This window comes from Dendropsophus ebraccatus, chromosome 5 (genome assembly GCF_027789765.1).
Source record: "Dendropsophus ebraccatus isolate aDenEbr1 chromosome 5, aDenEbr1.pat, whole genome shotgun sequence".
NCBI lineage: Eukaryota > Metazoa > Chordata > Amphibia > Anura > Hylidae > Dendropsophus > Dendropsophus ebraccatus.
The window spans coordinates 30,202,324-30,274,412 of record NC_091458.1 but is presented as its reverse complement, the minus strand read 5'-3'; the positions used below and the strand labels follow the sequence as shown (position 1 = coordinate 30,274,412).

At 42.8% G+C, this 72,089-nt stretch overlaps 2 pseudogenes; one reads left to right on the top strand and one right to left on the bottom strand.

Moving 5' to 3' along the window:
* Nucleotides 1-24,357: 24,357 nt before the first annotated feature.
* Nucleotides 24,358-37,400, bottom strand: LOC138794136 (uncharacterized; annotated as a pseudogene).
* Nucleotides 37,401-61,282: 23,882 nt separating this feature from the next.
* Nucleotides 61,283-61,402, top strand: LOC138794226 (5S ribosomal RNA; annotated as a pseudogene).
* The last annotated feature ends 10,687 nt before the right edge of the window (nucleotides 61,403-72,089 follow it).

Here is a 72,089-nt window from a genome sequence, read left to right as displayed (position 1 = left end):
TGAGAACTATTAAAGTGCAGTCTGTTTGCTTCACATATAAACCTGCAATCAATTTATCCCCCTCCTTTGAAACCATTACATCCAAGTAGTTAATGCGATATATATCACAATTTACTGTTAATTTTATAGTTTCATTTTGTAGTTCTATGCTATTTAGATAAGATACAGACTGTTGGAGCTCATCCAGGTCACCTATTCAGAGTACAAACTCTTCTTCATTATAGTGACACCATGATAGCACCTTGCTGAAGTGGTGGGTTACATAGACGATACGTTTCTCAGAATATGTCATTACCACCCATCGCCACCCCCTTCAATTGTAAGTACATTTTTCCATCATACATAAAGTAAACCATTTCTAATAGCTGCAAGACAAAGTCACTCTAGTTAGGTAAGAGATTCAGCTCGGTCATGACTTTAGATCGAATGCTTACCTCTATCGTGATCGATAGAGGTATAAAGTCTCATCACATCCATTGTGACCAAAATTGTCTCAGGTGGTATTGTCATCTCTTTGATTTTAAGTTAAAAACTTGTAGAGTCCTATAGATAAGACGTTACATTTATTGCCAAAGGTCTCAATAATTTGTCAAGAAATACCAATATATTGCTAAAGATGGAGCCCCTCCCTTAGACAATCGGTCTCCCAGGGGGGTTTGGCTACATCCTTATGTATTTTAGGTAACAAATAACAGGTTGTTTTGCTTGGGTCACTGTCAAAAAGTCTCTCAATTTCTCGATTAGACACAAGGTTTTTGATGGCTGACCATTGTCTGTATGTTATTAAATCCTGTTCTTTTATGTCTAGAATGTTTAGATAACTTTACTAGATCTCTTTCAACTGTGCTTTGAAATGTCAGTAATTTTGTTTCTGAAGTGAGACTCCATCTGTGAGACTTTGCAAAATCTGATCAACAATTGGCCTGTACATTCTATACAAAAACACTGCATTTCATCACTTGGGCATTCATTCAACCGAGATCTCACCTGCCATTCTCCTGACACTGATTGTGCCAGAGCGCTTAGCTGGCATTCCAAGTTTCACTTGCCGCAGTCGGGGCTGCACCTCCCCCCCCCCTCCCCCGGCTGGGCGGATCAGCTGTCCTGTATTGTTAGGCTAGGTTCACACTGCGTTTTCAGCATCCGTTTAACGCATCCGTTTTTTGCAAAAAACGCATGAAAAACGGATTGCAAAAAACGGATTCATTTGTGTGCATCCGTTTTTCCATTGACTTCCATTATAAAAAAAAACGGATCCGTTTTTTTTGGCGGACCAAAACGGACCAAAAAACGTTGCTGACCCTATTTTTCTGGACGTTAAAAAAAAACGGGTCCGTTAAACGGATGCTGAAAACGCAGTGTGAACCTAGCCTTATTTAGGCTGACTGGCAGTTAGCTCTGCAGTCAGCTCTCAGTGTACTACAGGGGGCTGGAGTCTCTGCCCTAATCAGAGCCTGAAAATCACAGATGCACCACCTAGTATGGGCGTGCAGTAACCACGGTCCAAATACGTGTAAATTATATTTAATTTCCCAGAATCACGTATAAAATCTAACTTTTATTAGATATGCATTAAAAGTAAAAAATGTATTAAAACAAGTGTTCTACACATATGAAATCGGCACTTCACAACAGATCTAAGGTGTTGACCCTCTGATAGGCTGGTATACTTAGGGATAGATTCGCCCAGATATATAAGGATAAAACCAGACTTCAGAAAAAAATTTAGATAAACAAGTATCTCTGTCTCAATCCAAGTCTCTACGCGTTTCACCCAGATATATCCCTGGGATCATCAGGAGACCTTCACAAAACACAATGGTTACTGTTTAGAGATTATATAGAATTGTTGTGTTTAAATAAATAGAAAAATCAGATAAATATAGAAAAGGGTAGGAGACAAGTGGGGATATATATATTGTGTATACTCTGTGCGTCGGGTGTTCACCCTGGCCCGGCCTCCGATAAGCACTTGGAGCGACAGGTCAGGATAACCCCAAGACACAGACAAACCACACACAATACAATCAGGAGTACACTTTTATGGCTGCAGTATTACACGGCAGAAACTGTATGTATGACCAATAGGGATAGCAATGACCCTCAGAGACAGTCCTTTGGGGTTCAGGTTAGATACCAGTATCCTATGATGTCACAAGCCACATGCAAATATGATAACATGCATAACCTCTACAATAATCTATGGCAACCATGCATATACTAGCTATGTCTGCCGAGTACTAGAGGAACATCCAATCCTGGAAGATGAAAAAGGTCTCATACAGCAGGTACAGTCACAGAAACTGGCAAGTGCATGAAGCATATATACTGACAGTGTTTGCCAAGACAGCCATCATGATAAGTCACAGTGCAGATATGGTGCACTCATCCCCACAGGGATTACTCACTACCCCCAACGTGCCCAGGATGTGTAGAACACTTGTTTTAATACATTTTTTACTTTTAATGCATATCTAATAAAAGTTAGATTTTATATGTGATTCTGGGAAACTAATCAGAGCCTGGGCCTGAGACTCGAGTCCCTATAAACTACAACCGCCATTATCCATGGTTGCCTGCTATAGAGCCTCACTTGTGTGTGCCTTAGCTAGTTATTCCTGATCTGGTTACTCTCCCTGGTTAGGCTAGGTTCACACTGCGTTTTCAGCATCCGTTTAACGCATCCGTTTTTTGCAAAAAACGCATGAAAAACGGATTGCAAAAAACTGATTCATTTGTGTGCATCCGTTTTTCCATTGACTTCCATTATAAAAAAAACGGATCCGTTTTTTTTGGCGGACCAAAACGGACCAAAAAACGTTGCTGACCCTATTTTTCTGAACGTTAAAAAAAACGGATCCGTTAAACGGATGCTGAAAACGCAGTGTGAACCTAGCCTTATCTGATTTTTTTACTTGTTCTCCTGACTAGGGATGGTCCGAACCTGCCGAGGTTCGGGTTCCTTGGCTTATTTCAGATAACTCTCTGCTTGGACACTGCAAATCCATTTTCTTCCCCTATTACTGTATCTGTGTTGATTTAGTCTTGTTTTTAAAATCTAACGTAGCCTCCTCTACATAGATCTTTCTGAATGGGCAGGGAAGTATACAGTGTATATAACCCAGTCGGATACGCAAATGAGGTAATAATGATGTATGACACATTCTTTGTTAATACGGTACCAGCAAAGATCCCTTTCCCCCTAGGCCAATCTGTGTTGGACTTCACTCCTTAGTCTACTAATGTCAGTGAGGACCAAACAGTCTTTCAAATTCTGCATTTTCCTGTAGGATAACAATGGTGATAGTTGGAATTCAGAAATATTATTTTGGTTTCTGTTACTATAGACCAATATTTGTTAATATTCCTATTGATTTGTTCAGACGTGAACAGTGTGTATGTGCTCACAAATGGCACTTCTTCAATTCCCTTTCTAGAGTCCTGAAGTTTAAATAATTCTTCCCTGTCTATCTTTTTTCTACAGGAATTTAAGATGGCTTTGGGAAAGCCTCAATCCACAAAGTTGTCAGTCATATTATGCAAAGCCACATCCAGTCGTTCCTTTTTGTCCACATTTCTTTTTCCCTGAGCATCTGGCTAAAACGAATTTTTTTTTTCCATGTTAGGATGAGAACTATTAAAGTGCAGTCTGTTTGCTTCACATAGAAATCTGCAATCAATTTATTCCCCTTCTTTGAAACCATTACATCCAAGTAGTTAATGCGATATGTATCACAATTTACTGTTAATTTTATAGTTTCATATGGTTTCATTTTGTAGTTCTATGCTATTTAGATATAATACAGACTGTTGGAGCTCATCCAGGTTACCTGTTTACAGTACAAACTCTTCTTCTTTACAGTGACACCATGATAGCACCTTGCTGAAGCAGTGGGTTACATAGACGAAACGTTCCTCAAGACATGTCATTACCACGTTAGCGCACATTGGCACCCTCTTTAATTGTATGTACATTTTTCCATCATACATAAACTAAATATATTTTAGAAGCATTTCTAATAGCTGCAAGACAAAGTCACTCTCCTTTGGTAGGAGATTCAGCTCGGTCATGACTTTAGATCGCATGCATACCTCTATTGTGATCGATAGAGGTATAAAGTCTCATCACATCCAGTGTGACCAAAATTGTCTCAGGTGGTATGGTCATCTCTTTGATTTTAAACTTGTAGAGTCCTATAGATAATGGTACTTTTACACGGAGCGATAATTCGTACGATTAACAATTTCGAAGTAACGATTTTTTTAAATAACGATCAGCGTTTAGACAGAATGATATATCGTACGGAAAAATCGTTTTGCGATCGCTTAAGCCTATCTCGCATATAGGTTAAATCGGTGAACGACTGTTTACACTGAATGATCTGCAAATTTTTTGCGAACGACCAACGAGGATTTGAGAATATGTTGAAAGATCAAAGTGAACAATTTCTCGCTCGTCGTTTGATCGTTTGCGGCGTTTACACGTACGATTATCGTTCGAATTCGATCGTTATCGTGCAAATTCGAACCATAATCGTTCCGTGAGATCTGAGATCTCACCTGCAATTCTTTATCTGACAGCCCTTCTCACTGGAATCTCTTGTTCAATCTTCAGGAAGGAAAGTACACTCACCGGCCACTTTATTAGGTACACCATGCTAGTATCGGGTTGGACCTCCTTTTGCCTTCAGAACTGCCTCAATTCTTGGTGGCATAGATACAACAAGGTGCTGGAAGCATTCCTCAGAGATTTTGGTCCATATTGACTGACATGATGGCATCACACAGTTGCCGCAAATTTGTCGGCTGCACATCCATGATGCGAATCTCCCGTTCCACCACATCCCAAAGATGCTCTATTGGATTGAGATCTGGTGACTGTGAAGGCCATTTGAGTACAGTGAACTCATTGTCATGTTCAAGAAACCAGTCTGAGATGATTCTAGGTTTATGACATGGCGCATTATCCTGCTGAAAGTAGCCATCAGATGTTGGGTACATTGTGGTCATAAAGGGATGGACATGGTCAGCAACAATACTCAGGTAGGCTGTGGCGTTGCAACAATGCTCAATTGGTACCAAGGGGCCCAGAGAGTGCCAAGAAAATATTCCCCACACCATGACACCACCACCACCAGCCTGAACCGTTGTTACAAGGCAGGATGGATCCATGCTTTCATGTTGTTGACGCCAAATTCTGACCCTACCATCCGAATGTCACAGCAGAAATCGAGACTCATCAGACCAGGCAACATTTTTCCAATCTTCTACTGTCCAATTTCGATGAGCTTGTGTAAATTGTAGCCTGTTTCCTGTTCTTAGCTGAAAGGAGTGGCACCCGGTGTGGTCTTCTGCTGCTGTAGCCCATCTGCCTCAAAGTTGGAGGTACTTTGCGTTCAGAGATGCTCTTCTGCCTACCTTGGTTGTAACGGTTGGCTATTTGAGTCACTGCTGCCTTTCTATCGGCTCGAACCAGTCTGCCCATTCTCCTCTGACCTCTGGCATCAACAAGGCATTTCGGCCCACAGAACTGCCGCTCACTGGATGTTTTTTCTTTTTCGGACCATTCTCTGTAAACCCTAGAGATGGTTGTTCGTGAAAATCCCAGTAGATCAGCAGTTTCTGAAATACTCAGACCAGCCCTTCTGGCACCAACAACCATGCCACGTTCAAAGGCACTCAAATCACCTTTCTTCCCCATACTGATGCTCGGTTTGAACTGCAGGAGATTGTCTTGACCATGTCTACATGCCTAAATGCACTGAGTTGCCGCCATGTGATTGGCTGATTAGAAATTAAGTGGTAACGTGCAGTTGGACAGGTGTACCTAATAAAGTGGCTGGTGAGTGTGTATATATATATATATATATATATATATACACATAGTCAGTAGAAAGTATTCATTTCTCCCACAGATGCAACGTTTCATTCCCACAATCGAACCATTATCGAGCAGTGCAAATACATGTGTATAAAGATCAATATCAACATAATATATAACATCTTAAAAGTATATATCAAAAATTTTCACATGAGTCTATAAAGTACACAGTAAAAGCAAGTGGGGTATCCACTCACCAGGATGATGTAGGCAGGCCAAATATACTTAAACAGCAAGATGTATGTTAGATATTGGCATGGTATCGGTGTTCTAGCTTTTGTAAACAGAACAACGTCCCTCGCAGAACTTAGTCCTCAGCTGATGTACAATCTCCTGGTAGGTGGTTGTGTTTCGGTTCAAAATCACAATTGTAACCAGAACATTTGCACAGTGAGCAAATCGCTCCGATCTTGTGGGATTACGGACTCATTGGGGAATTAACCCCTTCACTGCGAGACCCTTAGGTCCATAAGGGACCCTTGAACTTTGGATCATTAGTATGGGGCATATAGACGTTTGTTATTTAGTTGCCTATATGTTTCTAGTGTATACATTAGTTTATTCATAACCACAATGGCTCCTCCTTTGTCAGCAGGTTTGATCACCAGATTGTGGTCATGGATAAGCCTTGCTTAATTTCATCTCTTATTAACATCTCTTATTAACCGTTCAGAGGTATGTATATCGGAAGACACATTATTAGGCTTCAAATCACTGTCCCTTTTTATGTTAAGATCGACAATCAAAATCAAATTAAAATAGCTACTGCTTATTTTGTCAACTTTTTCATCTTTCCCTTCAAACCATATCTTCAAATTGAGCTTTGTAATGAGTTGAGATACATCTAAATCAAGAGCAAAACCAGTTCGATGAATGGCTAGGACAAAGATTTAACCCCTTACTTAGCACAGATAATTGTGACAGTAAGATGAATGGAGGAGATATTTGCCACATGGGTGTGTTCTCTTTTTTAATGTTGATCTCGGTGAGGTTTGACTTCCCTGTTGTTGTTTTTTTTTTTGGAATATCTGCGTTAATTTTACCCTCCTCTCCGGGTCTGCCTCCGCTATTATTGGATTGTTCTAAAAGAAACCCCTTTGTTATTTATCCGCAGGGGATGAGTGTTCTCATCCGGAGTATTCCAGGTAAAAATTTTATCACTCGAAAAATCTTGGGTGTCACGGAACCACTTAGGTTGCTTATTATCTATATCTGAACACACATTATTAGGCTTCAAATCACTGTCACTTTTTATGTTAAGATCAACAATCAAAATCTAATTAAAATAGCTACTGCCTATTTTGTCAACTTTTTCATCTTTCCCTTTAAACCATATCCTCAAATTGAGCTTTGTAATAAGTTAGGATACATCTTAATCAAGCGCAAAACCAGTTCACTGGATGGCTAGGACAAAGATTAAACCCCTTACTTAGCACAGATAATTGTGACATAGTAAGATGAATGGAGGAGATATTTGCCACATTGGTGTGTTCTCTTTTTTATTGTTGATCTCGGTGAGGTTTGACTTCCCCGTTGCGGTTTTCTTTTTGGAATATCTGCGTTAATTTTACCCTCCTCTCCGGTTCTGCCTCCGCTGTTATTGGATTGTTCGGGAAAAAAAAACCTGAAAAACTTAGTTATTTCTTCGCAGGGGATAAGTGTTCTAGGTATAAATGTTACCACTCGAATAATCTTGGGTGTCACAGAACCACTTATGTTGCTTTTGTTTTTGTAGGTCCTTCTTAAATGTATCCAGAAAGCGGTTCTGTGTAGTAATAAATTTCTCCAGATCCTCAGCCTTAATAGTAGCACCTAATAGTCATCGACTTTAGTCATAGATAGTTTCCGATCCACTTCCTACAGCTGTTTCTGCTTATTGACCATTTGTTGCAAAATAAGTTGTAGCACATACTTGTTAGATAATAGATTCCTCATCCTTTAAATGATATGCAAGACAATAAAATGCTCAGAGACCAAATATCCGCTATAAACTTATAGAGACAAGGATGGTATATCCTTAGACTTACTCCACTAAAAGGCTATTTTTGAAACCTATCCCCCTCCTGGACGCCTGTTCACTGATATTGACCGGATCGTGAGTCCATGAAAAGTTCATCCACAATAACGTTTATTTCTATAGCAACGCGTTTCGGCGGGATTACTCACACCTTTCACAAATTAAACAAGTAGTACATACAACGGTGTATTTAAATTAAAAACTTACATTAACAGAGGGGGTGGGTATGGATTGCACCCCAAACCAGGAATAATAGAGCGCCAGGGTCGCCAGGAAGCGTCGTGTGTTCCACCGAGGCAAATCAAGAAGTTGCCCTGCGGCTCATTTGTGTGTTTCACGCATGTATCAGAATCAGTGAATTATAATTAGATACATCAGTAAGAAATCAAATCGCTAAAATTATTTTGGAATAAATAGTAACCAGTATATAAGTGGCTTACTAATTGTTTAAATGGGAACGTCATAATGGAAGATTGCTATTAAGGCAATTCCTGGGAGTGGCAAACAGGGATCAAGAAAAAGAGTAAGGAAAGGCTATTGCTTAAATGGCAATAGCCTAATGGGAAATTGCTATTACGACAATTCTCAAATATCCATATGTAGAAGGGAAATTGTTCAGAAGCAATTCCCTTACACATAATTGCTAATACGGCAATTCCCAAATGTAATATTGCATATTCTTGTACAGATTTAACAGATTAAGCATAATGACATATCCAATTTACAATATAATTCTAAAGTATAAGACAAAATAACATCGGTGTATAATAAATAGGTATAATGTAATATGTAAAAAAACTATTTCAACAGGCTATTTTAAGAATTGTATGTATCTTATAATACTATGAATAAAAATAAGCAATTCTTATAAACCAGACCAGAGTTTCTAATCAGAATAATAATCAGGAGTTAAAAATCTGTAGCCATGCACACAGCGGTTTCCACACTCAGGATGAGAACAATATGAAGTAATGAGTAGCAATCACAAATCTCATATATTGCACAGAAGTCTGTAAACACCATACACTATTACTACTACTACCAGGGTGATAAATAATAGTACAACATATATTGCACAGTGCCCAATGAACACAAGGACCCACAGAGAGATGCAGTATTAGTAAACCATAATACCTAAAGTGTGGATGTGTGCCAGCTCCCCTCCGATGCACGTTTCGCGTTCGCTTTTTCCAGGACGGCTGTCCCTGTGTCTCTGTCCCTTTTTATATCACTGGCGGTAACTACGAAGGGACACGGTATCCGGCGCCTCCCCACTCCTCTGATCAGATGACCCGCAACACGGTGCGGCGTCATCACGTGACCTGCTGAGTGGCGGGTTACATGTGCAGCCAGGACGCGTTACCATGGAGGCGGCCAAACTATTCCAGTGTGGATACAGCGACCTCCCCACTGATGGAAACACAATGCCCATAGTAATACACTTATGTCCCGTGCATCTGTACTCTCAGCCCAGTATGCTAATGTACACGACTAATGTCTACCTTTGAGAACATGTTGAAAGATCAAAATGAACGATTTCTCGTTCTTCGTTTGATCGTTCGAATTCGATCGTTATCGTGCAAATTCGCACGATGATCGTTACGTGTAAACGCACCTTGAGTTGTATTCATTTGTATATTTTTCACTTTATCATCATATTCACACTTCATCGTAATCCATTCTAACAATTCACATATTTTGCACTTCAGTATTTTATTCATGTCATTTTATATACACATTGATGTGATCACTAAGCAAATTCAGTGCTTCCAATATAATTGTGTGACACTGTTCAGACCGTATACACATTACACTGACACATGCGGTAATTACCTAGGCACAAGTCTATAGATTGCTATGCACACAGGTAGAGATTAGTCGTGCAACATAAGTGTATTACTATGGGCATTGTGTTTCCATCAGTGGGGTGGTCGCTGTATCCACACTGGAATAGCTTGGCAGCCTCCATGGTAATGCGTCCTGACTGCACATGTGACCCGCCGCACGGTGGGTCACATGACGCCGCGCCGTGTTGCGGGTCATGTGACTAGGAGTGGGGAGGCGCCGGATACCGCATCCTTCCGCAGTTACCGCCAGTGATCTAAAAAGGGACAGAGACACAGGGACAGCCGTCGTCCTGGAAAAAGCGAACACAAAACGTGCGTTGGAGGGGAGCTGGAACACATCCACACTTCAAGTATTATGGTTTACTAAAACTGCATCTCTCTGTGGGTCCTTATTGTGTTCGTTGGGCATTGTGCAATATATGTTGTGTAATTTTTTATCACCCTGGGAGTAGTAGTAATAGTGTATGGTGTTTACAGACTTCTGTGCAATATATGAGATTTGTGATTGCTACTCATTACTTCATATTGTTATCATCCTGAGTGTGGAAACCGCTGTGTGCATGGCTACAGATTTTTAACTGCTGATTATGTATATTTTTATATATTGTGATTAATAAAGGTGATAATTCTGATTATAAACTCTGGTCTGGTTTATAGGAATTGCTTCTGTTCTACAGCCCTGGACTGGCTGTGATTGGTCTGTATAGGAATGTATGAATAAAAATAATAGATTCCCCCTATAAAATATAAGGAAACACTGTTAGAGAGGCATACCATGTAAAAGGCTAAAAAAGCAATTGCTCACATATACAAATAACGGACGATGGACCACATTAATACTACATCTATAATAGCGATTGTTAAAATACCTGTTCAAGTGTTTCATTAAGGCCCTTGGGGTTCAGTGTGTTCTTTCCAAAAATCCAGTACATTTTTTTATGATATAGGTTCTTCAAGTCCTCATCTGGAATTTTCTCTATTGGGGTGATACGTAGCAATTTGGGATTATTTTCATGAACTTTTGTGAAATGCCTAGAAACACTGCATTTAAAATTTATGGCAAATATTAAATCTATGATTATTTAAATGTATTGTATGTATAAAAATGTATTTTTGGTACACCCTATGTATCTCAAACCACATGGACATTCCAACATGTATATCACAAATGTGGTATTAAATGGAAGATGTTTGATAGTAAAAATAAGGTCTTCAGATATATGTATCTCTTTCCTATTGTGCATAGTATGGGCACAACATGGGTCACTCAGCAAAACTCCCTTGTTTAGACAACCATTGTCTAGTAGTCCTGGTTTTTCCATTTATTTTTGGGAAGGGGCAACTTATTTTTTTTTTAATTGTTTTGCCCTTACAGAAAACTCATTGTGGACAATCTAAAATGGGCTCCTTAAGGATATGATCACTCATCGAGATCCCCCAGTTATCACTTAGAACTTAGCACTATATTTAGTTATAAATAGAGTTTCTCTTTCTGCGGTAGTAGTTTTTTCGGATTTCTGTGAGGAAGAAGAGAGACAAGCTTCCTGACTACGTTCTTTTTTGTAAGCTCCTTCAATAAGAGTAGGAGGGTATTTTTTTCTCCTTAAACCTATCACATTGGATGGGTAGTTGTTCATCACGTTGTTTATTTGAACTACAGTTTTGTCTTATTCTCTTAATCTGACCAAATGGTATATTATTTTTCCAGCTGTTCAGATGACAACTATAGTCCAAAATAGCTGTTGGCATCTACCTCTTTGAAATGTGTAGCAGTTTGAATAGTGTAATTCTCTCTATATATATAGTGGGGTCTAAGAATACCATCTCCCTGCTACTTATATAGCTAGTAAATTCTAGTCTCCAATCGTTGTTATTAAGGTATTTAATGTACTCCGCTAAACTATCTATGTCCCCTTCACATACTAGGATAATGTTATCAATGAACAGCTTCTTTCAAAGGCTCCCATGTATAGATTAGCAAAACATGGTGCAAATTTAGTCCCCATAGCGGGCCCACATGATTGGATATTGAATTTTTTACCATATATAAAATAATTGTGGGTCAATACAAATAGACCAGCATCTAAAATAAACTCTTTTTGCTTACTGGGCATCTTAACTTAAAACAAAGTCTACTGCTTGGATGCCTCTCCCATGGGGGATATTACTATATAGGGAGGCAACATCTAGCGTTGCCCAAATATAGTTCTCTTTCCAAATAATTTTTTTTTTAAAGATTAAGGAGTTTACTAGTGTCTTTCAAGTACACTGGGAGTGATGTCACAAATCTCTGTAGCTGCCGATTGATGTATTGAGATAAAGTTCCTGTAATGGATCCCTTACTATCAATTATTGGTCTCCCTGGAGGTGTTTCTCTACATTTGTGGATTTTAAGCAGGAAATAAAAATCAGCTGTATAAATTACATTTTTTTCTTGTTTTAGAATACAGTTCTGCTGAATTCTTTGGGGGGTTGGAAAAAGAGGAAGGAGGAGGAGTTGCTGCCACTAAATCCCAGGATTCCAGAAGCCGAAGGCCATCTTTTAAGTTGAAGGCCACAGAAGTAACTCAAAAGGCAGTTTGGGTACCCCCACTTGTACGCTATGTTCTCTTCTCACAGAGTACAGGTAATGGGAACCAACAACTTACGCCACTAATGTGTATTATGTTATTTTGGTGTTGTGCAACCTCAGGGCTCACCTTCTGAAACCTTCCTGTCATGGTGGGGTCCGAGGGTGCTGGGGCCCTTGTCTTCTTCAGCATACACACAGGGACATATATTTTTTTTATAAAAGTCTAACATAATAGCAGTGAAAGTATATTAGGACTTTACTTGAGGGATAACTAAATACAATCCAGTACAGGGGCAGCTGCTGATGATAAACTGTTAGCTTGATCAGAGTCCTTTGCTTCAGGGGGAGGGTTACCGTGGTTACTATTGCTTAGACTTGGCAGATAGATGGGATTTCAAATAGACAGACCTGTTCCAGCGGCTTTGCAGTTTTCCAGCCTTTATAGGGTACGTGTGTGCAGATACTTGACGTTACTGAAGAGACTTGACGCTGTCAACGCTCACTATCATGTAGGAGGGAGACGCATGGACGCACTGACTTGGAAGCCAGGAAGATGTGGACGGTGAATGGGAGACTCTCTATCACTTCACCAATCCGACAGCAGGCGCGAATAAATACAGAGGATGTCCTGCTGAGACTTTGAAGACAGGTATAAGTCCTTAGGGCTGACTGGAAACAGGTTAGGGGGCTAAGGATGGAGTCTGACAGGATTACTGAGGTGACGTAGGGAGGTTAGATGTGACTCTGGCAATGTCAGACTGACAACTGACAAGACCGCACAGCACCTCTGGGTAAAAGGTGGGCGGAGCTAACTTTCCCATGGCCAATTACTTAGCGTGTGATAGTTTGCAGGGGAGGAGCACTGATCAAGCTTAACATTTGTACCATTTGAGATTAATACATAGCAACATATTAAATATATAGCAGAAAACAGTATCAATATAAGAGAGTTAGAAAAGAACAACAAATACATAGGCCCCGATACAGACAGTCTATGGCTGCCAATAGCAACAATACATATCCAGACGCCTGACAATATACCTTTCTGGGCCATTACATGTGGAAGAAGTGAATCAGGGCAAGAGTGTCCCTTGGGACATCAGGAGCTAGATGGCGAGGGCAAGGCTCCCTGTGCGCTCGGTCTACGATTAGATCCCTATGCATGTAATCAGGAAGGAGTTCTTTAAGAAATCTTTGCACATAATGCATCAGCTCAGAGGGGGTCACTGATTCTGGGATGCCATGAATCTTAATGTTATTTCGTCGTGAGCGATTCTCCATATCGATCAACTTATTTTTCTGCTGCTGCACCTCTTCCTCCAGAGAGTAGTGGGCATTAATATGTGAGTTGTTAGAGCCATTTCACCATTTCTTCCATTTTAGTTTTAACGTGTTCCACCCTGTGGCCAATCTCCTGTATAGCTGTGTGCAAGGGAGTAGTCAGCTCTTCTAGTTTGCTTTGCAGTGAGTCCCTCATGGCAGCTAACGTGCTTGAGGGATATATCAGTTGTAGAAGCTCCGAGGGAGTGCATCAAAACAATCCACTGCAGACAAGTCAGCTGCTGCCTCATCCATAGGATCAGTAGAATTTCTATCCTTTTGTTTTAGAGGGCTTTGCATGGTGGGGGAGGAAGGAGGAGAGATGTCCTGCCCGTTAGTGTTGGCACCTCTTTTCTCTCCCTCTAGCCACGTCTTTATGCTGGGAGTTCTCTTCTCCCCCTGCTCCATTCTCGAGGTCTGCTAAAGGTGCATAATGATTATGCAAAGGGACCATCTTACTCCCAGTGCGGGCATCTTTTCCCTCCTGGCGGCTCCTCCGCTTTGAGAGCAGGTGCCATCACTAGCTGTGTGTACAGGCGCCTTCTCCGTCATGGAAGCACAGTGCGGCTCCAAGTCAGTTTAATCTTGGAACACAGTATGCTGGTGAAAACTTGTCAGTTTTCGCAGCTTCCCGTCTTCTTTCTGGAGGAGGCTGGTGGTGGCCTCAAAGCATTCCATTGACTGGATAGCTGGGTGGGCAGAGGCAACCACGTCAATCCAAGTCATCACATTCTCTTACTATAATTCTCTCCTGCAAAGAAAATTTCCTGGTTCGTTGTGGGAAGGCTATGTGACTGTGTCTGAAAGCTTAGCTGAGAACTGCTTTCAAGGAAAACTTTTATTTCACTGACATTGGCTTCTGCCTTTTTCTTATGCATCATCTCAATCAAAGCTTCTATGTATTCATGTTTTGGGCTACATATTTACCCATAAGTTTTTTTAAATAAAAAAAGCCACAAGATCTAAGAGGCTTCCCTCAGCCTTCTTTTGAGCTAAACCAAATGCCACAAAAAAGTTTTTCTTTTTTTTCTCCCTAGCATTTCCTTATTTTATTGTAAATTACTATAGGTGTTTTTCCTCTGGCTTTGTATACCCTTGGAGGTTTTTTTTTTTGATTCTTTGATTCTTTTTTATGCGATTTCAAGTTTTCTACTGAAGAATAGGTGAAAATAGGTGAATAGGTGAAAAAACCACTGGGCTGCCGAGGGTTAAGGGGGACAGCGTTTACATACTCGCAACGGGATGAAAATTCTGCTTTGAGTATATAAATCTATTGAAACCGACAGTGTTGTGAATAGCGGCGGATTTTGCTGCAATTCCATTATGTGTGTAGCTGGCTTAAAACTGCACCGCCACCTGAAGTACTGTATCATAAACCTGCCCCGTAATGCTGCGTTTACACGGGGTGATAATTCGCCCAATCATTTGAAAAAATCATTATTGCGATCGTTTTAAGATCGCTTAAGCTTATCTCACACATAGGGTGAATTGGTGAAAGAATGTTTACACAAAGCGATCTGCGAATTTTTTGCGAACGAACAACAACGATTTGAGAACATGTTGAACGATTTCTCGCTTGATCGTTTGCTGTGTTATTGCGAATCGAAAGATAATTGTTCTGTGTAAACGCACCATTACATATCCCTGTAAATAGCAGTTTCATATGTTTTCAATCCTTTTTAGCTAACTCAAGCTCTTTGGTTGTTGTTTTTTCTAGCTTTTTGAGCACCTTCTTTCATTTTGATTTTCTGCTCTCTATATTCATTATAGAATAATAAACTAATATTTTGTGAAAAAATAAAGATAATAAAGGCCCTCACATAAATCCCTTCCCTTTTTACCTTTCACTTCACTGAATTATCCTCTCCTTCCTTCCCGGCTCCCATTCGTGAAATAAACAAATGCAGTCGCTTGTTGGATAAATTGGCCACAGCAACCATTTTATTACAAACATACGAAAAACGCATATGCATTTGTAATATCTTACTTCCACATAAACTGGTACATAAACATTAGAGATGAGTGAGTATTAAAATACTAGGGTGTTCGGTACTCGAGACGAACACCATTGAAGTAAATGGGAAACTCGAGCATTGGAGGCAATATGGAAATGGACAGGAAACAGCAGGGGCAGCATACATGGATGCCTCTCGGGCTGGCTAGTTGCAACATTACGCCAAATTATGGGCAACAGCTGGGTGGTGGCCCTCAATACAATTTTGCTGACCCAAACCAAGATGGGCAAGGCACATGTGCTGGCACATGTTAGGAAAGCACCCAACTAGGGGCAACGAAGCATTGCAGTGACAACAGAGTGACCGAGGTAGCAGCTGAACCACTTAAAAATTTAGCCTGACTCAGCATGGCAGTGGGAATACAGTAAACCTGTTAGACTGAGGTAGCATTTGAACCACCCAAAAATTTTGCGTAACACAGCATGGCGGTGATAACAGAGTGAACAAGTTAGATGAGGTAGCAGTTGAACCTCCTAAAAATTAAGCCTGTCGGCACTGTCAGTTGACAGGCGGGTGCACTTATCAGTGGTGATGCCACCAGCTGCACTAAAGACCCGCTCTGACAACACGCTAGCGGCAGGCCAGCACCTCCAAGGTGTAAAGTGCCAGTTCCGGCCACGTGTCCAGCTTTGCAACCCAGTAGTTGTATGGAGCAGAGTGATCACGAAGGACATTAATATGGTCAGCTAGGAACTCCCTCACCATCCCCCCTACTTTGTCTAGACTGGGGACATGAAGCTGTCAAAGGCTTTGGAGAGTGTTCCACCCCTTGTCACACACAATCGGTCTGCGCCGTAATGCCCTGCAACAGCTCCTGGGCGGGGTGCCTCTTGTCACCTAGGAAAAACAAAGAGAAGGGCACTCCTTGTGCAATATTGCAAAAGTCTAATGCATGGGTCTCCAAACTGCGGCCCTCCAGCTGTTGTAAAATTACATTTCCCATCATGCCTGGACAGTCAAATCCAAAGCTTTAGCTGTCCAGGCATGATGGGAGTTGTGGTTTCGCAACAGCTGGAGGGCCGCAGTTTGGAGACCCATGGTCTAATGGGTGAGATATTTTAGATCATCCCAAGAGACAAAAGCCCACACTCACCTACTAGGGTTGTGCAAGTAGGCACAATGCTAGTAAAAGCATCCTTTATGTCGGCACAGGTGATATCAGCTTAAGAAGGTGTCACAAACGCATAGTGTGATCCAGGATTAGTGATCACCAACTAGCCAGCTTCGTATTGCTAAATAACTAATTTATTGCTTACAACGCGTTTCAGCCCTCAAATACGAGAGGGCCTTTCTCAAGCTCTGACACAACCGTAAATAAGAGCACATATAAATAGATGCAGAATAAGGGCAAGAAAACCCAGTACGTTTCCGGTTTATCACCTCAATATAAGTCACGTGCCATAGTCCATCACTTGGCATAATTCATAAAAAATCGTCAGGCCATGATCAGACATACCATATTAACGCCCGAGCCAGCTTCCATGCCGCCTTGGAGTCCGTGAAGCTTCACTGGTAAGGAGTAAGTGATGTATCGGGGAGGGCACATACGCAAACTTCGGTTCACTACGTGCAAATTGCATAGTGAGTCATCCGTTCTCCAGGGCAAGCGGCAAGTATGCAGACTCTGCCATGTGAACAGGCATTACAGCAGATGTTCCAGCGAACCTATATAAAATTGGCTTACAAGGTAACAGTATAGAAAGAAATGAATTGCAATCTGCTTACAAGATAGCAGTATAGGAATAAATAAATTAAACATGCTCAATCATTTTATTTAACCCGTTAGGGGCTTGGCAGCGCAACTTATAAATCCAGTATGATTCAATAAAAAAAAACAACAAATGATGATGAACAGGTGAGATGTTGTTTGATCTGGAATTTTTCTCCAGTAATATTGGATTTGAATTCCTTCTCCCCAACATCTAAATTGCTGCAACATTTACACGTACTTTTCTCATATTTCCAGAAGCCTGGTTTGTTTTTAGGATTTTTTTTTCTTTACTCGGGGATATCAGGTTGCGGACGGTTCTCCCCCTACGGAAGGTGAGTTTAGGTTTTTTTGGGAGCAGTTTCTTTAAAATGGGATCATTTAAAAGAACATGCCAATGTTTTTCTAGAGTTGACCTGATTAACTGTTTACTGTTATTAAAAGATGTGATCAAATTTTAACGTACTTCTCTTTTCTTTTTATCTTGTACTTCTTGTGGAATTTTCTTTGGTTTTAAAAGATCTTTTTGTTCTACCCCTATCAACTTGTTTTAGGCCCCTTTAATCAATTTTTTTGGGTAACCTTTTTCTAAAAACCAGATTTTTTCTAAAAAAAAAAGTATTTGGAACTTGAACTTCATTAAAAGTACAATTTTTGCGAATTCTATAAAATTGTCTGAAAGGTATATTGTGCAGCCATTTCTTAAAATGTGTGCTTTTAAAATCTAAAAAACTTCGAATCTACCGTATTTTCTGTCCTTATGTTTGGGGTGAACTGTAAACCCCAATCATCATCTTGTCACCTAATCTCAGCAGTTTGAGTGCGGGGACTCAAAGAGGCAGCACGTGACACAGGGGAAGGAGCAGTGGTGTGACCTGCAGGAGGTGAACGGCCTTGGTTTCATCGAGTCGGGTGTTTAGCACTCATATGCCTGCGCATTCTGGTAGTGGTGGCTCCCCTGCTGATCCTGACGTGGCACAGGTTGCACACTACAGTCCGACGGTCATCCGCAGTTTTTTTCAAAAAGCTCCAGACTTGCGAACATCTAGGCCTGGGCTTTGGAGCTTGACTGTGTGAAACAGTCGATTATCTACTTGCTCTGGCCCTGCTTCTCCCTCCCCCTCCGAAGCACTGTCTTCACTAGATTTATCAACACAGCTCGGGTCAGTCACCAAGTCATCATCATCATCCACCAGCTCTTCCTCCCATTCCTCACTCTGCTCCCCCCTATGACTTAATGCCCTGACAACAACGTCACTGTCTGACAACTGGGTCTCATCGTCATCTTCAGACACCTCTTGAAAATCCACTTGCAAGTCGCCACTCTCATCACCCACTCTCATCACCCACTGTCATCATCAAAGTATGGAATGTAAGTTCCATATTTTGGGCATCAGGACAGAGCGACTGCTCCAGTTGCTCAGACTCGGGGAAGGGTCCAGAAAAGAGTTCCTGGGAGTATGGTGGATCTGAATCCCTACTTTCCCTGGAGGGGCCAGGCAGGGGGAAAGGAAGTTGAGCTGGTGGAGCATGAGTAGTGGATAAATTACTGGACACATTATCCGCTATTGACGTCATCACCTGTTCGCACTGCTGCGGTTTCAATAGCGTTGTACCCTGTGACCCCGTAAGTTTTGAGAAGAAGCTAGGAAATGAACGTCCACTGCTCCCTCATCAACAGGTGTTGTGTCACCCTGCCCAGGACCACGGCTTCTATCCTCACCCCTGGGGTTCACCATTTTGTCTAGTCAATAGACGAGAATAGAATTGGATAGTTATATCTGAACTAAAGATCCCAGCCAGCCAAGGTAATGTCAGCAACAGGACAAATTGACTGACAGCAGACTTGAGGGTAGTCGTATACAGTATGTGTGTAACTGGTGCTTTTTTTTAAAGGCACTACGTGCACAGGACACAGCACACTGAGGATAGGTATAGCTGAACTACAGATCCCAGCCAGAGAGTGTCAGCAACAGAACAAACTGACTACTGACAGCTGCATCACAAGTCCAACCCAGCAGCCAAGAGTAGAAAGTCCAAGCACGCATCAGAACACTGCGGCCGGATGATCCGGACAGAGACTGGCCGTTCCGGGACCCGGCCGGGTCATGGAACGGCTGTTCTAATACGTAGTGTGAACATAGCCTTTAAATGCATTCATATATTTTGTCTGTTAATGCTTTGGGCATACCACTCAGACACTGCTTTAAGCAGGACCTTACCGGCTTGTATAGTAAGGATACTGGAGGTCGCTCTCGGGCTTTCAGTTGCCAAGGCTTATAGCGCTGGGTTTTAATGGAGCCTTTTCATCCATAACCCTCCTACATTCTGCAGTTGCACTCACTGCAGCATCCAAAGAACTAGCTGTCAGGATCAGAGGGCGCCCTCCTCCTGACAACTGCAGCAAGAACTTTGTCATTTTACCATCCAGTTGCCCCAACAATTGAAATTGAAACAAATGAAAAATTAAAATAAAAAGGATTCAATAAAATATATACTCTTGTATGCTTAGTCCTTTCAGCGACATTGTACTTTCTTTGTGAATGCATTTAAATACTTGACTTCTCCAGCAGTGCATTTGTTAACATTGATATTTTGTGCTATTGTTTTAATTCTTGTTTGTGTAAAAACAGAGACGTGACCGTTCTTGTCTGATGAGGATCCCCGCCCAGGAATAAAACTTGCGCTTGATAAATAAAGAATGGTTTGTGGACTATTAGATAGATCTCCTGAAGGACTGCTAGGGGGAGAAAGTTAACAGGTTGTGTTCATAACCCAATGGAAGAACTTTTTTCAGGACCACCTCATAGGATTTCAGTTCTTCAGTGTCTGATTTCTCCCCCCAGGCCATATGATTATGGGCTGACTCCTGAGGTGCTGCCGGAGATGGAAATTCCCGATTCTGATAGAAATGCATAGTAGCGTTGTGCAAAGTGGTATGTACTGACTACCTATACTGAACTTTTATTTTAAGGCGGTATTGTGTGGACACTTGAATATCATTGTTTTTTTTTTCATATTTTATGGAGAACTAAAATTTGACACTAAAATTGCATGAAGTTACATGATTTTATAATGTGCTAAGTAGTATTTTGGCAATGTTCCAGATGTCTACCTTCTGAAAAATATTAGTCTAAAAAATTTGATCAGCTTGAGCTTAATTTTTAGGGTAGCTTCACACGTTTGCAGCTAAATCCGCTGCAAATTCTGCACTGTGATATTCAATGGGGTTGCATACTCACAGCGGAATTTTCATTCCGCTGTGAGTATGTAACGCCGGCCCCTTTATCCAAGCCCCTTCCCCCACGCCTGCAGCATACATTACCTGCTCGGTGTTGTGACTGCATCTGAGGTTCCGTGCTCCTGTTGGTCCCGCTCAGCCAATCAGTGACTGCGGCGGGATCAGGGCCATGCACTGATTAGCGGAGCGGGACCAACATTTTTACGTTTTTTTTATGGTATTCAAATGTAAAGGAGTTGAGACAGCACCAGCTCCAATCAATCTGGGGATCGCTATTTGGGTGCATATTTCAAATAAGAGAAATCCAATATTTTAGTTGAAAAGATAACTGCACTCACGATTTGCGAATCCCAATTCAGTTTATTTCATAAAAGAGATCGGTTAAAGAGAGGGGGAGGGGATACTGAGTGAAAGCACGTTTCTGGGACGGACGTTTTGTGTGTCACCACACTTCTTCTGGACAGAAATTACTTTGGTCAGAAGGCAATGCATGGATATAAGTAAGAAACAGCAGCTAATACATAATGTGCAACCATAGAAAACAGTCATAAGAATACGCTCAGGTCATTCTTTTCATTTAAAGCACCTCTGTACCCACAATCTGCCCCCCCCCACTTGTACCTTCAGATAGCTGCTTTTAATCCAGAATCTGTTCTGGGGTCCGTTTGGCAGGTGATGCAGTTATTGTCCTAAAAAACAACTATTAAACTTGCAGCGCTTTGTCAAAATGGCGTGGCCTAGAGCAGTGTTTCACAACCTTTTCAGGCTGAGTACCCGCTAATGACAAGATGCTGTCATCGAGTACCCCCAATGAAAGGAAAGATGTATGTTAACAAAATAACCTAATGCAAACACTTTAATAAAGTTCAGATAGTGTTTTCAGCCACAAGAGATGATATTAATGGCCTCTGGCTGTAAAAATGTTCTAGGTACAATCAAAAAAGTGTGTGCATTAAAATTCTGGTTTTTTTTTTGGATCATCCTGTGTGGTGGATGGAGTGTCATCCCAAAATTGATACAAAAACTGTGGTGCTGCCTGTAGAGTTGGCAACTTCTAAATTATAGCATTTTTGCAACCCAACCAATAGAATTTTAATAAAGAATGAATAGACAAAAAGAGTGAGATTTTCCTTTTGTTCTGAGGCAACAAGATGGAATTGAAGTGATGCTAAAATGAACACACAACTGTTGATATTAATTGCACTTTTTTTTTATTTTTATAAATTTCATAATTAAAACATCCATAGAAATCCAAATATCAAAATATAAAGGTGTTCACAATCAATTCAAACACTTTTTGTAACATTTTCCCACCATTTATCCCCACCCGGTTCAGGAACTGTGAGAAAAAAAAAAACTTATTAACTTTACTGAGATCATTCATAGTTACTATATTGTTTAACCATTCTTTCCCATGTAATCGTACACTGTTTCACCGCCGCATTCCCATTTTTTACAATTAGGAGTCTTGCCACAAAGAATCTTATTTATTATCTTTTTCTTTTTTCTGTCTAAATGCATTATCTGAGTATCGTCACCCAAAATCACCAATGACGGATCCACACAGGTGTCGCACAAAAAATATACAGCAATTTCGGTAGCACTATTGTCCAGGCCAACATTATTCTCTCGGCCTTAGAGTGTGTTAGATTAGTCCAAATATCTACCTTATTGCTGATATTTTTTAGTACAGGGTAGGAATTCTTTCCATAAAAATCATTGATATTTCGGGAGATCTCAATACCCAGATACTTAAAATTTTCCCCTCTCTGTAATACTCTAATTTTTCCAAGCTCCATATCACTGGGATTGCCTAAAGTCTCCGACAATGGTAGCAGGATTGACTTATCCCAGTTAATTTTTAAACCGGAATAGACTCCATATTCTTCTATTACATTGATAATGCATTTTACTGTATTCCTTGGATCAAAAACAAAAAGTAACATATCATCAGCGAATAAGCTTATTTTATCAGCTCTCCCTTTCACCCCAAATCCCTTTATCCTCTTATCCTTGCATCATTATTGCCAGGGGTTCTAATGTTAATATGAACAATAATGGGGAGAGGGGACACCCCTGACTAGTTCCCTTTTTTAGTTCGAACATCCCAGATTGTACCTCATTGTACAATAACTTCACCTTATCTATAAAGTCTTTCCTCAACCCAAACTTTTCCATCACCCTCCAGAGAAACTCCCACTCCACCCTGTCGAATGCCTTTTCAGCGTCTAACTACAAGATAGAGTGGGACCCCTCCCCCCCACTTTCTGAACATTATGGAAGACCCTACTCACATTTTGCCTGATTGTCCTGCCCGGCACAAATCCGCCTTGGTCACTATGCACTAAATCCGGTATCACCGGTTTGCTAATAGTTAAGCATATAATTTTATATTCATGTTTAGTAGCAATTTCGGTCTATATGACCCGGCTTCTTTTAGATCCTACTGCTCCCTCTTCTAGCAGTGACTCGCTCAATGCTTTATTAACTGTTTTGGATTTCTTTGCTGCCTGGGATGGGGAGAGATATTTATCCATTCTACTACCCTGTTTCGTTTCCCTCCCCTCCTTAGAGGGATTGGTTTTTTTTTTTTGTTTTCATCATTATTGCTCACTCCGTCCACTCCAAACTTTAACTTTCACACACCCTGTTACCCACCTCCTTTCCGTCCCCCTTTCAGATTGTCCAAACACAAAGTGTATAATAGCTCCACACAAAAGAGAAAGAAAGACAGGATAGACAGATGTTGTCAAACAAACCCCTTATTCCCACCCCTCCTGACAGTTTTAGAGGCAGAAAAAATACGGAAACACTCCAAAAGGATCCGTCCTCTGGGTTTAGTACAGTCTATTGATTCCTCAGTTCAGTTCAAAGAGTCTCTCCTTATGCTCATATTCACCGTAATAGACCAAGTTCAGACTGTTAAGTCACCTTTATAACCCTTAGCCCGATTAAGTCACAGTACTTAAGAGTCCACAGTACTTATCAACCTCCCCCTGCGCTGTATACCCATATATACAAGGGTGGATCTCACCAAGTTGTGACAGCTGGCTCAGTGCTCGCAGTCCTCAGTCCTCGCAGTCCTCAGTCCGTGACCATGCGAACCGCTTGGCCACCGATATCGCTCCACAGACCTCTACGAGTTCTTTCTCTGCACTCTGAGCCTCTCTCACAGGCTCACCGGAGCATGCAGTTACTTCCATGCCAAGTGACTCCACCGAGTCTCCTCACTGCTTTAGAGGGCTCCCGGTTTTCGCCAGAGCAGGAACCCGTCTCACACACGCTCCTGCGCTCGGCCCCCCCGGCAGCTCCCGTCTTCCTCCGCTGCTCGACTGGATCCGCTTCTCACACGAGACCACTGAACCGCACCTTCGGTTCTCAGCTTTCACGTCGCTCGGCTCCGCCAGACACCGCTGCTGCTCCGGAACTCAAAGTCTCTGCATTCAGGCCACCAGTTCTCAACGCCACGAATGCCGGGGGTCTCGCCTCTAACTCAAGATCCCCAGCAGTCCTGCCTTAGCTTCCAGGACTCTACAACACATCTCCGTCCACTCCTCCTCAGCACCTGGTTACTCAGGGCTCCACATCTGGCTTCCCGCACGGGATTCAGCAGAAACCATAGGCCTCAGGTATCGTGGCGCGTTCGGTGGACAGGAGAGCTCACCTTAGCTCCTCCTCTTCCTCTATCCCCCCGATATTGATTGCATTTATTGTAACATAAATTAAACCCACTCATAAAATTTAGCATATAACATGTCAGGCAAATCTGAAATTATGATTAGATAGCTTTACATAAGAAACATTAAAATTACTCTTTAAGATATCTTCAGCTGTAGTTGTGGTCTCACGTTCCTTACACATAAAGATTTCCTCTTGAATCCCTTGCTCACTGTCATCGTCCACAAAGCGGACCTATATCATAAAATTTGCTAGATTTGACACATCAGTAGACCCATCAAGCTGCAAAGCAAATACTTTTTAATTTTTTTTGGAAATCTGGACAATTATGTCATCACTCTTCTCATCTATTCTCCTCGATACTGTGTCATTTGACAAGGGAATACTTTAAATTTTGTCTACTTCTGCTTTACTAAACATAATTTCAGCAATTCTGACTGCAGCTGGTAGAATTAGTTTCTGCAATAGCATGAGGCTTCTTGGCTTTTGCTGTGAAATCAGAAATGTGGTAGGACGCTTGCAAAGCTTGTTTGGAACTAGTTGAATAGTGTCTCATAGTAGCAGCTGACATTTTTAATATAGCTAGTTTTCTTTCAAAAAAGGCCAATGATTTCGCTTTCATTTCTGGATGTTTTGTTAAAGGATGTCTCTTTAAGAGAAATGGCTTCATACTATGGTTTGATAAGGTTTCGGTACATATGACACACAATGGCACAGGTGGTGCGCTGTCATTTGATGTAAAACCAAATGCCAAGTACATGTCATATTTATGAGCTTTGGGTGAAAGAGCTAACTGTCTGCTCTCACTCTCCTTTCTTTGGCAAGCACATTAATCCTCTGTCCCTACTTATGTTGTTTTGATGCCACTGATTTCCAGATGAGAATAGCCCAATCCTCAAGTGCCTACAACCAATCATGATTTGCGGGTATGCTATATAATGAACACCTGTTGCACTGACAATAGTTATCACCTGTAGAATACTAGAATACATGTTTTGTGATTACAGTCTGCTGTGTCATTACAGTAACGTCAAGATTTAAACACTTGATTTGAAGCTCCTGGCATCATAAACAATCATGATGCCGGGAGTACCGCATTCTGGTCCATAGCACATCTTCCAAGCATGGACTGTAATCATGGAAGATGAATGCCTCAAATAACCGGTTGGGGGTACTGGTTTAACATATTAAGCCCAAAGATCTGTGGCAGTTAGTATTGTGACAAAAAAAGAGGGGGCCCCTTTAACTGTACATTCTCCTAATCAGGAGCACATGCAGTGCAGTGTTTGACAGAGAATGTCTCTTCTGATCAAAGGAGTTTTTACGATCAGAAAGCACTGATGGTTTCTTACAGCCTTCTAAAAGGCTTCCTGATCAGTGTTTCCTAAATGTAAAAACGGCCACAGGAGTCTAAAATGTTTTATGGACATTAAATAATAGTTTACCTTGACTGTTTGGACCTGTTGACTACATATTACTGCAAGGAATTACCTAAGTACAAAATCCCATTGGCTTTAATGGGATGTTTGCTTGTGGATTTAGGCTAATTTCTTCAAGTAAAATTCAAATCATTGTGAAAGTGTAAATATTGTAAACGTAGCTGAAATCACATTGAAATCAAGCACCTTATTTAAAGGAGAACTGTCACCCCGCGTGCCGGGGTGACAGGCTCCTGACCCCCCCATTACAGCCCCCTATATTTACCTGATCCCGCCGGGTCGCGCTTCCTGATGCGGTCGGGTCACGGAGATATCAGCGCCCGAAGCCCGACGTGCGCGCTCAAAGGAGAGTCAGATGCCCATAGAGAATGAATGGGGAGTCCGATGTTCCGTCATTCTCTATGGGCATCGGACCCTCCTGTGAGCGCGCGCCGGGCTTTGGGCGCTCTTATCTCCGTGACCCGACCGGCTCAGGAAACGGGACCCGGTGGGATCACGTGAGTATAGGGGGCTCTAATGGGGGGTCGGGAGCCTGTCACCCCGGCACGGGGGGTGACAGGTCCTCTTTACGCACCTTGGTATTGCTATCGTGCACAGTTTTGATATGATTTATCTGACATGGAACCACCTGTATGGAGTAGCAGTGTTGCTTAAATCTGATCCAAAGTGGGTGTTTGATCTTTATCTATATAAAATATGTGACAAGGGCAAACAGTTGCATAGACAGAAAAAAAGTTTTATGCATGATAAAATCACAAATAAAAATATGTTGTGTTAAGCATTTGGCAACAGAATTGGCATTGCCTTTGGCAGCGACCGTTAAATCCAATTAGATTGCCTAGTGCCTGATACACTCATCACATGACCAATTGTTTATTTTTATGATGTGTCACCAGGGACTTGTGAACTTCAACTGTATGTCTCTTAAGTCGGGGTCTTGGTTTAGAAGAAACCAGTGTTTCCTAATTGTTTTATTTGTGATATGGTTGATGGTTAAGTTTTGGAATGCAAAGATAAATCATCTAGCAGTCTTCTCCCGACAGATATGGGCACTGGAATATGGTAACTCTTATATGTTCACATTGATTTCCTCAATAAGTAAGTTTGTTATTATACATATAATGACTGTTTTATGTTCATTGGTGTTTACACTTTATATATTTCTTTGTTTTGGAAAAGAGAAATGTTTCTTTCTTACAAAATGTAATATATATATATGTGTGTGTGTGTGTGTGTGTGTGTGTGTGTGTCCATAATGACAAAAGCTACAGAAAAAAAAAAGTAATGAAAACCAAACCTAATACGAAAATGGTAGCACTAAAAATGTCAACTCACCCTGCAAAAAACTAGCCCTCATAACTGTCAATAAACAAAAAAAAAATATATGGTCTTAAGAATATGGGGCACGATTTTTCTATATATATATATATATATATTTTTCTTACAAAAATTTGTTTACTAATACACGATAGAAATTACATAAATGATATAAAATTGTGCTGACCTGCAGGAAAAATAGTGGCATGGTCCACAAATTGTTATACAAAACACATTTTAAAAACTGCGCTGGTTCCGTGGACATATGCCAGATACACACACATGCTTATACCAATGCTAATGTTGTATATATGCCTCAAGGCTTGACATCTTGACATAAAAAAGGTAGTCTGTAAGGCTTAGTCTGTAGGCCTTCCTGCTTTATTGATCAGGCAGCCATGACAACAGACTTGTCAACCTTCTTTAAGAGGAAGAGGCTGGCGGGGGTACCGGGATGTGTATTTTAGGCAATCTGCTGCTGTCCTGCATTTTTTTTTTTATTTAGCCCAGACAATTCCTTTAATATTCCAGCAAGAAATTCTGGTAAATATAGTCAATATGTTTGCTTTTCAAAATCCTGGTAAAGTAGAGTTCTCAGTTGTATATGTAATAGGAGTTATTTTGCCTATTAGCAGAGTTGCCCTATTTTTGTCTCTGAAAGCTATATATTGTGAAATTCTTACCATCATAACTTTGTAAAGGCGCTGGGGGACTTCTCTGGGCACTGCTTTCATTTTGCTCTTGTTTGTTTCAGGGAGCTGTTGGCAGTTGTACACCACATGGTTAGTGTATTGTTTGTGTAGTCTCAGTAGAGAAATAATTGGTAATGCGACATCAGGAAACTCATTGTTAGGATTCATTCATGTGTGCTAACGATAGTTATAAATTAATGTGTTTTGTAGGTCCCGTCCTTCCTCAGTATTAGGCACAATGGGGGACATATACTAAGGAGTCTAATTTGTGGGACTCTTGTAATGAGAATTAGTGTGTATTTTGGTCCAATATTTTTTTTGCTAATTTATTAAAATTTTGCACTGCCATGCAAAATTATCAAGTGGTATATACTGTTTTACTTCATACAGCAAAATAAACATATGGCTGCATTTAGAGCAGAAATTATGTAACTATAACTAGCAAAAAGCACAATTACTTATGGGGTAATCTTGTCTTCAGTAGCCCATGATAGCACCTAGAGACTACCTCCCACCGCAGGACGGGAAACCTGAGAGATTAAAACATCTCTCCGCACCTCAGTTCTGTATCAAGTACTCTGGGGGAGGCATATATAAATATACAACTTTTTAGTAATTTGAATAACCATAAGGCAACTGTAGACTGAAATAATACAGAGGAGGTGCTGAAAACAATATTACCCAAAAGTAGTCATACTTTTACCCTAACACCTATGACAGCACCCCTGGGGGACTAAAATAATACATAATATTAGTGGGAGACCGAAGCCCAAATCTGAGACTAGATCTAACTGTAGCCTATAAGTTTCAGGAAAGTGTGGATAGAGCTTCAGGTGGCCACTTTACAGATCTGGTCTAAGGATGCCTCTGCCAGCTCTGCCCAGGAAGTGGCTACCGACCTAGTAGAGTAGGACATGAAGAAGGGAGGCAGAGTCTTCTCCTGACAGATTCAAAAGAAGATGAGACCTTGAGTCCCCCCCTCCCTCCACTTGTTGATGTAAACCACTGTTAGGAACTGAAAAGGTGGAAACACATAGAACAGATTAAAGCAGTCCCAGGGTGTTCCCAGGGCATTTACCATGAAGGTTTCGGGATCTTGTGTGCAGGAGGAGAAGTAAGTGTTCTTCCAGTTGAGTCTGGACGAAGGGCTGTGAAGTCGGTAAGCCACAGCTCTGACTCTAATATCTTATCAGGCTCCAACTCCTGTATTTTATGAGGCTCCGACTCTTGTATTTTAAGAAATCAGGGCGCTTAAATGATACTTTCAATAAAGTATTGCCTCTGTGAGATCGATCCTCCTTCATCGATGCCTTTTAATTTTTAGCGCAGAAAACAACCTCTTCACTCTCACTTGGGTTGGTGGGAGAGAAGAAATAACTTGGGCAACATCTCTGACAATTTCAGGATACACATCAGTCGTTTGCTGCACTGTTATTTTTGATGAACGATCAGATTTCTCCTATTCTTTTAAAGCACATAAAGAATTGTGTTGAAATTTATTGGCTGTGTTTTCTGCTGTGAAGAGGACGACTCTTTGCTCAGACCTAATAATCCAAAATGTCGGAGTCGGTACATTTTTTTCTTTTTTTCTCGACACCACAGCCTTGTCTGTATGCCGTCAGGTCTAAGTCTGGGGACCTTAACACCTCCCCAAATGCCCCCACCCCCCTGGGTACTCAGATCTGGTCAAATATGTCTTGTTAGAAAAACTACTATCCTGGTCAACTGGAATGTGTTTTTCTCTTCTGAGGAAATTGGTGATCCAATAGCTACATGTTTGCGCTAGAGACTTCAAAGTCTGGTGCCATGTACTTCATCAATGGGGTGCCGGTGATATTGGCAATTATAAGGTTAACTGTTGGTAATGATGGTGTTAACTTTTGCATGGCCATAATTTCAATAGGATTAACTATTGCACGTCTACGACTGGCAGCTGGGCTGACTTCAACATATTTTATTGGTGTGTGTTCTGTCCTTATGAGTGAGGGGGCCATAAGTTGACAGGCAGCTAAACCCTCCCAGCAATTCATTGACAATGGCGTGATGTCCAAGTTCATGACAGGGTGAAACTGAGGAACAGAAAGATACTGCACTTACTAAAATGTAAACACATGTGGCAGTACATTATAACACAAGCAATACAGATATAAACATGTGATGGCATACTGTAATGTGTAGTAACATTAATCTACAACAAGATGCACATATACAGCTGGCTCTTTAGTGTTCTGAGAGTAATGGCTATAATGATGAAGATAATGATGATGTCATCAGGGTCATAGTGTACAGATAAGGTAGCTAAGATGCACCAAGCAATCTTTTACATACAAAGTACAGTGTATGTGAATGCATACGGATTCATTACAGTAGGAGTACAAGGAAAAGCAATTGTAAAATAGTATTTTGTACTTGTATATACCCTCTGTGACTGGCACAATCTTTTTAATGCATGGTTTCCCCTCTTTTTAATAAATTGTATTTAAAAAAAAAAAAAAAAGATTTATTTGCTACTGAAACTGTATTGTGTGGTTACTTTTACTATTCTTGGGAGTATACGGCATGAGATTCTAGCGTTGTCATACTAATGGATAGGTGTAAGAGGAGCAAGTTGACCTTGTGCCAGGGTTCTTGAGGCATTAGCTACACCTCTGCATATTATTTATTACAGTGCAGTCCCAGGCAATGACTCAAGGGGCCTCTTTGAACAAGATTATATACTTTTCCTTGTCTGGTCATTAGGACTTGTAACTCCTCTCCAAACAAACTCCCAACATTACCCAACAGCCTTATTGTAAATGGACACACACTGTCATCCCTTCAGCAATTATATTGAATTATATTTCAATATATTATATTGAAACTACCAAAAATCCATTTGTTTGGGGGGGGGGGGGGTTGCTCTGTCTTGTGTTTCTGTCCTTCCTGGTTTAGCACTTCCCAGAATGCAATGCTTTCCCTCATGTGATCATCACAGCCCCCACCCATTACAATCAATAAAATTAGTGCAGCAGCTGCTTCTGGCCGGGCAGAGATAGTGAATCACTTAGGGGATTGGTGGATCCAGCCAAGCCTCCTGTGAGATCACGCCCTGCCCCCTGTCTGCATCATCAGCAAACACACACAATGTGAGACAGAGGCATGGAAGATTTGTCTCCTATGGGGGGATAGCAGCAGGAGCAGGAGACAATGTGAATTGGCACAGGGGCCATTTTTTTCACTTCCTGGATTTCAGCTACCAGTGTGGCAGAACTGTACAGATACAGTAATACATTGTATAGACACATCTATAAAACTTTTAATGTACTTTTAATAGAAAACAAGTTTTTATTATCCGGGGTTCCCCTTTAATGTATTTTTGCTATCTGCCCACCTCACAAAAGCTGCATAACTTAAGGCATCATATCACACATATTATTACACACGTCGGGGTGGTGGCGTCCCGGAGAAGTGCTATTGTCATTTGTCTCAATGTCTCCGCCCCCCCCCCCCCCCAAAAAAAAAAGGTCAAGGTCAAATGCGGCCAAATGTATGGGAGGATTGGCCCTTTTCATTTCACATACAAAAGGAATATTTAATTTTGGTATTAAAAAAAAACTTTTTTTATGTACACTTAAGACACAGGGGAAATTGTTAACAAAAAATAGCACATAAGTATTTTAAGACATACAAGATGTACAAACAATTCACAGAATGGCGTTTTGCTAAGGTACAGCACCAGGACCATTAAAGTATTGGCAATACTGTATGGCATCATGAGATGGTCGTCCCAGATTTGAGGGCCGCTGCAGAGAAGCCAGAACATCACCATTACGATGCCATCCACCGTGAGTTAGCTCCAAGGTTTCCACATTTTCATTATCCAACATAGAGGGGGGACAGTAAGACATTGTGTCTTTGCGCCTCAGGTAATTATGTAATACGCAACATGCCAACACCACCAAATCTGCTTTTTGGCAGGCAAAAGATTAATTGAGGTATGGAAAATGCGAAAGCGATTTGCCAGAAGGCCAAAATCATTTTCCACCACTCGTCGTGCCCTGGAGAAACGATCATTAAATATCTTGCGCTTAGGATTAGGTAATCTTTGTGGATAAGCGGGAAAGCTTTGTCACCGACAAAAACAAAATTCAGATGGCCTTGTGTGTCATCATTTTTTGGCAGATGTAAAGCTTCAATAGATGTAAAGCTTCAAAGTCTTCAATAAATTTCCAAGACAGGATTTCTCATAAACGCCACCGTCTGAAACCCTTCCATTGTGGCCAACTTTCAACTGTTCCTTGTTCCTTCCCCTCTTTCCTTACAGTCTGAGTTTTTGATCTAGTACAATGATAACCTCTCTTTGTTAAACGACTACAGTACACACTGTTTTGTATATCATGAGCTTTGTTTTTATGCTTGGTGCGAAATTGTTATGTTTACTCCAGTTCAGATGAAATGCGGGCTACTGTTTATACGGTGGCTGAGTTACTGGTGTCAACCTACACTATGCCGTGGCACTCCCGGAAGTGAAGACACTGGAGCGCAAATGCGTTCCAGATGCCGGAAGTAGGGAGGTGCCGGCGTTAGGACGTGTATGGCGCTGGATATCTTATACTTCCACTTGGATATTGCGAGCTACAAGCCATACGCTTAGGTCTGCATGCGAGTTCGGCCGGAGGTCCACGTGAGTTAGCGTCTCTGGGCACTCTCAGGACGCTTTGTCTGTTTATTGCCACATGATTTGAATGTGTTTGTTCCCTACTCCAGCAGAATGTTAATACTCCCCTGATGAGTATCTGTACGAAACACTGTGTCGGGAGCATAGGCAGGGACAGTGTAGGGACTGTGGCATAAGGGTTAGTACGGGGCAGGGGCCGCCCTTTCTAGGGCGATAACTCCGACAAACCCTGAGCGAGCAGGGGTAGGTGTGATGCACCAAACAGGGACAAGTAAGGGTTGAGTGCTCCCAACACTATGAACAACAACGCTAAGGGTCACCTTCGTACAATAGTGAATCTGGTTTGAGTAATCAATAACATGCAATACCCTGGGGCCTGTGGCCCGGTTTTTATGGTGGAGGTGTGATTCACTTAAAGTGTCACTGTCGTGAAATTTTTTTTTGCAGAAATCAATAGTCCAGGCGATTTTAAGAAACTTTGTAATTGGGTTTATTATCCGAAAAATGCATTTTTATCATGAAAAAGCAGTTTGAAGCTCCCCCCCCTGTCTTCATTGTTCTCCTATGGAGAGAGCTAAAGAAAAGACCAAAACAGGACAACAAAGAGTTAATATCTCACCCGTTATCTTCTTGGACAGTCACCAGTGACCTGTCTGAGCTCAGATTACAGCTGTCACCCAGCTCCGTGCCTGTAATTCTCTGTTATCTGCTTTCTGCTGCCGGCTAACTCCCTCCTTCCTCCTCCCCCCTCCCCTCTCCCTAGAGCAGACAGGGGACGTCTCCTGCAACAAGTCACAATTTTCAGATTTTTCAGAGTGGATGAAAAAGAGGAAGGAGGGGGGGACCTGGGAAAGGGCTTTTTACATGCAGATAATGGCAGATTTGGCTAATAAACCCAATTACAAAGTTTCTTAAAATCGCCTGGACTATTGATTTCTGAAAAAAAAAAAAAAAAATACGACAGTGACTCTTTAATTTTTGGTTTAGATTTTAAACGATCTATTAAAAGTTATGTTTTATGGTTAGGACCCTTCTGTGATTACTATTTGAATTATTGGTCTATCCTAGTCTGGTCTAGTTTAGAGGACCAATCTGTGCCTCACACATCGGTTAAATCGGTGAATGACTGTTCACAGGGGACGATCTGCGAATTTTTTGCGATCAACGACGATTTGAGAACTTGTTGAAAGATCAAAATGAACGATTTCTCGTCGTTTGATCGTTCGCTGCGTTTCCACGTACGATTATCGTTCAAATTCGATCGTTATTGTGCGAATTTGCACGATAATCGTTCTGTGTAAACGCATTAGGTAGTGTAGTAAGCCTAGAAGTTGCTAGAAAGCGTGCGGAGTATGCTAATAGGCTCCCCATAAAAGGTTGACAGTTGCAGTGTATAGCTGAGACAAGTTGAGTAGCTGTTGAGGAGACAACATCTCACAGAGCAAAGAGAGGAAAGCAGCTGAGGGGAACAAGGAGAAAATGTATTACAAACAGAGCAGCAAAAGATCAGCTGGAGGTGAGACAAAGAGACATTTGAGAGATAGTTTGTCAGGTGCACCCTCAGGAAAGGGCCAGCACACTTACAGTCAGTGGGAATCCCAAGGACAGGAACCCTAAGCAAATGGACTTGGCTGTTAAGGGAGCAGAGTTAACTTAGGTCTCTGCACCCATCTTTCTGAATTGGGGGGGGGGGGGGTAAGATTTATTAGGACCCTTGGATACCTCTGGGACCCGAAAGTTGTGCCTAAAGGCCCGGCCTAGTAACTTAAAGCAGAAAGCTCCCTAGCTGACAGGGAGGGAAACAGATTCAAGAGCCATTGGGGTAGAGGTCCACAGGATCACAGTGCTCACTAGCGTCCCACACGTACTGACAGACCAAGGTCTGAGTCACAGTCTCCACACACCACCAGACACTCTACAGGCACAGTAACCCAGTCAAGGCCGCCAGTGTTCACAGCTGTATGCCAAAGGACTGTAAAACATCTGCCAAATCTTCAGCAAAGAAATTATTGTTATACCGCCTCCATCCTTGTCTCCCTGTTGTCCTGGTCCACCTGCACCACTTCAGCTGCAGCCGGGTTGGCCCCGGGGGAATTTCAGGTCCACACCACTGACCAGCCTACACACAGGTGCAGCCCTCTTACAAAAACCTCTGCAGTAGCCCACAGAAGAGAGGGAGCATACAGGGAAGCGTCAAAGAGTAACCTGTACCTGTGGAAGCCCTCGTGCCCACCTGTGACTGTGACATGTCAGTGCCTAAGGCTGCGGTGCACCACAAGACCCAGCCATCCTGCAGGTACAGCACCCTCTCACTCTGCAGCCCTCAGTGCATCCCCTCACCCAGGAGCAAAGCGCTACACACAGGAGAGAACAATCATCCTCTCCTCATCCCCCTCACTCTCTTCCACACACCCCGGCATGCTGCAATGGTTTAATATCTGCCAAGTTAGAGATCGCTTCTGTTGCAAAGTCATTGCTTCTACCCTCAGAAGATTGTGACAGCGGCGGGGGCAAACATAGGGATATCAGCTTATGGGATCATTATGATCCCATAAGCTGATGTCCAAAAAAAAGGGTTAAAATACAAACAATAATTATCACGTCACGTGACAGCATCATCCGAAACACGACCATGTGGCGGCTGCACTGGCACCAGAGCATCATTAGAATGCCAATCAGCGTGGGTTATTTCAAGTGTCTCCAAATTTTCTGTTACAAACATGTTGGGAGGAATGTGTGACAGACTGTCATTGCCGCGTAGAAAATTATGAAGGACACAGCATGCCATCACTATGTACTCAATTTTTTGAGGAAGCAGATTAATGGCAGTATGAAAAATCCGAAAACGATTTGCCATGATGCCAAATGCATTCTCTACCACCCTACCGACACGCTACAGCCTATAACTGAAAATCTTCCACCAAGTTTGCCAGTCGACATCCATAATGCAAATTTTGTATGATCAAAAACACCCACATCAGAAACACGGCCATTCTTGCCTACGTCAACCATAAGAAATTCATAATTGGCGTTTACTAATGCCGTTAACACAATACTGAAAAAACCTTTATGAAAAAAAAAAAAAGATCCAAAATTAGCGGGGGTAATCCAGACGTGTTTCCCATCTATTGCACCACCACAGTTTGGGAAATACCAGAGCTGTTCAAAATCACGAGCAACTTCTTGCCTTACTCTTCTGGAGTTCGGGAGAACTAGTAGCACAAAAAAATAATTCGAACTTTAAAGATTTATAAGATTTATGGTTAATACATTGCAAAAAGAATTAAAACAAATATACCTTCATGTACTCTTTGCAGGGCACTGACAATGGCCTCACATGTTTCTGGGATGATGCTTGAAAATGAGGGAGCGGAAATACCTGTGGTAAATTTCAAATCCTTAAGAGAACGTCCAGTAGCTAAATAACGCAAAGTTGCGATCAAGCGCTGCTCAGCAGGAATGGCACTATGGATGACAGTGTCTTGCTTTGTAATCAAGGGAGAAACTAAACCCAAAAGCAAGGCACATCCAAAGATAGTTCCGAAAATCGTCCAGATTATTCTCGCGTATTTCAGCAACCAATGGAACATGTGACAACCGTGATTGCTCCTTTAACCAATTCTTCACCCCAAAACGAGCCTAAGCTTGTTTACAGGCTGAGCATACTCAAGATAAACTGCCTGTACTAAAAGAGCAAAGGTTAGACGCCTACTCTGCAAAAGAGACATGATGGTAAAAAGTTAAAACACACCCTCCCCAAATTTGCTTAAGGCTGGGTTCACACTACGTATATTTCAGTCAGTATTGTGGTCCTCATATTGCAACCAAAACCAGGAGTGGATAGAAAACACAGAAAGGATCTGTTCACACAATATTGAAATTGATTGGATGGCCGCCATATAATGGCAAATATTTGCTGTTATTTTAAAACAACGGCTGTTATTTACTGTTATATGGCAGCCATCCACTCAATTTCAACATTGTGTGAACAGAGCCTTTCTGTGTTTTTAATCCACTCCTGGTTTTGGTTGCAATATGAGGACCACAATACTGACTGAAATATACGTAGTGTGAACCCAGCCTCAATCTGCTTTTTCATGTAAAAAAAAATGCATTTTTCGGCTAATAAACCCGATTACAGAGTTCTCTTTTGCGCAATGCGATAGCGGTGGGGAGATCCCTTCTACTGAGCCGGCCGGGACTCAGCGTCGGAATGACTTGGCAATCCATGTAACTGGTCTGCAGCAGACCAGTATAATAGAGCAATGATCTGATGGATCATTGCTCTATTATATACTGTACAAAGCATTGATCTTAATGGGAGATCAGTGCTGCGTATATAGAAGTCTCCAAGGGGACATTTGGTATCGCCGGGTGCATAATCGCCTGAACTATTAAATTATTGCATTTCTGATCTCGCACGGTAAATGGCATAAGCGCAAAAACCCGCCAAAGTGCCAAATTGTGCACTTTTGTTTACATCAAATGCAGGAAAAATGTAATAAAAAGTTATCAAAAAGTCGCATATTACGCAATCAAGGTACTAGAAGAAAGAACAGATCATGGCCAAAAAAATAAAACCTCACACAGCCCCATAGACCAAACAATAAAAGCTTTATAAGGATTTGAATAGAGCAATTTTAAACACATTTATTTTTTTTCAAAAAGGTTTTCATTTTTTAAAAGCCATCAAATAATATAAAAGTCATGCAAGTTACATATCGTTGTAATCGTACTGCGTCAACAAGAAACCCCTTTGAAATGAAAGGAATTGTACCTTTTTTCCAATTTCACTGCACATATAATTTTTTTTGTTTTGCAGCGTATTTTATAGAAAAATTATGTCTGAGTTTGCAAAGTTTAATTGGTGTTGCAAAAAATAAATGAAAACTGGCTCCGTCATCAAAGGGTTAAAACTTGCAATCAATAGATTGCATATACTGATCTATGTATGGGTGCGGGGGTCCCGAGCACTCAGTGACAGGAGCTTGTCCTGTCACTGAGTACCTTAAGCATCGCAATCACTATAGATTGGTGTTAAAGGGTTAATATTACAGCAAGAACACCTGGTAAATATAGTCAATGGGGGAGAATTATGGAAGGGTGTAAATATACACCTGGTGTAAACTGCCCACAGCAACCAATCACAGCTCAGCTTTCAGCTCTGGTAGAACAAAAGAGAAGCTGTGATTGGTTGCATATATGTTAAATTCTTATGCTGCGTTTACACGGAACGATTATGGTGCGAATTCGCACGATAACGCAAAAAATTTGCAGATCATTCCATGTGAACAGTCGTTAGCCGATTTAACCAATGTGTGAGATATGCTTCAAGCGGTCGCAAAACGAATTTCCGTACAATATATCGTACCATCTAAACGTTGATCGTTAAAAAAAAAAAACGTTTCTCTGACATCGTTAATCATACGATCGGGTGAATTATCGTTCCGTGTAAATGAAGCATTACTACTACATCAAAACTTTGCAAAGGTGCTGGGGGCCATTCCGGAGCGCTTCTGTTAGACTTCTGAGGGCACTGCTTTCCTTTTGCTCTTGCTCCTTTCATGGGGCTGTTGGTGGTCGTGCACCGCATAATGTATTGTTTGTGCGTTCTCAGTAGAGAAATAACTGGTAATGCAGTGACATCAATGAGCTCACTGTTGGGATCATTTATGTGTGTGCTATTGATACAGTCTTAGGGCCCTATTCCACCGGACGATTATCGTTCAGATTATTGTTAAATCTTTCAAATCCAAACGATAATCGTTCGTTTGAAATGCAGTTAACGATTAACGACCGAACGAGAAATCGTTGATCGCTTTATAAGACCTGGACCTATTTTTATCGTTGCTCGTTCGCAAATCGTTCGCATTGAATAAGACATCGTTCGGTCGTTCGCAATAGATACGAACGCAATAGCGAAGAAAAAACTATCGCAATTACCATCATAAGTAACGATTATCGTTCCATGGAAATGAGTGAACGTTTTCAGGTCTTTCGCAATAGCGGTCGTTTAAGATCGTTAATTGTTAACGATTATGAAAACGATAATCCTCCGGTGGAATAGGGCCCTTAAATAAGGTGCGTTTTTGCGTCCTTCCTCAGTAGTGGCCATAATGTCTTTGAGTGTGTTGTAGAGACATGTCCAGCAGTCTGGGATCTCTCACCAAGAGGTACACTTAGTGCCTTGGTACCTTGAGCCCTGAGCTTTCTACTCAACCTGGCTCCTCCCGGGCATGATTTCTACTCCGCAACCATATATTATAGGAGAATAAAAGGGAAACTCTAGGGAAAAAAAGCAAGAAACACTGAACACACCAAATAAAGTAAAAAAAAAAAAGAAAAATAATACGACTAAAAATTATAAATATTAAGATATTATATAACTATAACTAGCAAAAAGCACAGTTACTTATAGGTAATCTTGTTTTAACCCATAATAGCACCTCTAGAGACTACCTCCCACCGCAGGACAGGAAACCTGAGAGAATAGAAACCTGAGAGAATAAAAGACTGACACCTGCGGTGCCACAAATAAATATACAACTTTTTAGTCATTTAAATAACCATAATGCAACAATAGACTTGAAATAATATAGGGAAAGTATTGAGTAAAGAACATGTCAGTTCTTTGAGCGGAGAGAGGCAGCAGCGGACGAGCGCGTGCCCTCTCATTCACTTACAGCAGCACACTGAGCACGGCGGGATTCTGACGATCTTGCTCAGTGTGAACTGGCTTTTAGGGTACAAACACATGACGCATTTGCTGCGCGTTGACTCCTGCGAGATTCGCGCAATAGAATCACACCGATTTTGGAGTGTATAGTTTTCAATGGGACACTAAAAACGCTTGTGATTCGCGACAGATTTTATTGTTCACAAGACAGCGGCGTATTGAGCAGCGTTTTTGTCATTTTATGGAGACTGAGTAAAGTTGTGCACAACACCGTCACGACGTACGAACGTCAGTAACGTCCAAGAGTTTGGGGGAGACGGATGAGCAAGAAGGCACGTTGGTCCCCCGAGATTTTGTCTGGCGAAAATGACGACCTACAGTCGTATGGGAATAAACGTGACAAGACTAATAGCGTTGGTAAGTATCATTGTGTAGATTGTTTGTATGTGTTTGTATGTGTATTTTGGGGGGGAGATTGTTAGGCCGGGTGAGCAGGCAGCCGGATGGTAATTTTGTCATATAGGTGTGGATGGTGTTGCAGGGGGGCATGGTGCTATATGGCATGGTGGCATGCAGACCCCCCTCATCTCCGTGAATTGCGCCCATCTGGCAGATTTACATCCTGATCAGTTATTTTTCAAATGATTGCATAATGACAATGATTAGAAGGGGGTGGACACGCGCGGGCGGGCTGCTCGCATCCTCCAGCTGCTGAAACAGAGAGGATCGCGAGCGGCCATCAGCCTATGCAGAGTGCCAAACAGCATCCTAATTCTTCGACCCCCTAACCGGAAATATAAACACACTCCCTCCCGGCCGCACATTAAGGTCCCCGCAGGAGGCTGCAGATACAGAAGCATCGGCTGATAGTGTCGCTGCGGCTCACCTCCAGTAAAGGCAGGGAGACTAGCACCCGATGCTTCAGTGTCTGCAGCCTCCTGCGAGGACCTCCATGTGCGGCAGGGAGGGGATAAGGGCGCTATCGAGGCGGGTCAGCTGCGGGGACCATGTGCGGGCGGGAGAACTGCGGAAATGCCGGGCAGAGGGGGGACACCAGGTTTGTTCCCTCCTGCCCCGGTCTGCAACATTGTCCCGACGATCTTCCACGTGTTCCCCCAGGTCTGCCCCATGTATGCTCCACCACCCAGGGTGCCTAATCCCCCCCACACACATACAGGGTGCCCCATGTTCCCCCCCCCCCCCACCCAGGGTGCCCCATTTCCCCCCCCACCCAGGGTGCCCCATTTCCCCCCCCACCCAGGGTGCCCCATTTCCCCCCCCCACCCAGGGTGCCCCATTTCCCCCCCCACCCAGGGTGCCCCATTTCCCCCCCCAGGGTGCCCCATTTCCCCCCCCACCCACCCAGGGTGCCCCATTTCCCCCCCCACCCACCCAGGGTGCCCCATTTCCCCCCCCACCCACCCAGGGTGCCCCATTTCCCCCCCCCACCCACCCAGGGTGCCCCATTTCCCCCCCCCACCCACCCAGGGTGCCCCATTTCCCCCCCCCCACCCACCCAGGGTGCCCCATTTCCCCCCCCCACCCACCCAGGGTGCCCCATTTCCCCCCCCCCACCCACCCAGGGTGCCCCATTTCCCCCCCCCCCACCCACCCAGGGTGCCCCATTTCCCCCCCCCCCCACCCACCCAGGGTGCCCCATTTCCCCCCCCCCCCCACCCACCCAGGGTGCCCCATTTCCCCCCCCCCCCACCCACCCAGGGTGCCCCATTTCCCCCCCCCCCCACCCACCCAGGGTGCCCCATTTCCCCCCCCCCCCCACCCACCCAGGGTGCCCCATTTCCCCCCCCCACCCAGGGTGCCCCATTTCCCCCCCCCACCCAGGGTGCCCCATTTCCCCCCCACCCACCCACCCAGGGTGCCCCATTTCCCCCACCCACCCACCCAGGGTGCCCCATTTCCCCCCACCCACCCACCCAGGGTGCCCCATTTCCCCCCACCCACCCACCCAGGGTGCCCCATTTCCCCCCACCCACCCACCCAGGGTGCCCCATTTCCCCCACCCACCCACCCAGGGTGCCCCATTTCCCCCACCCACCCACCCAGGGTGCCCCATTTCCCACCCACCCACCCAGGGTGCCCCATTTCCCACCCACCCACCCAGGGTGCCCCATTTCCCACCCACCCACCCAGGGTGCCCCATTTCCCACCCACCCACCCACCCACCCAGGGTGCCCCATTTCCCACCCACCCACCCAGGGTGCCCCATTTCCCACCCACCCACCCAGGGTGCCCCATTTCCCACCCACCCACCCACCCAGGGTGCCCCATTTCCCACCCACCCACCCACCCACCCAGGGTGCCCCATTTCCCACCCACCCACCCAGGGTGCCCCATTTCCCACCAACCCACCCACCCAGGGTGCCCCATTTACCAGCCACCCACCCAGGGTGCCCCATTTCCCACCCACCCAGGGTGCCCCATTTCCCGAGGTAAGTGATCTGGGAAACAGCTGCTGCTGGTTATGGAGAGTGTCAGCGTAGGATTAAGTGTTTCACTAGGCAGGTAATACTAGCATTCCAAAAAAACTGCCCGTTTCAGCCCTTGCATGGTTTTTAAAAAAAAAAAACTGTACATACAGACTGCTGGCTGCAACGTGCAGTGCTGCTACCACCATTTCACACACATACAGCATTGATCGGATGATGCCAGAAAGGTGACAATAGGTGTTGCACACATACACAAAAGATGGTCACCACTGCTAAGGGTACTATTTATTGCTTTTGGGGCTGGTGGTGCTGTTACATTAAACTGTTTTGCTGGCATTTGTAGTACTTCCTGTATTCAAGTTCACTGCTTAATGGCAGAGGTTTTTTTTAGAGTGTGTATAGTTTACACCAAAACCCACATTTACCCTCCAGCCCACCCCTAAACTAATGGTAAATACACTGTATTGCTGTGCTTCCTACTACATCTTGCATACAACTTAAATGCTCATTGTAAGGGCTAATCACTGAGTGTGTATAAGTCCGCCCAATACCAGATACTACCATACTGCCCACACAAACCAGTGGGTACTTCAAGTATGTTTCATTGTTTTTGTATTTTATACGGAAAGCATATATAAGTAAGGATCAAGGGTGTGGGGATGCAAGTGATGTGGTTAGGAAAGACGGTGGTTCAGGGCAGGGTGACACAGCTGCAGCTGTTGAGGAGGTAGCATTGGCACACCGCAGACGTCAACTCCTTAGCTTATTTGGCCAACGTATGCGGTGTCAAGGTAGACCGCTATTGAAACCCCAGCTGTATGAACAGTTGATCACAAGGATAGTGGATAATGTTTGTAGTAACTGATCCACCACCCACTTTTCCATGCAGTTCACCCTCCTTCCCCACATCCGGGCCCCTCCTTGGAATTAAGGGGTTCACATCCACCACCAAGCTCTCAGGCACTATTTTCGGGACCCTTCAATGAGTCACAGCAACCAGAGAATTTTATGTGTCCTGATGGCCAAACTAACCAGCTCCCGCATTCTGGGGGAGAGGAGAGTGGGGAGTTGCAAGAGTGGTTGGAAGAGGAGTCTGACGTTGACAATGAGACCCGATCGTCAGACATTGAGGTTGTAGGCATGGATGTAACTCAAATTGAGGAGGACAGTGATGAGCTAATGGATGAGGACGAGGTGACTGACCGGAGCTGGGTGGACAAGGCTAGTGTAGCCCGTGTTTCTGAGGGGGGACCAAGTTTACCCGCAGGACTGGTTAAAAGTGGAAATTTGGTGGGCGCAGGAAGACGCACGGCCACAGCTAGGAGATCGGCAACTGCTTCACATACTCAAACTCTCCTTCTCTGGGCACGATTCATTCAAGTCTACAGTTTAGCTAGTGTCCAGAAAGTGTAGATGAACAACAAACTGTAGTGAGTCAACAGTGCAGTCACCACTACCAGCATGCAAAGGCATAGGAGTGCTCAACAACCCACTCACTGTAACCAAGGCTGTTCCCTTAAGCTAAAGGGGAAAAACTGCTCCTTCACCTGTAACACATGCTGGGTCTGTAATTCCCAGAGTACTGGGCCTTGGCACGAGTGACTTCCACCCTACACGCACCCCTTCACCCTCATTATGCTCAACACCCTCCCGCAAGGTGTCCAATTGCACCGTTATCCTGTCCATTTCCTCCATGTTGGCTACTGCTGGACCTAACAGGCATCCATGTTGATTGACTACTGGTGTGTCTGCCCTTGCCTCCAAGTTGTTGGCCCTTAAATGGCATCCATGTTAACTACTGTTGTGTCTGCCCTTGGCTCCTTTTTTCTGGCCAATACATGCTATCCATGTTGCCTACTGGTGTGCCTGCCCTTGCCTCCTAGCTATACTGACACTGCTAAATATGAACATTATGTAAAGTTTTAGCTGAAATAAATGTGACTGTGCATATTGTACTGTGATACATCAACAGTACGGATTCTCTTACTAGTTTGTGTCTTTACACAGGTTGAAGGGTGCCCTTCCATTTGGGACATAACAGACCCAAGGTATAGTGACCGTCACGTAAAACAAGATGCCTGGACTCAAATTATTAGAACACTCTACCCTGACATAGACACCATGGCCCCACGCTTGCAAAAGCAGATCTGTAAGTAAATGTTTCTTCGGTGGCGTTCTGTTCTAGATCAGTTTAGACGTTATGAGAATGACCCCGGAAAGAGCGGCAAATCACCTAATAAACGAACATTTGTCTATGCTGAGCAAATGCAGTTTTTAAGAACTGGGAGAGAGCTGAGACAGTAAGTTGCCTTTTTTTCCCAATTATCAACACACACTAGTCTTTTAAAAACATGCAATACAATCACAAAGTTTTTGCCAACTAAATAATTTTTTTAACACACATTGACTGGGCCAATCACCTCATTATTTAATGTATAAACACTCTACTCAAATACAGCAATAGGTTTACCTTTTGACCCTTGCCGCCAGCTATTATGCTTGATTTATAAAAACCCATTATTAGTTTTTTCTCTATCATTAACTTTACAATGAAATTTAACCTTCATCAGCCTTTACAATATTGGTTAGCAGCCTGATGATATGGGTAAATGTCCTACTGTGCCTATTGCACTAACAGAGGGTATGGATGGCAGTGTGATTTTAACCCACCCGTTAGGACATAGTGAGTAGCATTGCCACCCAGCTCTCTTCGTTTAGAGAAGCAAATTGCATCAGAATATTACTTAAATTTAGTACCAGCGTTTCTGTGTGTGTATATATGTGTGTATAAGTTTATTTGGTCTCATATGTAATACTAGTTTCCAACATATTTACATAATTTTTACTTAACTATGAGTTTTAATAAAACACAGTACCCCTTCTAGTTTAGCTTATATATATTTTTTTTTTTATTTAAATGACAACTTTCAATCATAAACACATTAGTCAACAATTAATAGCATTTTCACTTTTCTCATTTCAGAACTGAGGGAAATATAGCTGCCCCGGAGACTGAAGTGGAGGACGTGATGTGCAGTTCCTGAGGCTCAGCAGGGGATTTACCACCTTCTCATCGGTCATCGGTGAGCCGACGTTCCTCCAGCTCACAAAGGTTGACACGGTCTGGAATTCGTAGGGCACCATCCACTAGTCGCAGTAGCATGCCACGCGCTGTGGAAAGAGAAACATTAGACCTTATTCAAAGAGTAGAAAAAGAAGATCACTGGGACCAGCTTGGGGCCTCTATTGCTACACGCATAAGGGAAATGCCACCCAGTAGACGATGGGTGTGTGTGCCAGCTATATTTGAATTGATGAGGTTTTATGGTAATTCACAACCCATACCCGACAATGTTGAGGTAATAACGGGAATAAAAAACATATTTCACACAATACGTACCAGCCCGATCTTTGACACAACCCATTTCTATCATCATTCTTCACCCAATATTCAACATAGTTGTCCGACAATAGCTGTAGAAGACATAGCACAGCCTACAGATACAGAAGATGCCACAGTCATGGGGGTCAATGGTTTCAACACAGCAAAGTTTTCTAAGCCTACTCAATTCCCCTTCTGCAACCTCCAGTCCTCTTACCCATAGCACTTTTTCTCATGCAAGGAGCGAAGTAGTCCATCACCAAAACACAGAATCCCCACCAATGCGTTAAGGCAAAGGTTCATCAAGATAAATCCTAACAACAATCCAGGAATGTGTTCTGATCTGTAAAATGTTAAAGGGAAGAATTTTTTTTTAATTTTTTTTATTTTTTTATTTTTTATAGTAAACTATTTAATTTTCTTTATCACTTTATGCACTTTCATGCCAGTACAGTAATTGTGAAAAATTATACACATAGTACGTTGATGGGCATAAAGTTATAGTTAAAAAGGCTTTAATAGTCTCGCCCTTTATAAAACCACACCACAAATATAAATCCAAAATGCAACTTTTCCCCAATTTTTTGCCATAATTTTCATTATTAGGAGTCAGTAGTTACTTAACTAATTTCATTTTCTTACTCATTTAAATAAGCAACTCGATAAACCATTCATGCTGTAATATTAGACCAGCACTTTTGAACATCACACCGATGGAGGTGATTTTAGTTATTACCCTAGCGCCATTCCAATCAGCCATAGGTGTAATGTACTACAAGTCATTTCTACACATGTTCCATGCATGGATCATGCCATTCCACAGCTGGCCTGTTAAGTAAGTAAATGGACCTGAGGAATTTTGGAAACCATCTTTGTCATTCCATTCATGGTAGTCATGGTTGAATAGTATATACAACATAACATCATATATAGTGTATTTAACATTGACCAGCGACACTTTCTGGGCGTCCTATGACTATAGCAATATGATGTTTAAGGCTGGCTTGGATTTTATATTTGTCCTTCCAGAGTTCCGCATAAATTTTAATGTTTGGTCACACATGAAAGTGTGCAAGTTTAATATAATTATGCAAACTTTTTTTACAGTTATTACCACCTTTTTCCCAAATGGGCCTTCTAAAGTGCTAAGATAGTCAAACCTTCTCCATTTTAATACTTACATTTCTCGCGACCATTTTACACATACTATTGTTTAATAATGGTTGTAACTGTCCAATAAATATAGCACAAACCTTTTACATTTTTATACTCCAGTGAGGATGCCACATTGGAAGGTTCCATACACAGTACAGAGCATTGACACCAAGCCATTTCAAAAGGTCAACCGTATGTCCCCTTCATGTAGCTGATGAAGCTGCACACCAAAAAATTAGGAACACTGTTAATTTTTATGTGTTAATGTAATTGATTTAATTTTCCCTATATTTTAGTGTTATGCTGTAATTTTAATAAAAAAAACAAAAACACATGGATGGTGTGCTAAGTTGATGCAAACAACAGCCTATTTTGTATAACTCCACTTTTCCCTTTACAAAATTACTTTTAGCTACTTTGCTAGGATTACGGCCGGGGATTGTTGCCACATGGGCAAAATATATGTGTTGGTTAAACATAGGACATGTTTAAATGCCATAATGGAAAGTCTCACAACACAATTCCACCCAGTTTGGCATTTCTCAATGAGGCCTTTAGTTAAACTAATTTAAATGTTAAAATTGTTCTAAGGTTTGTTATAGCTATTTTTTTTTATCAAACAGTTTGCTTTATAGATGAGTATATTATCCAGCTGCATGTCAGTTGGATTACTATACATATCTATATCTACAATAAGGTTACAAGCACAGTAAGGAGATCTGATTATTTAACTCATCCTGTAAAATAGCATCACGGTGGCCAGTGTTTCCATCCTCAGTAGTCATAATGGCACAAAATCTTGCTGTATGCAACAACACATTGCAAATATTTTGAGCACACTAACAGACGTTAATCCCTTGGATGCCAACAGTTAATACATCACCATTTTCTGGTGTTAAGTATGTGTGGCGGTCACACATTTCGCATTGGCTCAATCACATAGTGCACAGTTCGGCCTTAGTCACATATTTGGCAGAGCGAGATATGAACACACAACAAGCACTCTACCGAGGCAAGTTCAGGGACCACATGATGGCTGTGCTCAAATGAAATGGCGCTTAACTGTGCCGGCTACAGCTAAAAACACTATTTTTTTTTTCCTTTTCCAAATTAAAAATGGATGTACATATTACAAAGTCAAGTACTGTGTTTGCAAGACTTTTGGTGTCTTGAGCCTTTTTAGGTTTTCTACTATTGTAATACATTAGGGAGAAAAATGTAAATTTATAGCACAATAGTTGTACTGTGTAATGGCGTCATTCATTTTACCATAACATGTATGACGGAATCCCAAATCCCAAAGATATAAATAGATGAAATCGTAAAAAAGAATGCAATATGGTAACGTTTGGGGGGTTCCTGTGTCTACGTAATACACTATATGGTAACAGTAACAGTGTTAATGACACGCGGCAGTGCGATCGCTGCAGCGTGTCATTACCGGTGAGGTCCCGGCTTCTCACTGCAGCCGGCCCCCACCTCCTATGAAGCGCGCTCCACTCCGGAGCGCGCTTCATAGCGGGAGAACCACCCAGGACGTACAGTTACATCCAGGGTCGTCTGGTGACAGACTTCCATGATGTAACTCTACCTCCTGGGTCATCTAGGGGTTAAGTGTGTAGGCTTAATTGTGTTTTACTTGTTTTTAGTAGCAGTTGTAGTTGTTTACAGGGGTTGTGCGGCAGTAAAGAATTTCTCACAAAATAACACTCAGTACAGAGTGGCAACTTAGTAATGTATGTTATGTCTGTGAATGGCCCTCTTCCCCGTGTCCCACCACCCTCACCCGTGTACCCGGAAGTGTTGTGCGCTATTCATACCTGTAACGCGTCCACACCGTCTCCAATCTGCAGTCAGTGAGGTCTTCCTTGGATGGATGGTGAACAGGTTCAAAAGTCCAGATTGTTGTCCGCCCTCTACAGTGTCATCCGATGCTCAGCCGCAATTGGCAAAGCATAAATGTGCTCAGCCAATAGCAGGTGATAACGCGGCGGCGGCGTCAGCCGCGATTGGCTGAGCACAGTTATGCTCTGCCAATTGCGGCTGAGCATTGGATGACGCTGCAGACAGCGGACAACCTTTGGAACTTTTTGAGCTATTTGCCGTCTGTCCAAAAAACACGTCACTGACTGACGATCGGATATGGGGGTCGACACGTGACAGGTATGTATAAGGCAGCACACTTCCGTGGAAAACGGGTGGGGTTGGTGGGACACGGGGAAGGGGGCCATTCACAGACATAATATACATTACAAAGTAAACTTTGCAATGTGTGTTATTCTGTGCATAATTCTATACCGGCGCACTAACCCTTTACAGTAAAGCAATAAATACAGGTATGTACTATATGTAAATGTTGTAAACCGAAATGTCTTTACTTCACCTATGTAAAATAGCAAGCAGTGTTTATTATATGTTGGCTTACAAAAGTTATGTGCCACACAAATTTTCACTGTCACATTCAGGCAACTTTTGAAAACTGTTGCATCTCAGTTTCTATTTTTATTATTAAAAAGTTTTGTATCCAACCCCGGCTTTGTGTAATAATTAGTTTTTGTTCCACGTTATTCTCCATTATAACAGAGGCCTTAAATTGTTTAGTATAAACTTAATTTGTGCCCTACAAGTGTTTGCACTTTATAATACATAAAAATATGTAACAGTTTGTGATAAGATATTCCGTGGTACATGTTAGAAATTCCAGCAATGTTACAATCCAGATTCAAATTACAGTGTGTACTAAACTTTTGTGGCAAACATTACAGTACTTACCTATATGCTACTATGGAATCTAATCTTCTGCAGATAATAGTGTTTGTTGTCTGATCAGTAAAGAATTTATTTAGTCATCGCACACATGGAGCCTTCATTTTATAAATTATAATGTACTCATCATTTTGTTTTGTTTTTTTTCAGATTCAAATCGATTCTAGGGGAGAATGGTGTTGAGTGTTTTATGTTTCAGTTGAGATAATTACATTGAGGCACATATAACATTACCAAATAACTTAAACATTAAATCACACACTTTACTAACCTGCTGATTAATTCATAGGTATTTTATGCAACCAAAATCTCAGTTCACATTGGGGCCAAAAACAATTTACAAAGTGCTTATAATCTTCTAAGTAGCTATATTCTCCTGTTTAAATGAAAAAGTGGTATAATATTAAGATCAAATCAACCATATTTATATGTTATTAAAAGGTTTTAACAATGATACGTCACACAATTGTTCTCACCCAGACAGTATGGCTACAAACTACCCAGTTAACATTGATTGAGTCTTTCAATGGATAATAGTGTATTAGTCTTATTAAATGTTTACTAGACCATATTTTTCTAGGGGTATGCCCTAGATTAGGAGGGCTGCCAGGGTGATCGCTGATCGTCCGGGCAGCACATAGCATATAGCAGCGTCTGCTGCTGACGCTTCTATTCAACGGCGCGACGGTAGCAGATCGCTGCTATATCAGTTGTTTGTTTTTCAACATGTTGAACAACAAGCGACTGCAATGATCAGCCGACATGAACGATGTTGGCTGATAGTTGCACTCTAATCCACGGGACGGTTATTCTCCGTAGCGGCCGATATTGGCCAAATAAGGACGATAATCGTTCCATGGAATAGGGCCTACAGACAGATGTATATGTCATATTTTTTGACTCCAAAGCCAGTAATTAATTTGAAATGAGGAGAGAACCCAGTATTTACTTTATAACATGATCACTGTTTGTAGTATGTTCGAGGTTTGGGCTTCAAAAGCAGGTTCATTACAATCAATCGAGTAGAAGTAATGAGTGGCGGACAGCTGCACCCAGGGATGGTGGTTTGGGATGTATATTTTTATCACCCTCTAAGGAGTGTATATTTTATAATATATTTTATTTTTATATAAATTTAGTGCATCAAACATTTGATGATGCTTATTAACATAACATGCTACCATGATTAATATCCTACTTACCCTAATAAATGCTGATGGCGATGAATGTTGTCTCTCTAATACGTCACACAGGATTGACATGATAGTTCTTGGTGTTGTAATCCAGAGAGATCCACAGGCCCCTCGGTGCAGAAGCGACTTCTCATCACCAACACAGGCATATTGCCAGGGCACGGCACCTTCGGTGGACATGAAGTAGTCAGCGTAATGATCCCGGATAGCTACTCCCCATTTGGATGGAGATTGAAATTCCCAGTTGACAACATTATCAAGATTGGCTTGCTGGTTCTCCATTATCTCATCAGTTCTTTCAGGACAAGCATAATTGTGGAGAACACAGCAAGCCTTGATAATGTTGTCAACTGTTCTCACATCCAATTTGATGGTAGTACCCAGGACACGCCACTGACTACTCATGATTCCGAAGGTGCATTCCACAACTCTACGTGCCCGGGACAGCCAAAAATTATCCAGTTCCCTCCGTGGATATGGGCGCAGCAGGTTTGGTAGCAAAGTACATGTAAATGCAGCAAGCAAATGTGGCGGTTGCTTTGAATTTGCTGATGGTGAAGCATTTATACACTAGTGTATAGGCGTGTTTGGGGGTGGGGCAAACCATCCTAACTCAATCAATAGTGTTGCTGAGAATAATGCATCTTAGGCTGTTATTAATGTTGCCAATGGGGACACCATAATACCTGGTAACGTGTGGCTATTGGCTAGATTGTGGTTAGTTGTTGGTGCCTATTTGAGGGCACAATAATAGTTTCACAAGCACTAAAAAGTCTTAGGAACCTATATCCTTGTAGCCTTATAATTAAACTATGTACATTACCCATCCAATATCCAATAATCCTTGTGGTTCTCCATGATCTCATCAGTTCTTTCAGGACAAGCATAATTGTGGAGAACACAGCAAGCCTTGATAATGTTGTCAACTGTTCTCACATCCAATTTGATGGTAGTACCCAGGACACGCCACTGACTACTCATGATTCCGAAGGTGCATTCCACAACTCTACGTGCCCGGGACAGCCAAAAATTATCCAGTTCCCTCCGTGGATATGGGCGCAGCAGGTTTGGTAGCAAAGGGAATGCCTCATCCGATATCAACACAAATAGAACTGGATCTGTGGAGCCAGGCAAATGTTCGGCTTCTGGGAGCGTATCGCCCGCTCAGAGAATTTGCAGACCAATCTGTGATGTTTGCAACACCCGAGAATCCCCAGTACTGCCATAAGCACCAACGTCGATGGCAACAAATTTGCAGTTTGCATCAGCCACCGCCATCAGGACCACAGAAATTTTTTTTTTTATAATTATAATATCTGGATCCTGAGTGCGGTGGCTGTTGCACCCTGACATGTTTGCCATCGACTGCACCTAGACAGTGTGGGAAATTGGCAACAGTCCGAAAGCCTGCTGCAACCTGCCGCCAAGTCTCCTCGGTTGGGCTCGGCATCACCCTGGGCTGCAATTTCTGCCAGATGACGACGCATGTACACCTCACAATTCCAGAGATGGTTGTGACACCAACTTGGAATTGGAAGTGCAGGGATGCATAGCTCTCGCCTGTGGTTAAAAAACTGCAGGTGATGAAAGCAATGGGAGTAGGAGCAGTCCAGCAGACATGACAAAAAAATGGGAAAAAATAATTTAACATAACACTAATTAATCTGTACTCACTACCGCTAACATGTTGTACTTTAAATATTATTGAAATTTCTTAAATTAGTTTAAATTAGTGATAGAAGAATCACATCATACATCACATGCATGAAAACGCTACGCTGAATTTCCAAGCCTATATTGTGCTATTTTAGCCCCTTGTAAACGTAGTAATAGAGGAAATTAGATAAAATTGTAAAAGTATGCTACTACCTGACTCAGGGCCCTATTATAACACCATAAAATAAAATATTTTATAATAGATTTGGTGTTTGCTGCAGGATAAATATTAGTAATTGTTACTTTATCAGGTTATTCATTATAGTCCTTTACTGGAGTTATTGTAAAAATACAGCTAAATTTTACCATAACTAGTTGACAAATGATATGTTTTTTCTGTGTATTATGGAATTAGACTATGGGCTGTGCGTCGGGCAAAAGGTAGTGTTTATAATACTGGAAATGGTAAAAATTAGGGCTGGTCCGAACCTGGTTCGGATGGGGTTAGTACGAACCGGAACCCTCCACAACAATTCCCGCTGTCTTCCCGCTCAGTGAAGCGGGCGGATCCAGGGGGAGGAACGCCTGGAAAACTGGGATACAGCCATAGCCATAGGCTGTATCCCAGTTTTCCAGGCGGTCTTCCCACTGTATCCGCCCGCTGCACGGAGCGGTCAGACAGCGGGAATCCGATGCCGAGCGTTCGGGTTCAGCCAAACCCGAACCTTGGCTGGTTCCGACCATCCCTAGTAAAAAAATGTTAATAGCCTGAATTCAAAATGTAACCCTGCCTTTTCACTCCTTCCACCATCACCTGGCAGACAAGTTGAAGGGTATTCGGATACGTTTTCAAGTGTTAGAATAGAAGTGTGTAATAAGCATTGAAAGATATTTAAATTTGTAGTGAAGAGCTATAAAGAGTAAAAGTGAAAATTGCCAGTGAAGATTATATTGTCCACATGTGGTTCTTATCGTTTTCCATATTGATTGTAAAATGTTGTTGTAAGTAGATAAGTTATGAGTGTCACACTCATCAAATACAATTGGTGGAGAAAAATCTACTGTGTACCACCATTTTCAAGTGTTAATCGAGTGTCACAAATATGAATTACTTTCTAACCAACACTCAACAACTACACATGTGAATGGCTGATTAATAAGTTCAGGATTAATGTTATTTACAAAATTAAATTTACAGCACATGTAAACTGACCGCAAGGGGATGAGTAGCCTTTCCTCTGCACTTAAAGCTTTTCGCATTTGAGTATCCTGAAATGTCAGATCAACAGCGACAATTTGCATCAGATTATCAAATTGGGCCACAGTTAGGCGGCAGAAGGATTGGAATTTATCTTCATACCTAAAGAAAATTTTAATGTGATACATCTTTTTATTACTTAAAAACATTTGCCACAACGGACTTTATTAACTCTAGTAACAAGAATATGTTTAATGTTAAAAGGTGGTGATTTAATTGTGTATGCTTAGGCTGTTGGCCTTAACTCAGAACAACCAACATCAACAATAGGTGCCCATGTGTCACCTTGAAAACTCATCTGTGCTGCAACATGATTATCAGGCAGTGTTGTTTTATTGGGGTCCTTTTTTGTGTTGGAAGTAAGGACAGTCATTAACTTTTTGTGCCCAATATAGACTTAGAATTGTTGGGCTGAGACTGTGTTTTAATACTTGAGGCACCTACAATGCAGCACATCTTACATAGTAATTGTCAAAATTGGCCATGAGGCTTTCAAGAATGTTATGCTAAATAGACGTTAGATAAAGCAACCAATGAGCATCCATTGTGAAACATTTTCAGCTATTATTTCAAAGGAAATTCTCTTGTGTTTGTTGCCGGTACAAGGCAGTTATGCAGGCAACCATGATGTGCCACAAAATTTTAAAATTTTAATTTTTACAAAGGGAACATCAAAAAAATGTGTGAGCATAAAATATTTGTGCGTGCAGCATAGTATGTAATGTTCCAAACACATTTGCCTTATGGCTGCTCTGTATCGTGCTGTGTAGTCGCAGACAGCCTTGCTTACTAATCTGCACCATATTACTCAATGGGAGACACTTTTGTTGTTTGGAAACACATCCTGTTGGTAGATTGTCTGGAGGGTACCCTGTAAAGCACGTTGATGTAGTACACAATACTGCTCTTAGTCCATCATCAACCTTGCTTTTAGAGCTACAGAAGTCAGCACACCACGGTTTACAAACCAACAAGCCAATTAATAGTCCAAGCAGATCAGAAACCTTCCCCTACTGCACTAAAATCTATAGGGTGCCGTGGAAATATACATTTAACATTCTTGTCAGGAGTTATGTTGTGGACAGCGGACAGACTAATAGCAGGATGAGTCCCAGATGTACATGTGTATAACATTGAGTAGACAGAGGCAGTATAGGCAGCAAGTCTTGCTGTGAATACAAATTGTACAAGGAACCCACTTCTGCGACTATTGTTGAGTATAAGTACATGTAAACACAGCAAGCAAATGTGGCGGTTGCTTTGAATTTGCTGATGGTGAAGCATTTATACACTAGTGTATAGGCGTGTTTGGGGGTGGGGCAAACCATCCTAACTCAATCGTAGTGTTGCTGAGAATAATGCATCTTAGGCTGCTATTAATGTTGCCAATGGGGACACCATAATACCTGGTAACGTGTGGCTATTGGCTAGATTGTGGTTAGTTGTTGGGGCCTATTTGAGGGCACAATAATAGTTTCACAAGCACTAAAAAGTCTTAGGGACCTATATCCTTGTAGCCTTATAATTAAACTATGTACATAACCCATCCAATATCCAATAATCCTTGTGGTTTTTATTTTTCCTGGGCCTGTGCGCGGTAGCGTCTGAGCAACCTGTTTGTGGACAGCCGCTTAGCCAATCACATGCCAGAACCACCACGTCCTACGATTAGCTCAGTGACCTGTCTGGTGACAGGTGGGTCTGAAAGTACAGACCGTGGGACCACGGGGGAGATTTATCACTCAGGGCATTATTGTGCTCATCTCCTCATTGTATTATCTATTACACGGATTGATACGTGGCGAATTGGTGAAAACTAAGCCAGTTACATTTCTGTGTAATCATACACATACACCAAAATTATACATTCATGTTAGCGATGTATATCAAATGTACATAGTTTGTGTTTAACCTAATCCTTGGCAGTATGCGGAAGTAGTAATGAATTCTCTAACCATTGTAAGCATTCGCCCATATTATTTACCACATTCCATTAAAGGGGTTCTGTAGCACTACAAAACATGTATACTTTCACCCTACTGTTGTCTCTAGAATAAGTAGAAGGAAATGGAGGTTATTTGCAAACCAATATTGACCAGCAGGCAACAGCAGGGGGAAAAGTGGCCAATTTATTTTCACACCTAATAACCCCTTTTATCAACTTAAAGGAGAAGTCCGGCGAAAATTATTTTTTTATATGTTATTACTTATGGAAAGTTATATAATTTTCTAATGTACATTAATTATGGGAAATGCTCATATACTGCTATTTCCCTTAATTTAGTGTATCAGGAAGTGTTAGAATTATCTCTGAAGCAGTGACGTCACGACCAACGGTGTAATTCCTATGGAGTGTCCAGCAGGGGGCGCTCTATATATAGAAGTCAATGAGTACCATTGACTTCTATATATAGTGCGCCCCTGCTGGACACTCCATAGGAATTACAGTGTATGTAATGTAATGTAATGTAATGCACTGTACTGTTGTGACTTTATGAATACATTTATGGAATACTTTGGGGAGCAAGTGTCCTTGCTCCCCAAAGTATCCCATAAATGTATTCAATGAATACATTTGCAGGGCACCGAGCAGGGAGGGAGAGAGGTGCCATCTACCTTCCCCCTCCCTGCTCGGTGCTGGGAACATATACAAAGTACTACTCCCCCATTATCTGCAGATAATGGGGGAGTAGTACCTGTGCTATCCCTATCACCGCCCGCGCCGCCGCTCACACAGGGGCTGCTATTCATCGCGCCGCTGATTCCTCGCCGCCCGCGCCGCTCCTAACTACCCGCCCGCTCGCTCGCCCGCCCCGTTCCTGGCCGCCGCTCTTTGCTCATGCCGGCCGTTTTAGCTCGCCCCCACCCCGGCCGGGGACACCAGGAAGCGCCGTGCTCCCTGCCGGGGTGGGGGTGGGCTGACGCGGCCGGCATGAGCAGAGAGCGGCGGCCAGGAACGGGGCGGGCGAGCGAGCGGGCGGGTAGTTAGGAGCGGCGCGGGCGGCGAGGAATCAGCGGCGCGATGAATAGCAGCCCCTGTGTGAGCGGCGGCGCGGGCGGTGATAGGGATAGCACAGGTACTACTCCCCCATTATCTGCAGATAATGGGGGAGTAGTACTTTGTATATGTTCCCAGCACCGAGCAGGGAGGGGGAAGGTAGATGGCACCTCTCTCCCTCCCTGCTCGGTGCCCTGCAAATGTATTCATTGAATACATTTATGGGATACTTTGGGGAGCAAGGACACTTGCTCCCCAAAGTATTCCATAAATGTATTCATAAAGTCACAACAGTACAGTGCATTACATTACATTACATTACATACACTGTAATTCCTATGGAGTGTCCAGCAGGGGCGCACTATATATAGAAGTCAATGGTACTCATTGACTTCTATATATAGAGCGCCCCCTGCTGGACACTCCATAGGAATTACACCGTTGGTCGTGACGTCACTGCTTCAGAGATAATTCTAACACTTCCTGATACACTAAATTAAGGGAAATAGCAGTATATGAGCATTTCCCATAATTAATGTACATTAGAAAATTATATAACTTTCCATAAGTAATAACATATAAAAAAATAATTTTCGCCGGACTTCTCCTTTAACCCTTAGGGGACACAGCCAGTTTTTATTTTTGCGTTTTCGTTTTTCCCTCCTCGTGTATATAAGGCCATAGCGCCTGCATTTTTCCACCTAGAGACCCAAATGAGCCCTTATTTTTTGCGCAACTAATTGTACTTTGCTATGGCAGATGTAATTTTTGCCTAAAATGTGCCGGGAAACCAGAAAAAAATTATATGTGTGGTGAAATTGAAAAAAAAAATGTTTTTTTTTTATTTGGGGGGGGGTTGTTTTTACTATGTTCGCCCTGGGGTAAAACTGACTCGTTATATATGTTCCTTAAGTTGTTACGATTACAACGATATGTAACATGTATAACTTTTATTTGATTTGATGGCTTGTAAAAAATTAAAACCTTTTAAAGAAAATATACGTTCCTTAAAATCGCTCCATTCCCAGGCTTATAGCGCTTTTATCCTTTGGTCTATGGGGCTGTGTCAGGTGTCATTTTTTGCGCCATGATGTGATCTTTCTATCGGTACCTTGATTGCACATATACGACTTTTTGATCGCTTTTTATTACAATTATTCTGGATTTGATGCGACCAAAAATGCGCAATTTTGCACTTTGGGATTTTTTTGCGCTGACGCCGTTTACCGTGTGAGATCAGGAATGTGATTACTTAATAGTTCGGGCGATTACGCACGCGGCGATAGCAAACATGTTTGTTTATTAATTTATTTATTTATTTTTATTTATAAAATGGGGAAAGGGGGGTGATTCAGACTTTTATTAGGGGAGGGGATTTTGTGTTATTAAAAATACTTTTTTCTTTTACTTTACACATATACTAGAAGCCCCCCTGGGGGTAGGGTTATTCCCCCTGGGGTTAGGGTTATTCCCCCTGGGGGACTTCTAGTATATGCACTCTGATCTCTCATAGAGATCCATGCAGTATAGTTATACTGCATGAATCCATGAGATCGGTGTTCTATTACTTTTGGCTGCTGCAGCCAAAAGCAATAGAATGCCGAGCCGGGATCAGCGCCATTACGGAGCAGACCCCAGCCCGGGATGGATGCGGGGATCGCCCCCCCGCAATCGCGCCGCAGGGGGGCGATCCCCCCACTAGACCACCAGGTATGGAGATTATCAAGTATTTAGAAGCAGCTGTCAACTTTGACAGCTGCTTCTAAGTACTTAATTAGCGGGCACGGCGATCGGACCGTGCCCGCTAATAGCCGCGAGCCCGGGCTACATGCGGCACCCGGGATCGCGGCAGTTCCCATAGCGGCACGAGGACGTTCAATAACGTCCTGGTGCAGCTATGGGTTAAGGACAACAACAAGGGGACATTTTGAATCTGTACATCTGACACATACCGTTGTAAATCATGGTACAGATTGTTGAAAAGTCCTGCATGGTCATGGGCCTGGAGTATGGGATGTACCCAATATTTGCAACGGCGTCTGCTCCTCTAATTTGTGAGAAAAACAAATTACCATTATTATAACTGGCTAGCCACACAGTTTACATAATATTTTATGTAGTGTATGAAGTGTAGTTAATTATACAGAGGTGACTCGTGACAACCCCCATCCCCAATCTGATGGCAACTATGTAATATTTAAGGGTTTGGCCCAATTGCTGCAGCTGACCCAAATGCCTGTCCTCCTCCGCAGCGTCTTCATTTGCTTAGGTGCAATTGGCAGAGTCTGACTGTGCACAGCCACTTGTGCCAAAGCAGCCAATAGGGAGGCTACACGGTGATGGCATGCGAGACAACTGCTGCAATTAGGGTGCCCTTGTGAAGATTAAATAATTGACATAAGATTGGGGACGGTCTGTGGCCCGAGTCAAGTATGCTTAATGCACTATTCTTCTGGATCCAGGGACAACGGTGGGCCAACAGGTGGAAGGGTGGGAATCACATACATAACAAACATTGCAAAGTATAATAAATTTGTACGGCGCATATAGTGTGTATAAAAATATCTTATCACCACACTACCCCTATGGTTGACATTAACAGACACTGAGAGACCAAAATTGTGAAGTGTGCTGTCCAGGTAATCGAATAGTCATAATTTATGTTTGCAAGTATGATTGCTTGGGCCACAATAGAAAAATGACGGTGGGCCAGACTACTGTTAGATTGGGGTTATCTAGGCCACAACTGTGGGTGACAGTGGTAGTTGGTACAGACTATGTGTGACTCTGTGAAACTTTAGAATGGCAGAAGTCGACTGGTGGGGGGCAGAGAGTATGTGGAGGAGCCAGTGTTTGACTCAGGCATAATGGGGTGTGTTTTGTGTAGACCGTGTGGTAAGTATGGGTAGACGTGGCGTAGGTGAAGTACATATATTGTGCATGGTGATTCAGAGGAGTATGGGGATTATGGGGCCTAGTTTAAAAATTGTTTAGCTGGGCCACACAAAGGGGTGACTGCAGCAGAAAGGAGGTGACTGAAGCACAATAAATGAAGAATTGGGGCAAACCTGGGCAAACTGCAGTACATATGAAGTTAACTTGGGCACACTGGGGTTAGCGTAGATATCTTTGGGATTTTGGAATTTACTAAATGGAGGCTACTTTGGTTGTCATAGTCAGTCTAGGGTGTGTCAGGAAAAACCATTAGCATTCCCCTGTCATGTAAGCCCTCCTGATACCACAAGCCTCATGTAGTGAGGAACTCACAACAGCAGGTACCTTGATGAGGCTTAATAAGGGGATGATTCCAAAGTAGCTTGAACTGTGTACATTATTTTAAGACTCAGGAAGCTGTATATAAGACACAAGTCTCTTTAGTTATTTTCCAGATTACTATTTTATAACCGAAGTCTCGCTACTGGCTATTTAGAGTCAAGTAGTTGGAGCTACTTATTGATGACATAGGATTTTGAGATGTCGTTACCTTCCATTTGAGGTTGGCCAAAAGGTGGCGACTCTGACTTGAAACAAACTTATTTACTACATGTACAAATGAGTCCTGATGTTAAAATAATAATTGTAGGTCGTACTTATCTTTTATGGCCAGCATTCAAATAGGTCAGTGGCCCTATTTGATGGTACTGGTTAAGGACTACTTCTTGGTAAGTGTGTGTTATTTTGTTTATGAGCGTCAAGAGTGAAATGTGGTTTTTTTTTTTTTTGGGGGGGGGGGGGGATGTGTGTGCTGTTCTCTTCATGCATGATTGTAGTTTTGCATCAGTTTGATATAGAGGTATCTTGTGTAATCGACAGGTGGTAGAAGAGACAGAAGTAGGGGTGCAGGCACTACTGTAATTATTGTTTCAATTTCTATGTGGGTGCAGAGGTAGTGTTTTTTTTTTTATTTATTGCTATGGCTGAAGGAGGCTGTGTGTGTGAGCTATGGCTGCAGCAGGGCGTGTTAGTATGCACTATTGCTGCCGCAGGCTGTGTGTATGAGTGTGTGTGTACTATGGTAGCAGTAGCCTGTGTGTGTGTGTGTATATTTTTTTGTTTTATGGCTAAAGCAAGCTGTGTGTGTGTGTGAGTGCTACGGCTGCAGCAGGCTGTGTGTGTATGGTATTGAGTGCCCCCACAGTGTATATAAAAAGTAATGTGTGGTACCCCTCTGTATCACTGTGGGTAAGCTCTATTTTACTGGGATATGCAAGTGTTAGCAGTGTTTATTTGTGTTCTGTGTTGAATATGTTCTGAGGCCCCCTTATCACGTCTGAAAACATTTTGAGGATTTTCTATCCGGGGCTCCTGACGGATATCAGGACCCTTACACTTTATTTAGACAGGGACACCCTTTGGTATTTGTTGAGAATAGTAGCCTAATTTGGAAAAGGATTAAGTATTTCTTAGATCTGTCCTATGTTTGTGTGGATTTCCGATGTAGACTCCCCCATAGAACTGTTGTTGGAAGCCACAAAGACAGACACTGTTATGAGGAACATTATGGTGGTGTTGGGAGTTCAGGACTGGTACCCTAGCAATTAACCTGCCAGCCAACGCGGTCACTATATTATGCACATACGTAAGGAAATTTGTGGCCGTCAACTGCACTACCTACCACAGCAGCTGTCACCCCACCACCCCTAAACCCTACCTCCTCACACCCCCCAAGTCAGCACTTCAGTGACGACCCACTCCTGATCCCTGCGACCATAAAGGCTAGTGGACCTGAGTGGCAACAGTAACACCCCCCTGGACCTTTGCCCCATCCCCCCATATTGCACAAAAAAATTGTATCCTCACGGAGCATCACTTGGCAAAAGATGAAGAAAACCCAACCTGAAACCTGTACAGGTGTCAAAATGTTTAGAAAACTATAACTTCCATCTTGTCTCAATGACAGTCCATGTTGATAGTAGTATTATTGCAAGATGTGCCCATACCGGTTGCATAACTATTACTGAAATCATGTCTCACCTGTCGTTAATTATGGGAGTTGTAGTACTTCAACATAAGCCACTTCTTGATCCAGAACTACTACTTCCATTATGTATTAGTGACAGTCCGGGTTTAGAGATGCAGTTTTGCTAAATGTGAACATTTAGATAGAATAACTACTACTTTGATCATGTCTCACTTTCAAACCAAGATGGGAGAGGTAGAAGTTCCACAAGGGGCCATTGTTGTTGCCAAACTACTACTTCCATCATGAGTCAGTGACAGTCCATGATTGTAGTTGTAGTGTAGCAAGATGTGACCATTTCGATTGCAGAACTTATACTCACATCATGTCTAACTATCAATAAATGAAGGGAGTTGTTTTTCTGCAAAATGCGGCCATTTTGGTTGCCAAGCTACTACTTTGTGACAGTCAGCGGCCATTCTAAGCTGAAGGTGCCTGCCCTCGTCAGATCGCAGACTGCTACACGGCTTAAGGCCCGGCAAGTACCAGCATGGGAGACTGGCTGGGAACCCCAGGTGCCGCTGGCTTAGTCTGCGGCTACTTTGTGACATTAGTCCAGCATATTACCACCAAAAGACAATGGGAGATGTATTGCTATGGTGTAAATTTAACCCCTTAGAAATATATCTCCCATCGTCGTTTGGGTGGTAATATGCAGGACTACATACCTAAAAGGAAGTTGTAGTTATGTTCCTGATTAGACGATGTAACATGGCACGAGGGGGACACATTGGCAATCCTCAAAAAGGAGGTCCTGTCTGGCTTCACTATGTTCACGCAGTGACAGAGTACACGAAAGGTGAACTAGGAAGTTGTGATGTATTGAGGGTGAATAGGCAATATAGGAAAAATAGTTCCAATCTACGACAGACAAACCACTAGACCAGGGGTCCTTAACTGGCAGACTGCGGTCTGAACCTGGACTGCGGCGGCCAGCTGTCCGGACCCCGTGTGCAGGGCGACTCCCTGCACAGTCAGTATCTAAGAGCGCTAATAACGAGCGCTCATTGATACCAAGCGGCAGCAGCACTGACAGAGAGGAAACCATCGGCTCCCTCCCTGTCATTGCCACTTGTGGTGGCAGCGGGCACTAGACGCCAGGCTCCCCCTCTAGTGTTGGCGCAGAGTGACGTTCCTGTTCTGGCGGTGAGAGCGGCCTGTAGTGAGCGCTGCAGTGCGGCACAGGAGGAAGAGTAGAGGACGCGCAGGACTTAGGTGAGTATATGTGGTTTGCTTTTTATGCTATATGGTGGAGCACACAGGGAGGCTATATACACGGGAGGGAGCACAGGGGGAGAGCGCACAGGGGGGCTATATACAGGGGGAGATAGCACAGAGGGGGAGAAAGCACAAGTGGGGCTATATACAGGGGGAAAGAGCACAATGGGCTATAAACAGGAAGAGAGAGAACAGGGGGGCTATATACTGGGGGAGAGAGCGAAGGGGGGCTATATACACGGGGAAGTGAGCACAGGGGGGCTATATACAGGTAGAGAGCACATGGTGGGCTATATAGTATAGGGGAAGAGTGCACTGGAGGGGCAAAATACTACAGGGGGAGAGCACACAGAGGGGCTATATACTACAGGGTGAGCGATATACTACTAATGCAGTCACCCCAGGTGTACCTAATTTTAAAGGGCCGTTAAAAGAGAGAGAGAAAATTGAAGTTTTGCCGCTAAGCAGCAATTCTGTATGTAGATAGTTCTACAACATTTGAGATAAGCTACAAAACACGTTTTCGACTTATATTACGCTCGGACCTTCACCCGACAAAAGACCCCGGTAAGTGGACCTTCACTAAAAGTTGTTGAGTACCCCTGCACTAGACTTGTCTAAGTCTAGGTTTCTCGAGGGTAAATACAGATTACTTGCAAGAAATCATGATACTTTTCTGACGAACTTTGTGTCCTCCGGATCACGATATTCGGGCAGGAAAACCTGACACACACATGTGAATGGAGCCTCAGCTAAATATAAAACAGCCAGCAGGAAAAGACCACCAGCTTCATCTTGTGTACTTCTAAGTTTCACAGGACATGGGGACTAGAGCCAGGGTGCTTCCACTGCACATACTGTGAAATTGGCTTAATATACAGTAGTCCTGTATTCACTCTGTGGTTGCACGCGTATTATGTTGCACATTAGGGATAATAAATCCTCTTATTATGTGACTGACCATTTATGAGGGAGCAGGAGTAGGAGACACGAGTCAGAGTTGTATTTGGGAGTTGGAGTCAGTCAAGATAACATGGAGGAGTTGGAATAGGAGTTGGGCCACATACCATTCAGGAGTGAGAGCCAGTGTTGGATTGCCTTACAAACTCCTCATCCATGACTAGAGAACATGTGATTAGCTCCTTCAGCATTATCCTCCTCATGTGTCCTCTTTAGGATACCAGCAGTCTCATTCCACTGAGTAATACTGGTGCTATGAAGAAGAGCCCACTTGAGGGGATGATGCCGTTGGCAGTCAATCTATGTACATTGTTGTGACGGGGACACTGTCTTTCTTTCACAGATATGATTTCCAGTATTGGAGTCTCTCACACCCGTGTACCTAGCTTAACCTCCATCAGCATCATCCCCTCATGTGGCCCCTCAGTAGACCAGCTGTCTCTCTTCACTGTATAATACTGGTGTTATAATGAGGGTCCAACATGAGGGGTTGATGCTCAAGGAGGAAAAGCTATAAATATTGGTGTGAGACTGTGACACTGTCTATCAATAACAGCGGCGAGGACCAGTCTGTCGGTTTTTGTTGCTATCACACAAGTGTGTCTAGCTTTATCTCCTTCACCATTATCTCCTCATGTGGCCCCTCAGTACCCCAGCAGTCTCTCTGCACTGACTAAGACTGGTGGTATACAGAGAAGACAACATGAGGGGATGATGCTGAAGGAGGTAAAACTAAATACATTGTAGTGAGACTGTGACAATGTATGTCAGTCACAGCTGTGAGTACCAATCTTTGCATTTTCGTCACTATCACTCAAGTGTGTCTAGCTTTATCTCCTTCACCATTATCCCCTCATGTGGCCCCTCAGTACACCAGCAGTCTCTCTGCACTGACTAAAGACTGGTAGTATACAGAGGTGACAACATGAGGGGATGATGCTGAAGGAGCTTAAGTTCAGTACCTTGGTGTGAGAGTCTGTGACACTTGTCTATTGGTCACACCTCAGAACATCTGTTTTCCAGTATTTGAGGCTCTCACATCAGTGTGAATACCTTTGTCTCTCTCAGCATTCTCCCCTCATGTGGCCACCTCTGCATGGGCATGTAGCCCTTACCCTAAAGAAAACACGGACAACAGCTGGAATAAAATGGCCTCGGCTTTATTTATGGTTAACATATTGAATAAATATTAATAAATTATACATAAACTTTAAAGTGAACAATAATCAACTGAATTGCAATAAATACCCTTAAAATCAATTCATAAATTGAATATAATACCTGTCCCCCCTGCCTAAGCAGGGTGACCCAACAGGCAGGGCGGCCTAAGGCAGCCCTGGCCCCCCACCTAAAGCCGCAGCCTTTTCAATAAGGGACTGTAGTCCCATATTGAAAATATCAAGTCCAATCTCTGAGAGATGGACAAAATCACCCCTGTAAAGGCCAGCCACAAAACCTTCTAGCTCTAAGTGCCTATAAGAGCAACTGTGCAAAAGGGGTAAAAATTTCATTATACCTCTATTGAGACGCTTCCGTATTTTGTCTAAGAATATAGCATCTTTTGATGCCCAGCATAAGCGAGGCACCATCTCCGAAAAGCATAGTACCGCCATGGGAAAAGCGTGTCTCAGAGATATAAAAGCCTGTTTGAATTCTGTTAGTAGCTTTACCGTGCCCACTCTCCCCACATCATTGCCCCCAATGTGAAGGACAATGATGTCAGGAGGAAACCAGACGGAGTCCAATTTAGTTATGGTATCTAACAGCTGACAAAGCTTAAGGCCAACCCCTTTCCATAAAACTATGAAAGAACCCGGATCCAACCCCAGGTTAGCAGTATAGCTACGTGTTTTAGCCCGTCTGTATGCCCATTTAGTAAAGGAGTGTCCCAATACCCAGACCAGTTTCTTCCGTTGACCTGAAAAAGATTATAAACATAAATTAGGACGGACATAAAGGCGATATCTGTTAGAGGACCATCTACCTAGCGATTTTATGTGATCTACAGATTAACCTGAATGGGCGGCCTCGGTAGCTGCACTGATACGAAATGAATGTGAAGTGTAACCAGAATCAGCTAAACCCAGGAAAAGTAAAGATTTGGCTAAGATGGAGTTAAACTGAAATTTAGTTAAAGGGGACCCGTCCATATGCCTTAACAAGGGGCCACTGAGACGGGGCCTAACCAGTAAGTAAGATTTGTAGAGGGACACAGGACAACAGAGGGAACCCGAAACAGCATTTATTTTAATTACGGACCCACGACCCGTCTGATCTGTTTTAGATCTGCAAATGGAAAGATAGAGGACTGTATCCCCCAGACGGAGATCAGAAAACAACAGGGGTGAAACTGCAGACCTGTTCGCCGCCGCTAGCTCCGATATCCTAAGGGCACCAAAGAAGGCGGTAGCGAAAGCAACCTGGAATAGTAAGGCTTCAAAATCAGATACACAGACTTTGGAACAAGCCATAAACAGGCGTTGCAAAAGCTGGTATGTGATAGGACGTCGGGTGTCTGGACGGCTGACCTTTTTCCTATAACCTTTCAATGCCTGTTTAACTTGAAACCATGAAGACAGTGGCTTTACGTTATGCCATCTTTGAAAAAATGAGATGCCTGAAACTAATTTAGAGATGTAGCCGGACGAGAAACCTCGCTCCAGCTGAATGGCTATGAAAGCAAGAGCAGCATGTAAATCTTCATTTAAGACATCAGAAGCATTGACAGAACAAAACGACAACCACTGATTCCAGGCTGATACGTAACCTGACCATGTCCCTGGGGCTACCGAGTTAGATACATAACCAGCGATCACTCCCAGACTAGATACCAAAGGTGTGGGGGGGCACTCCAGGCCGTCAGCTTCTGCCTCGGGTACGAGTTCTCGAAACCTGGAAAACTGACCGCGAGACAAAGCGTCGGCAATGTTATTATGTATACCAGGTACAAAATCAGCCTTTAGCCATATATTAAATATTAAATTGTAAACATAGCAGTACTTTAGCCATATATTAAATTGTAAACATAGCAGTACTAAGTGTCTAAGCAGTTTAACAACAGGATCAGAACTGGAAGACAGACAGTTAATAGCGAATAGAACCCCTCTGTTGTCTGTGTGAATGATAATCCTCCTATCCCTAAAACTAGAACCCCAAATAACTAAACCAACACCGGAAATAACTCGAGCAAAACTATATTCTTAACTAAACCCCTAGACACCCAAGAATCGTGCCACGGGTGAGCGCACCATTGTTTGTTGAAAAAGGCCCCAAACCCCCGGGAACCGGCTGCGTCTGTGTATACCCCTAAGGACTCCATATCTACAAATGCAGCTTGCCACACAGAATGGCCATTGAATTCCCTTAGGAAATCTAACCACAACCTTAGGTCATCTTTATGCAAGGGTGACAACCGGACATGTGAGTGAGGGGATTTTACACCTTTCGTGGCTGAATAAAGTCTACGAACAAAAACCCTACCCATAGGTATAACTCGGGTAGCAAACACCAGCAACCCCAACAATGACTGTAACTCGTGTAACGACACCTTACGCCTCTGTAACATACCGCCAATCAGACAGCACATTCTCTCAATTTTAGACACAGGTAAACTAAACAACATTCTAACAGAATCTATCTGAATCCCCAGGAATTCTAACGAAGTGCAAGGAAAGACTGTTTTTTCCATTGCTAACGGGACACCAAAGTTTTCACAGATAAGAAAAAACTGATCCAATAAATGTTGACAATCAGGTGAATCCCGCTTAGGCTAGGTTCACACTGCGTTTTCAGCATCCGTTTAACGCATCCGTTTTTTGCAAAAAACGCATGAAAAACGGATTGCAAAAAACGGATTCATTTGTGTGCATCCGTTTTTCCATTGACTTCCATTATAAAAAAAAACGGATCCGTTTTTTTGGGCGGACCAAAACGGACCAAAAAACGTTGCTGACCCTATTTTTCTGGACGTTAAAAAAAACGGATCCGTTAAACGGATGCTGAAAACGCAGTGTGAACCTAGCCTTACCAATGAAAAGAAAGTTGTCTAAGTAGTTAAGGATCCCACCCTCTGGACACTGTAAGGAAACCACCCAATTTAAAAAAGTAGAAAAAGACTCAAAATAAAAACATGAAAGGGAGAAACCCATGGGGAGAGCTTTGTCAAAATAATAAAACCCATTAAATTGGAAGCCAAGTGAATTGAAACCTGAAGTGCATACCGGCAATAGTCTGAACGCTGCCTTGACATCCGCCTTGGCCAAGAGAGCCCCTTGACCAAAGTGCCGCAATAGCAGGACCGCAGCTTCAAAAGAGGAATAAGATACTCAGCGTCTACCCCAGAAACTTCGTCATTTAACGAGGCACCAGGGGGAAAAGAGAGGTGGTGAATAAGCCGGTAAGCATTGGGTTCCTTCTTTGGGACAATGCCCAGGGGAGATAAATGGAAATTTTCAAAAGGGGGGGAAACAAATGGACCTTCAACCCTCCCTTCTGAGATTTCCCTATCAATTTTCTGGGCGACTACTGTAGGATGTGTACGCACTGAATTTAAATTGTCTACCCATACACAGCCTGGACCTTTAAATTCCGGAACAAAGAACCCAAATTGAAAACCCTTTAACAATAATTTAGCTATCCGCTGATCGGGGTATCTGCTTAGCCAGGGCAGCATACTTTGCAGCTTCACTGGCGTCAGCGCTCTTGGATAATGCTTCTTTAGTATTAGGGGCATTCTGGGAGGACTGGGGCATTCTGGGAGGACTGAGCCGCCTTTTTAAAGCACCTGGAGGCGGGGTGTGCCCCACTGCAGAATGAGCACTCGTGCTTATACTTGCAGTGTGCTCCCCATTTGCATTGACTGTCATTAAATGCAAAGCAAAACCCCTTGCGAAAGGACGCATTGGTGTTTGGATTTGCATTCTTGGGAAATTGAGGCTTCTGTAGGAGCATCAAGTTTAGCCAAAGGCCGACGTCCTTTTGCCCCCACTTGACACTCAGGTGTACCGCCATCTTTTGGCAGGAGAGCTCGTCATAAGTACACCAAGCCGTTCCGCCAAAGTGACGATACGCTTCGAAGATTATATCTAGATGTTGAAATAAGAGTGAGCATTTATCAGGGGATTTTTCTCCCAACACTGCAGCAAAAATACAGAAACCTTGGAGCCAACTATAGAAAGATTTATATGAACTCTTTTTCTTATCATCGTCTTTATCATTTGATTTAGAGGTTGGCTCCTTGTGAGAGGGAAGCAAGGAAAAAATGTCTATGAATGAATTATTCCAAATTTTCTCCTTGGTAGACATTGGTAGATGAAAGCCAAGGGGAGAAACATCACAAACCAGTGCCTCCTTAAAACAAGCAGCCGAAACATTAGCATGAGGTGAAGAGAGGACCGTGTTGGGAGAGGAAGTATTGGAAACAGTAGGAATAACATGAGGCCCAGTGGCCTGTCTATTTAACAATTCGCCACTAGATGGCGGCAGCACAAGGGTTAACACCTTGTACTGTGCTGCCGCCAACACCATGAGAGGTAAAGTAATTAAACAATGCAGCCAACCCGGCCCAGACTGCAGGGTCCGGAGGCTGCTGTAACATGACCTGCCCGGCCGCCCCCATTAAGCCCCGGTGTCTCTGTCTCTTCTCCCTCCGGAGAGTCACCCGGGCAGCACGGGAACGGACTTCAGGCCCCTCCTCTTCCGGGGGCGGAGCCGCGATCCTCCAAGATGGCCCCGCCTCTTGGGGGGCGGAATCCCGAGCTGCGCCGACGTCACCATCTTCGGCTTCTGACGCTGGGGAACCGACTGGGACCTCCTATTCCTCTCCAGCTGCCTCCAGGATCCGCCTCAGCCAAGCTTCGCCGCCGGACTTCTCGGCCCTAACAAGGACCCGGTTGTATAGCTCATCCATGCCGGCGGGCTTCAGCGACGTCCTTTCTTCTTGCCTTGACACGGAGACCCACAGCTGCTTCTTCTCCTGACGCTCACGCCGAACTGGGAAACAGCTGCAAAGTGCCGACTTATATGCTGGTCCATTTTCCCGCCGAACAGCTGATTTGCTGACCGAAACATGTCCAAGTAAGTTAAACCTGCAGAAACTTCCAAAAAAGGTTAAACCAAGTGCGCCCCCACCATAGGTGGAGCGGCGCATACCAATATAGCATGTTGCTAGGGGAAACCACTACCTAAACGTAAATTGTGCTTAACAGAGGGGTGGAAAGGGCACCTGCCCATGTGGCCCTATTCACATACGTTTCATTTGGGGGCCATTACATACCAACAGCCTAATAATTATTTGTTGAAAAAACACCTTCACTATAAGCCTCATAAACCCCCAACCAATTACATCTAAACATATGGTTAATAAGTTTACCTCTTGCTCACGTCTATGCAGGCTTAATGCCAGGTGCAAAAGCATTTTTAAATACGGTCGCCTAAGGTGAACTGGTCGATTACTTGACATATTTGAGGTAAACTTGCACAGTGTCACCACACAACAGGTATCACGACTGAGTTCAGTCTAAAAAGGGGCTTTTTCTTTTATTAGTCCCTCACACACAGCAACTACCTTTATTTACACTTAACACACATGAATAATCTGGCCGAAAAACGCAACACACAAATACGCAATCGCGATTTTCTCGCATGAAAATCGCTTACAACCAACCTGCGATTTCCCTGCGTTTTTCCTGCGTATCGCAGCAGTACATACGCAGCAAATGCGCCCTGTGTGTTTGTACCCTTAAACCAAAGCCAGGAACAGACTATAAACAGGGAACAGGTCATAAAGGAAAGACTGAGGAAAGAAGATTTCTCTTCTTTTCAAATCCATTCCTGGCTTTGGCTTAACAAATCTGTCAGATAAATCTATCTGTGTAAAGATACCATTAGAGCTTAAACTATACTAAAAAATATTGCATCCGTGAGATCGATCTGTCAAGGCTGGAGCTTGATTTGTCCACCCTGATTCCTGACAGGGCCGTATTTACCACTAGGCACCCGTGGTCTGGTGCCTAGGGCAGCACCTTGATCGGGGCAGCACCAGGGAGCAAGAGGAAGGAAACAACTTTTTTTTTTCTTTTCTTTTTTTAGTCTCACACCTCCTGTTCAGATTTGTCAGTAAATCTGGTGTCTTTTCAAGGGGGGGGGGGGGGGGATGGTGGTTAGACTGATCAGATATCAATATGATGTTCAGAAACTAGAAAATCATAATGCTAATGGGTAAAGGAAGATGGGGCGTCTTGGGTTTAGTGCCTAGGGCAGCAGCAGCTGAGTGACTATCCCAGTCCAAATTAAATAAAGTAGAGAGAAGAAGTAATACCAAACAAAGGCTGGTATCAATCCTCTCTCAACCGAGTTAGGACATGCTTTATTGTAAGTACAAAGGGTCTTATACAGACATACATTAAGGGTGGGCTCAAAATGGACAAGAGTAGACTTGCTGTTCTCCAGATATAAGGCATAGCTCCTGGCATATACACTAGAGTGGTCTATACATCTGGTTTATATTAAGACTTCCACATATGGTAAGGCACTTTAGGCAGACTTATCTATCTTGTAACCGGTTTACCTCTCAAGATGTAGATTCCATGTGTGCAATGTATGACTGAGATCATGTTATGGATTACAATGTTTTCAATATATACCATATACTTCACAGATCCTCTTTCATCCATTTTTAGTGCAGAAAACAACCTCTTCACTCTCACTTGGGTTGGTGGGAGAGAAGAAATAACTTGGGCAACATCTCTGACAATTTCAGGATACACATTAACCGTTTGCTGCACTGTTATTTTTGATGAACGATCAAATTTCTCCAATTCTTTTAAAGCGCATAAAGAATTGTGCTGAAATTTATTGGCTGAGTCGGTACATTTTTCATTTTTTCTCGACTCCACAGCCTTATCTGTATGCCGTCAGGTCTAAGTCTGGGGACCTTGACACCCCCGCACGGGTACTCAGATCTGGTCGAATATGTCTTGGCACATAAAGAATTGTGCTGAAATTTATTGGCTGTGTTTTCTGCTGTGAAGAGGACGACTCTTGGAGTCGGTACATTTTTCATTTGTTTTCGACTCCACAGCCTTGTCTGTAAGCCGTCAGATCTAAGTCTGTGGACCTTGATCCCCTTCATGGGTACTCAGATCTGGTCGAATATGTCTTGGTAGAAAAACCATTTTCTTGGTCTGCTGGAACGTGAACCTCTCTCCTGAGGAAATTGGTGATCCAATAGCTACATGTTTGCGCTAGTTTGCGTCTGGTGCAATGTACTTCCATCAATGGGGTGCCGGTGATGTTGGAAATGATAGGGTTAACTGTTGGCAATGATTGTGTTAACTTTTGCATGGCCATAATTTCAATAGGATTAACTATTGCACGTCTACGACTGTCTGCTGGGCTGACTTCAACATATCTTATTGGTGTGTGTTCTGTCCTCCTTATGAATAAGTTGACAGGCAGCTAAACCCTCTCAGCAATTCATTGACAATGGCGTGATGTCCAAGTTCATGACAGGGTAAAAGATAATGCACTTACTAAGATGTAAAGACATGTGTTAGTACATTATAACATGTTACTGTAAAAGCAATACAGATATAAACATGTGATGACATGTTATACTAGCCATGTGACAAGCATGTTCTGTATGTAGTAACTACAAATTGTAAAGAAAAACTTTGGGAAATGTATAAAACGCATCAATATAAAACAAGATGCATAGAAACATAGAAGATTGTTGGCAGAAAAAGACCACTGGGTCCTTCTAGTCCGCCCTTTTAGTATTTTCTTTCTTATTATCTTAGGATAGATGTATGTTTATCCCAGGCATGTTCAAGTTCTGTTATTGTAGATTTACCAACCACCTCTGCTGGAAGTTTGTTCCAGGTAACTACTACTCTTTCAGAGTAGTAGATATATATCACTGGATGACTGTATGAACGTACCAGCGATGCTACTGTAGGCTTGGATGGTTTAGGATGCAGCTGGCTCTGCAGTGTTCTGAGAGTAATGGCTGTAATGATGGAGATGATGTCATCACGG